The 60,948-nt window shown below is 35.3% G+C and overlaps 2 protein-coding genes and 1 pseudogene across 9 annotated transcripts; 2 read left to right on the top strand and 1 right to left on the bottom strand.

Annotated features, from left to right (window-relative positions):
* The first annotated feature begins 812 nt into the window (after positions 1–812).
* On the top strand, positions 813–3,038 carry LOC101092855 (annotated as a pseudogene).
* Positions 3,039–3,826: 788 nt separating this feature from the next.
* On the bottom strand, positions 3,827–20,738 carry CENPQ (centromere protein Q). Of its 6 annotated transcripts, none has more exons than XM_003986263.5 (10): positions 20,137–20,265; positions 16,394–16,425; positions 15,514–15,647; positions 14,727–14,775; positions 13,549–13,675; positions 12,913–12,981; positions 11,191–11,320; positions 6,205–6,324; positions 5,995–6,069; positions 3,827–4,789 (listed from the first exon to the last, which is right to left on the bottom strand). In XM_003986263.5, the coding sequence occupies exons 3-10, from the start codon at positions 15,613–15,615 to the stop codon at positions 4,658–4,660; spliced, it is 804 nt and encodes a 267-aa protein (XP_003986312.3). In that variant the 5' UTR covers positions 15,616–15,647; positions 16,394–16,425; positions 20,137–20,265; the 3' UTR covers positions 3,827–4,657. The 6 variants fall into 6 exon arrangements, with proteins under 6 accessions (XP_003986312.3, XP_044913568.1, XP_011280666.1 ...); XM_045057633.1 differs by lacking the exon at positions 16,394–16,425 and adding an exon at positions 17,671–17,699 and having other exon boundaries at positions 20,137–20,255; XM_011282364.4 differs by lacking the exons at positions 16,394–16,425; positions 20,137–20,265 and adding an exon at positions 20,604–20,738.
* Positions 20,333–55,777, top strand: MMUT (methylmalonyl-CoA mutase). Of its 3 annotated transcripts, XM_045057631.1 has the most exons (14): positions 20,350–20,479; positions 23,077–23,153; positions 23,965–24,389; positions 25,922–26,289; positions 29,799–29,956; positions 31,935–32,106; positions 33,330–33,578; positions 36,352–36,463; positions 37,521–37,636; positions 41,102–41,217; positions 44,509–44,640; positions 45,815–45,962; positions 49,714–49,881; positions 55,445–55,777. In XM_045057631.1, coding segments are annotated over exons 2-14 (2,295 nt in total). In that variant the 5' UTR covers positions 20,350–20,479; positions 23,077–23,151; the 3' UTR covers positions 55,574–55,777. The 3 variants fall into 3 exon arrangements, with proteins under 3 accessions (XP_006931854.2, XP_044913566.1, XP_044913567.1); XM_006931792.3 differs by lacking the exon at positions 23,077–23,153 and having other exon boundaries at positions 20,333–20,479; XM_045057632.1 differs by lacking the exon at positions 23,077–23,153 and having other exon boundaries at positions 20,352–20,483.
* Positions 55,778–60,948: the final 5,171 nt, after the last annotated feature.

The following is a 60,948-nucleotide window of genomic DNA, read 5'->3' as shown; positions in this document are numbered from 1 at the left end:
GTAAAAATATCCACAGCATATTACCTTTCCAGGAAAACTACATTGGTTGAAGGTAATTAAATTTGAAATGTGTCCATCAAGCTAAAGTGAATTGTTAACCTGAGACTAAAAGGAAAAAGAAGGGAGGAGGAAGCTTGCTTACTAATATAAGATAAATTTAAAGAGATTTTCTTCTGCAAACCCACATTCATACATATTATCATTATAACACATAGTATCATTATACCTAGGAAAATAGAGGGATTTTTACGTTGTTGTAAACAAGATGTGTTCATCAGCCTCAGGAGCCTCTTCTATTTGTAGCTTATCAGAAAATCCCTAAGTCAAAATTACTATTTTTCACTTCTTCTATCACTTACTATTTGAGCAAGAGTATTTGAGGCAGGTATTTAGCCTCCCTGAGCCCCAGATTTTTCATTGCAGGATGGGGTAATAGTTGCCATTATAGGGTTTAATCTCTAGTGTTACTAGGATTAAACATTGGTATAAATGCACGTATACATCCAATTGGTTTAGAAGAGTGCCTGGCACACAGGACACATCAATAAACGCCATTTTTGTCATTGCTATTATCGTTATATAGCCCTGTTTCCCCATTTGAAAAACCTACCTTAATTTTAAGGTCTTTAGGGCTGGAAATGGGATGAAATTGACGAAGGCACATTTACTTCTATTAAAAAATGAAATTGTTGGCCGGGTCGCAGCAGCTCGGGAGGCGGCAGGAGCGACAGTGGCCAGGTAGCCCAGCTCCGCGAAGGCTCTGGGCATGCGGCGGCCCACAGGCACCTGCACGCACGGGCCGCGCCACCAGGATGCCCAGGAGGAAGGTCAATTCCCCCGAGGGGGCGGGGAAGGAGGAGCCCAAGAGGAGGTCGGCACGGTTGTCAGTTGCAAAGGGCTGCAAGAGTCGAAGCCAAAAAAGGCGGCGGGAAAGGATAAATCTTGAGACAAAGAAGTGCAAAGAGGAAAAGGGGAGCAAAGGGAAAACAGGTTAAAGTGGCTCAGCAAGAAACAAAATGACTTACCTGCAGAAAACGGAGAAACTAAAAATGAGAGTCCAGCCTCTGATGAGGGAGGAGAGAAAAAAGCCAAGTCTGATTATCAGATCCCATGTCTTATCAGTGGCCACTGTCTCCCTTCCTGTACAGATCACAGGAATACTTTTATCAACTATTTTGTAAATCCAAGTTTTTTAGTAGCTCTAGAAACATTTTTAAGAAGGAGGGAATCCCAACTTAGCCCATTTTTTAAGTGTAAATGCTTTTTTTTTTTTTTTTTTTTTTTTTTTTTTTTTTTTAGCAGTGAAGTCATTTGCTGGTTGTTTATTTTTTGGTACAACCAGGAAATAGTGGGATATTGAATATGGGAGGCTCTGATTGTCTTGGGTTTCAGCTTAACATTCCATAGATGGGGTAGTTTTTATATACCTTAAAAACAAGCATCCTAAATGGCAATTTGGAGTCAGTCATGCATTTAATAGGTCTTGAACATTTTAAATTATACTTCTATTACCATGATGTTTTTGGTAGAATTGTTTCCTAAAGAAAACCACTCCTTGATCTTGGCTCTCCCTGTCAGAATTTTGTGAATTCTGTAACATTCTTGGTCACGGTAGTCCAGTTTCCTAGTAACTTTGTTAATGTGCTGTGCAAGATTAAAAATTTGAGTATGTAGTACATCAAATTGTGAATTAATGGGACTTAATGTAACAGCATATCAATATTTGAAGATATTGGTACTTGATATACTGTTAAGGAAAGTTTGGCTCCAAATTTTAAGCTGGAGGGTCACTGGCATAACTTAGGAAAGAATCACAAGTACATGATTTTTTAGATTTTCGGTACATACACTGAGAAGTGTATACAAGTTGAATTGTCGGTACTGATCCTCAGAACAACCAATAAAAACTGAATTATGAAAGAAAAAAATGAAATTGTCTGTAGTAGTTTTATTGAATTTTGAAAATGTCATCTCTTCATCTTCCTCTTTGTCCAATTTTAGCAGCTATCAACCCATCTTTGGATATAGTTGCTACACAATTTCATAGCCTGCATAACAGCAGGTCACTTTAATGAGAGCAAATATCTAAGCCAAGATAAAGTGGTTGTATGTTGGTGTACTAGCAACAAAATACATTCAATGGCAGCAACTCTTAGGAAAAGCTGGTTAGAATACAAAAATGGCTCAAGTTACTTTGTACATGATGAAGCCCAAATGGGAAATCTGAACTTTGCTCGTTTTCCTTCTTTCCTCTCCCTTCCTCAAAGTTGAGTATTTCTTGACAATGAGTGAAACATCAGAGGATTTAGAAGACTTTTGTTTGAAAACTAAGCCAACCTGAACGATTCACATACTAATTTTGACAGGTGCACCTGCATTTATCTTTTGGTTGAGAATGCCAGGAAATTCTATCCAACCAAATAAAGTAAATCCTATAATTTTAGGTTCCAGTGCAGGTGAGTCATATTTAAACAAAACTTGTTTGTTAAACATATGCCCAACTGAAAGTTGAGGAAAATAGAAGGGCTCCTATAAGATAGGAATTTTAAATGACAGTGCACTAAGTTCTGCCACATATCTGTATAGGCTACCCATTCACCTTCCAAATCATAGTTTACCTTGCTTCTTTTATGCTATATATGAACACTATCTGCCATTCCAAAATATATATGTTTTAGCCTTGAAAGTTTGTGGCAGGTGGCACTCTCCACTTGTGGAGAGGAAGTGTTCCATAGCTGTCATGGTCTGTGCATATGAAAACTTAGGTGAGTGAGGATACTACATAGGACAGTCATCCGAATTATTGGGACCCCACACAGTTAAATTTTACTTTTATTTGGGTCTGTGATTAACTCTTGAATTCGTCACAAAGGGTATACCAAAATTTAGTCTTCGAAGAAATATTGTGTATGTTTTCGATTGCCTGCCACGTGCCAGAAGATACTGTAGACCTCTCAAAATTAGATCACATACTTTTCAAAGCTGTAAGAGGGGAATATGACCGGTTCATGCATGGTGAAGAACTGGTTACTCAGTAAAAATGGTGAATAAAAATTCCAGCAGACATGCAATAACCTTGAATGGATGCTCTGAGAGAAATAGCAGACATTTAATTAACTCGTCTTTCCCATCAAAAGCTATTATAAACATCATGATTAATGAGAAAGATCTGTACGTTGGGGCTCTGTTTGTCACTCTAAAAACAAAAGTTCCAAGTTTCCAAGTGAGGGGCTTTACAGATTTTGTATTACCTTGTACTTTTCGTTCCTTTGCCTGGCACTTAGCAGGCAGTCCCAAGTATAGCAAAATGTTTTCTTTAAACGCCGCACCGCAGGTTTCCTTTCTTGAAGACTTCCTCTAAGATCTATTAATGTTCTCCTTGACCATTATTTCCTAAAAGGATATTGCTTTTGACTCTTTCATTAAAGCTCCCTAGGGTTCCACATGACACTGTGGTCTCCCTTACTGCAATGAGCTTTAGTTGGAACTTGTTTAACTAAGGTTGTGTTTCTGCCTGGAGGGTATCAACACAATTATGGGACCTTCTACCTTAACTGACAAGATCGTCTAGGCTAGAAAGAAAATTAATGAGAAATTGCAGTTGTTTTTAAAAAAATTTTTACCGTTTATTTATTTTCGACAAAGAGAAAAAAACAGAGCATGAGTGGGAAAGGGTCAGAGAGAGAGGGAGACACAGAATGTGAAGCAGGCTCCAGGCTCTGAACTGAACTGTCAGCACAGAGCCCGATGTGGGGGCTCAAAGTCATGAGCTGTGAGATTAAGACCTGAGCCAAAGTCGGACACTGAAACAACTGAGCCATCCAGGTGCCCCAAGAAATTACATTTATTTGTTATTTTATTTTACAAATAAATAAAAGCAAATCAGACAATATACTGTAGTGTACAGAAAAGACTTTTAATATATTCAAATGATAATTTACTCATATTATATATATATACACACATATACTTATTACTACAATGAGAAAAGGTTTATAGAAAGGGGTTTTTGTTTGATTTTTCTTTTAAGGGATAAATGTGCTTAGGTTTCTTTTAGATAAAGTATGCTTTGATGATAGTGGAAAATATTCAACATCTAGTCAATAACCAACCAAAGAAATATGGTCATGCTACCTCCAAAGGCAAAGACACCTGGCAAATCTTAATTATGCCACAAAAATCCAGGGGGTTATGTAAAAGAATTAAGGCATTTGGGGATTTCTCAAGTTCCAGATAACCACACAGAAAATGCAAGTCATGAGCTAAAGGATAATAATGCTAGCAAACAATTATGTTTCTATGTACCAGCTACTACACACACTTTATATATGACAGTACCACATTTCCACTGCACTAGCCAATAAATGAGTTCAATTCAGTCACTGTAAATCATTAGATTGTGACTGTTCCTTGTTTCATGGCTTCAGGCAAATAACCAGAGATACAGCAACAGAAATGTGAGTTCCCAGTTTTGGCAACTACTCAAAACAGTTTTTAGGACATTAGATGCTAACAGATCTATAAGGCTAATTTTAAGTGTGTATTGGAAATACATCCTGAAGAAGACTCACCCTCTGCAATATCATCACAAGTAACAGTTTTATAAATTCATAGACATTAAATTAATATGGAACAGTCTAAAAAAAAAAAAACCTCATTAAGAGGCACCCAGTCTCTTATAGGCTTCTTCAATGAAAGTTAACATATTCTTCATCTGGGGTGAATTATGGAGAACATCCAAGTCCTTCAGAAGAGCATTATGGTTTGGAATTAACGTCAGAATTTCTTTCTGTGGGTATAACAGAATTAGTTTAAAATTAAAAAAAAAATTGAGATATAATTGACATAGAACATTAATTTCAGGTATACAACACAATGATGTAGTATTTGTATATTCTGCAAAACGATCACCACAATGAGTCTAGTTAACAATTATCACCATACATAGCTACAAATTCTTCCTGTGATGTGAACTTCTAAGATTTACTCTCTTAGGAACTTTCAAATATACAGTACAGTATTATTGACTAGTTACTGTGTTCTACATTATATCCTCACATTGATTTCATAACTGGAAGTTTATACTTTTTGACCATATTCACCCATATAATTAGTTTTTAACCTTTTATTATAAGAAATGTCAAACGTATGTTAGAGAAAATGGTACAAAGCCTCATATATCCATCATCCAAACTTCAGTACTCATCAACTTATTTCTGCTCTTTCAAATTTGTATTATTCTGTTTTCCCTCTGCCCATTTCCTCTCCTTTCACCCTAAATGGATTATACATAAGCCTATTTTAAATTGTTATTTTCTAAAGTTTATTTATTTTGAGAGAGAGAGAGGGAATGAGCATGAGTGGGGAGGGGCAGAGAAAGAGGGAGAGAAAGAGTCCGAAGCAGCCTCCGCACTGACAGGGGGCTTGATCTCACAAATCATGAGATCATGACCCGAGCTGAAATCAAGAATTGGATGCTTAACCGGTGACTGAGTCACCCAGGTGCCCTATTATAAACATTTACACTATAATACCTACTGGGAACCTGTGAAGGCAGATACCAGCGTATAGTCGGCTACAAATAACACAGCACTATTTTATGAAGAGTTATAGGCCATTTTTAGAAGCATAAACTCAACTATTAGAATTTACTTCCAGAAATCTATCCTACACTTATGACCACACAAATATGTAAAGATGTATGTATAAGGGTGTACTGAGCAAATAATTGCAAATAGTCTTCATTTTAGTAATTCACAAATTATGGAATGGTATATTCATATAATGGGATGTTATAAAGCTATTGACAAGAATGAGACAGATCTACAAGATGCTCACAAAGAAATATGTTCAAACCATTTTGTCAAATGAGAAAAATAATGTTTACTAAAAACTTATGTATTTCATTTGTTTTAAAAAAAGAAAAGGATATTATGGTTTTATATATGCAATTCATAACTGGTGATATAGTTGATATGGTAAATTGGCATTTACCTGAAGTGTGGGAGCTTTGAGACTCTTCTGAGAAAGTTCTGGAAGACAGAGTACCCCACTATCTATCTGAAACATCTAAAGTTGAAAAAGAAAGCTACAGATTATTTCAAAAGGCTGATTTCTCTCTTCTTACATTCAAAAGTTGTCTTGGTGGAAAGTAAGCATTAAAACTTTTATCCACACTCTAGCAATACATTATTAAGCAATTACCTGTTTTACTTTCTCTTCCTCTTCTTCCACCTCACTTGTCAGAATTTGAATTTTGTTCTTTAGGCTGTGAATATTCCCAGTCATTGACTCTATGGTCTCTACTATTTTATCTATTTCCTCCTGAGTCCGAAATAAAAAGTTAATATTTTAAACTGAATATATTATTAATTGAAACCCAAATAGGTATTAATATACATATACATATTTTTAAAAAATATCTCATGCGGTGAAACACTTTTGGAAGAAACCGGTATATTTCTTTTTTTTTCTTTCAAAAAGTAGACTTCCTAGAAACTAATTTACCAGTATAATAATGCATTGTAAGGAAACTTAATTTCCCTGGAGCAAGGAGATCTATATACCCCATGTACAAGAGTATTTCCTCAAAAACTAGGCAAAACTGCTACAATCAGAGATCCTGGAAGGTCCGTGCAAATGTGGCAGAGCCCCAGGACTGACGGCCTAAAAATCTGTGCTTTGCCTGTTCATCTCTGTCCCCACCACACAAACCTGGCAATCACTCATCTTTCTATTCTCCAGTTTTCCCACTTCTGGAGCACTGTCATGTTATATAGTTGCAATAATACAGTATGTGTAGCCTTTTCAGTTTGGTTTCCTTTATAATATGCATTTAAGGTTCCTCCATGTCTCATTAGGGCTTAATAGCTCATTTCTTTTTAGTGGTGAATAATATTGTCTGATGTGCCACAGTTTATTTATCCATTTGCCTACTGAAGGACATCTTGGACTTTTCCAACTTTTGGCAATTATGAATAAAAGCTACCACAAACACCCATATGCAATATACCAAGGAGCGTGATTGCTGGATTGTGTGGTAAGAGTATGTTTCATTTTGTTTAAGACGCTGTCAAACCGTATTCCCAAGTGCTGTACCATTTAGCATTCCCACCAGCTAGTTCTGTTGCTCCACATCCTTGTCTGCATTTATTGTTTTCCATGTTCTAGATTCTGGTCATTTTAATAAGTGCATATGAAGTCTCTTTTCATCTCTTGTTTTCCACTCCAATTTTTTTGGTTACTTCCAGTTTACTTGTACTAGAAACTAGAGAGTTTGCTTTCTAGCATTTGCAGGTCAAGTTTCACCTGTTCCTCAGCCCTGAATTTCCTGTGACTTGGCTTTTGGATTTTGAAGAGTGCTGTCCAATACCACTATATGTAAGGTGCATGTATTCCCTTCCTGCCACAACAAACACATTAACACAGAAATTTATTCTCTCACAGTTCTTGAAGGCAGATGTCCAAAGCAAGGTGTTGGCAGGGCAGATTCCAGATCCCTCTGGAATATCTAAGGGAGAATCCTCTCTTGGTTCTTCTGGCTTCTATGGCTACAGCACTCCAATTTCTGCATTTTTTTTTTTTTTTTTCCCCACACAGACTTTTCCTCCACGTCTCCGCATAAGGCCACTTTTGTCTCTTTACTAGACAACTGTCTTTGGATTGAGGGCCCACCCAAGATAAGCCAGGATGATCTTGAGATCCTTAATTATATCTGGGAAGACTCTTTCCAAATAAGGTCACATTCGCAGGTTCCAGGGTTAGGACTTGGGCATCTTATTTTGGGGGCCACCATATGACCCAACCCAGAGGGAATGAATAACAGCACTGAATGCAGAAAACAGTATTAATAGGACTACAAATTTCCATTGTAATTAAAAAATTATTTTGTTGCATCGCTTTGGTTATCTTCTTTGGGTATTCCTACCCTACCTATGCCATATCTTCTTTGCTGAGCTCTTACATTTGTCACTTTTTCTCAATACCTTTAAAAATTTCCATGTTTCTTTTTGATTCTTAAAATTTTCTCTTTATTTTGTTTCTTGTAAGTATTATCTGTTGTGTTTAATTCTCCTTCTAATTTAGTCTGTACACCTGAAAGGTTTCTTTCTTTCACTTTTAATTCTTCCCTGAATTCTGTAGCTGCAGTTTTTGGTATCTCTAATCCTGATTAATGATTTTTTCCATACCCTCTATAGTTTTTCTGAATTTCTTTGTTTGCTTGACAATTAGGTTAGTGTTCATCTGTTTTGTGAACACATGTTTTTGGTATCTGTGGATTATTTTTTGTCCTTATTTGTATATTTTCTTATGTTAACTTTGGTTGTGAAATTCTATGGTTCTGTTCTTATGCAGAGATCCACAGAGATTAAAACACTAAGGCCCAGCAGATCTTTTACCACCTTCTCAGAGTCACTCCAAGACTTTGCTGACTGCCTTTTCCCTAGTATCATCACGGAGTGAGAGAGCTCAATGAACACACTGTTGTTGCATGAATACAACTTGTTACTCATTAGCTGATACAGGTTTTGGAAAGTCACCATCAAGAATAACTCTAGGCTACAGTGGGGCAAAGCAACGGTTCTAAGACACACAGCGGAAAACTGATGGATACAGACAAAACCTACAAACTCCTAGTTCAAAGGCTCTATCATATCAATGAAGAACTCTTATACCCAAAATGCCAACAGTGCTTCCATTGAGTAACTGAATATTAAGCAAGCAAAACCAAGACTGTTGTAATGTTGTGATATAAAAAATACGTATTTGGTCTTCATCCCTGGTTTCTGGCACAGAGCCTCTAAAATCCTTGTAATCTGCTGAGTGATTGGGGTGACAGCAGCATCTTTTCTATTCATAATAACCCCCTTTCAACCTTACCTGAATTTATGCTAATAATGAATGATTTAGAGAGGACAGAGTCTGGTTGCCAGAGCAACCCACCATGTCAGTACAGGGTTGGAACTTTTAGCCCCACTCCTCGATCTCCTGAGAAGGGGAAAGGGGCTGGAGATTCAGTTATGCTCACGTGATGAAGCTTCCATAAAAACTGTAAACAATGGGTTCAGAGAGCTTCTAGGTTAGCGAACACGTTGGGGTGCTGGGAGGGCAACACCCTTCCCCTATATCCTGCCCTATGTATCTCTTCCACTTAGCTGTTCTTGAATGTATCCTTTATAATGAACGGGTAATAGTAAGTGACTTCCTGAATTCTGTAAGCTGTTCTAGCAAATTACTGAAAGTGAGGAGAGGGTCATGGCAATACCTGATTTGTACTTGGTTGGTCAGAAGTACAGGAGTGGATGGCAACTGTCATCTGAAGTGGGGGGCAGTCTTGTGAGACTGAGCCCTTAACCTGTGGGGTCTGTACTAATTTCAGGTAGTGTCAGAATTGAATGAAATTGTAGGACACCTAGTTGGTGTCTGCAGAGAACTGGAAAAGTGCTTCGTGGGAAACCCACACATTTGGTGTCAGGGGTGCTGAGTACAGAGAAAACAGTTTTTTCCATTTAACTCTATTTGCCCTTTTGGCATATGGAGGTCCAGTTTTTGCTGTAAAACAGAAATGCTTCCAAGTATTATAAAAATCACAGTATCATTTATGATGTTTGATCACTTTCAAGTGGTTTATGCAAATATTAAATGTTAAGATAGCATTTGCCATCATTTACTTTAAAATCACCTTAAAAAAAAAAAGTCAAACTCACAAAAAAGAGTAACAAAGTGGTTACCAGGGCCTGGGGGATGGAGGAAATGGGGAGAGGTTAGGAAAGGGTACAAATTTTCAGCTATAAGATGAATGAGGTGTGACGACCTAGTGTGAAACAAGGTGATTATAACTGACAACACTGTACTGTACACTTAAAATTTGCTGAGAGAACTTAAATGTTCTTACCACACACAAAATAAAAAAATCATATGAGGTGATGATGTGTGAATTTACCAGATGAGGGAATGCTTTCACAAAGTGTACATATATCAAGTCACTACAATGTACGCTTCAAATATCTTAAGATTATAGGCCAATAAAGCTGAAATAAAAAAAATAACCTGTATTAATGTCATCCAGGTGCTCATTACATGGTGGAACTATATCAGTAGTTAAAATATACTCTTAAAAAGTAGTAACAGTGGGAAAACTTGGCTATCATCTCACAACACGAAGGAAGTGGAGTTTCTATTTAAAACGTATATAATTCATTAATTTATAATATATGTAAATTATATACATTTCATTAATTTATAATATATGTAAATTTGTTGCTCAGAATCAAATCCATCCAATGTTGATTGTATGGAAAAACCAGAATAAAATGTGAATTCTGAATTATTAGAAATCCTTGGGCATGCACATTCCTTGCATAAACCACCACCCAAACTGTATTTTCTGAATTGTTAACAAAGACCTATGTGCCATTACCCACAAACTGCTCTGAAGTGGCTAAGGGATATAACGTCTAACTATTTAATAAACCCCCTAAGTTTGCTTTTCTTAAATGTTCAAATATCGACTAATTAAAAGTCTGAAGTTAATCATGATACCCAATGTTATCTCCCATTACCTTCTACAAGAAAATGATCAAGAATCAGAATTTGAAGTTGGGCTAAGGTCTACATCATAACTTGAAGCAGTATGTGTAAGTTTTAGCTAAAAGTATTGGATGTCTCTTTTTTCACATTTGTAAAATGAGATCACATGGCATAGACCTCTTTAAGTCATTTTTAGAATTAAGGGATATAACTATAAGTGCCTAGAGTAGTGCCTAGAACATAGAGAGCCCTCATTACATGTTAGCTATAATGATAATAAACAACAATAATAATGATGACCATGCTCTTCTTGTCAATAAGTACCATATACAGAATGGAAAAACTAATATAATGTTTTGAAATTCTATAGCATTTAGTGATGACCTCCTGTAATTTGATAATCCAAAATAGTAGTCCAGTTAAAGTCAGATAAAAAAATAGAATTGCTAATCATTAATATATTAGAAGTACTTTTAACTTTAGAGGCCCAAAGTTTAGGCAAAGTTTTTGCTTTGACTAATAATAATAAAAATAATAATTTAATGAATTACTTGTTCTAATATCAGTATTCATTACTCAGAGAATATCATGATAATTAAAATAATTTCTTGTTTTCTTCCCCTTTCTCCTAATTATGGACTCCCTGTTCAAATATCATACCTGCAATAATGCCAGACCTTCTTCATTAGCTCTGTGCTCTGCCCTTTCCATTTTCAGTAGACTTGACACATTAGTTAAATCTTTCAGCTTTTTGGGAGGGACTTTAAGATTTTCACACAGTTGTAGCAATCTTAGGGATAAAATAAAAACATAATTATATTTGCTTTTTTAGTACCATTATTTTTGTTTTTTGTTCTGTTTGAAGTACTGTTGCCATCTCTTCTCTGACCTCATATTCCCAAGGGCTATAATATTCTTTTATTAACGGTGGCTAACATTAGCAGTGAGTCACCCATAAAAAGCCATGACACATCATCTTTAAACCTTTCAATTTATTAAGATTTATCTCAAATCATAGGGCACTTAAGCTGCTTCATGAAAGGAAAAAATTCTATTTTACATATTTAACAATTAATTGTATTATATACATTTATTTATACAATTTAATTTTTACACAATTTCATTTATACATATTTTAAAGTAAAACTTTCCTTGTATCTTCTGAAAGTGTTTCCTGGACTATTATAGCACATAATTCTATTGGTTATTGTGATTGTTGGATGAAAGATGGAACATTACTCTGTAAGTCATAATTGTGACCCTGGATGCTATATTTCAGTTGTCTCAGACAATGTGACCAATGAAAAAGAACTTCTATATCAGTTACTCTAACAATGGCTTTGAAGATAAGTGAGTGCCATAGAGTTTAAGGCAAATAAAACATGAAGATTAAAGTGTTTTGTTCAGAGGCGCCTGGGTGGTTCAATTGGTTAAGTGTCTGACTTTGGCTCAGGTCATGATCTTGTGTTTCATGAGTTCAAACCCAGTGTTACGCTCTGTGCTGACAGCTCAGAGCCTGGAGCCTGCTCTGGATTCTGTGCCTCCTTCTCTCTGACCCTCTCCCACTCTGTCTCTCTTTCTCTCAAAAATAAATAAACATTCAAAAAATAGAGTGCTTTGTCAAAAGTACTATCATCATAAATACTATTCAATATTAAAGTTAAGAAATCCTTTCTAAATATATAAAGGAAAAAAATTAAAGAACAAATTAAAAACAAAAAGATAAAAAAACAAATTAAAAACAGAAAAAAATTAACAAAACAAGGCTAAGAAAGCCTCCTTCAAACCAGGTTGATTAGATCACCAATAGAAACTAACCTATTACTACCCTCACTTGTAGCAGGGAGCAATACAGCTTTCCTAGATTTGATTCTTGAATTCGAGGAAGAAATCAAGGAGAAAAATCTAAATTTGGTTGCTTTTACCTAGCAGCAGCATTTTGGCATTCTCCAAAACCCTACAACTTAAGATTTGTAGGGTTTTAACAAGAGTGGAAACCAAAACTCATCTTCCAAAAAATACCAGATAAGAACGGTAAACTGTTAACTTCGAATTGCTCAACATGAAGGGAGTTAAAATTGACAAAATATTTTTTCAAATCCCAATACAAAACAATGAACTGTAGAAGTAGGCATTTTGTGATTTTCAGACTCTTTTCTTAATAAATTCTCTTAACTTCAGAATTGCATGCAGCAGCAGTTTAGAATATACATTTCCAAATTGTTCATCTTCTTAAAACAATAGAAGCAACAACAACAACAACGAAAACCCAGTATGAAAGAAAAACTTTATATCCCACAAATGTCTGTTCTGATAACATAGGAACAGATCAGATTTTTACTAATTATGTTCTAACAATTTTCTATTGTATAACTATATTACCTTTTCTTTAGATAGTTAAGATGATACTGAACTTGTTCATGTTCTCTAATGTTGTTACTCAAAATTGTTCTGGAAAAGAAAAAAGATATTGAATAAGTAGTAGTTTGAAATACAACTAATACAATGTTTACTTTTTTCTCTCTGATTTCTTTCATGTGTCTCTTACTAGCCAGGAAGAATCAATCACTTTTTATTTTATGTTAAATACATTTTAAGCAGAGATAGAATCAAAATTCTTTTTATTACATTTTATTATTGTAATTAATTTAGATGAGTTCAGTTTCTTGATGGCAGAATCCATCTTTATATCCCCTTTAGCATGATGGTAGCTTACGTATAGTGCCAATTCAACTCAACTTCTTCCTAAATATCCCTAGTGAGGGAACAACTTTAAAGTTTACAAATAGCAAGTTATGCCACATAGGCTTTGTTTTTCTTTCTTTGATGGAATGATAAGCTTCTGAAATTAATAAAGACTTCTTGCTTAAGGCTAATAGCATCACAAGACATTACGTGTATCTTCTTCTGAAAGAGAAAAATACCCTACCACCATAAAACAAACAATGACAGTTAAAAGGATACCGTTTATAGGAAACATGTGAGTACAAATCAGGAGTGAAAAAATTTCATACTTACATTATTACTGATTCCATCATAGCTTGTAAATGCTCTCTGCTCCTCTTTGAAAGAGGCTGCCAGGTTTTTCTCTTGTTGAATGCTACCTTTACCCGTTTTAGATTAGTATGCTCTGTTTGTCCTGTTACTGGTGAGAGAAGAGACTCTGGTCAATCTCAAAGTTTTATGTTTTTACTTAGGAAGAGTTTCAAGTATAAATTTACTTTAAAAAGCTAATAGAATTACAAGAACCAAAATATTATAAAACTGCAGGAATCGTTTAACTTCTTTTTTATTGCACAGCCATAATATGTCAAGTGTCAAATATGAATATGCTGTCTATTATTATGTTAGCTAAAATATTAGTAGCTGACATTGCAGATACAAACCCAAGACAATTCTAAATGAAGAACCAGGCTACACTTATTAGGATTCAATATAAAAGTCTGGTTCCCAGAAATGATATAAATTAAAGAGCTTCATTGAGAAGACTAGAAAGCTATTTCTACCAAATGTTGAATGGCAACTGGAACAAAATATTCAGGGTCTCCTAGGTTGTTGATGTTGTTCTACTTATAAGGGATAAACAAAGGAGATATGCTACTGGCTCCTCTGAAGATTAGTTCTGGAGAGAAGGGAGATAAAATAATTATAATTAGAAGTATGCAAAGCATTACAAAAGAAAAGGTTCTATGTACTATGTGCACTACAGTAATATAAAACCAGAGGACCTAGCTTGGTCTTGGTGAGAAGACGGAGGGAATTCTTCAAAGAAGTGATGCTTAAGTAAAGATGACTGCTCCAAACTAATTTACTCCAAACAAAATTGGACAGTAGCTCCAAACTAATCTATACAATGGTGGTAGGACAGAAGCATATCTGTTTTAAAGAGAAATCAGTAGAGAAATCATGTGTCTCCATGTCACAAATCAGTAATAATTCAGACTATGGGACACTGGTTTTTTCTAGTTCCTATCAATTTAGAATCCTACACAATATTTTGCTAGAGGTGGTAGGTAAAATTTCAGTTGAAGAAAATAACTGACTAACAAGTACTACTTATTCCTGCAAAAATGAGAATGCAGCTGTTTATCACTATCTTTTCCAGAACTCATAAACAAGATGCTGAGAATTTTTTCATGAATACAGATAGTATTGAGACCGACAGACAAGTTAAATAAGCTAGAGAAAATAAATACCTTCAGAAGGCAGATGCTTTGGATTTTTATTTTTTGCTGTGTTTCTAACCTAAAGGAAAAAACACATGCACACATAATTAAGCATCAGGTAAAAAGATAGCGTTTTTAATACATATTTGTCATGTACGTCGAAGAGTATCCATATATCTTCCGACAAGATGGAAAAAAGTAGATTGCCACTTCTGCAGAACAAGAGTGTGTATTTATCACAGGCAGCAGATATACTAAAGCAATTCCTGGACAATGGTGATAATGTACAGCAGAATTCCATACAATGTCAAAGAATGTTTTAAAGAAATTGTTAGTCATTTTGCCTGTGAAATAGTGTTATATACTTCACCTACAAAAAAACATAGGGAAAAACACATTTTTAAAATTATTTTATAATAAAAATTTTGGAAGAGAGGGGCACAATGATGGTAGACAGAAGCTCATTTCTCCCAAAGTAATTTTTCTCTATGATAATAAATATATCTTCTCCTAACTCACAGATTTTCCTTTTAACATAGAATCTCTATACACTTTATTCCTAGTCTTCACATTTAAACCTTAGCAATGCCCCATTACCCCTTCCTGAAAATAATTCTCTGATCAATATCTTTGGAAATTGAAATACATAATTTTCATCTGAGAACTTTTACAAATCATATTGCAACAGCTCCCACATAATATGAATTACTACAATTTGTAGTAAAACTGCCCTTTAGTCTTCACATATTCCTTCACATAGAACAGATGATATTTTCAATCACAAAGTTCTAAATGATAAACTCAGTATTTTCATTACCTTTCTCTCTGGTAACTCCACTTCTTCATCATCAGTTTTTCGTTTTGGGTTTTTTTTTAACTGTTGAGGTCTTTTCTTGGAAGCCCCTGCTTTGTTAGACATCTTGATTAAACAGAACAATCATAACAAAAAGTCTGGAAAGATAAAAGGACACAGAAAAGCTTAAGCCTGCATAACAAATTTTGTTAAAAAGAGCTACCTATACATGTTCCAAATTTGCTTTAAAAAATCGTAATGAAAGTTTTGGGACAGTATTGTTTTTAGAACATTTAAACATATTTCAAAACAAACATCAGTTATTATTACAGTAAGTGTGTCTAATTCAACTTCATTCTTAAAAATATCTTCCATTTTTATGGCTTTACAAAATTATGTGAAAATGCTTTTGCATTTCTTACTTTATACTTCCTCAATACAGTAACATTATCTCCATGTTTAGATCCAAGAAAATGGAAATATAAGGTATTAAATTGTCTTACTCTAGTCACAGATATTCTCCATTCTCCTTATGAAAGGAGATAATCTTTAGGATCATATTATGAATCTATGTTGTGGAAATTCAGGTGGAAAATTCACTCATAAGGATTTAAGCTCTAACTCTGCCTGGGCTATTTGCATTTTAAAAAAGCACAGAAGTATACTGATTACCCTGTCCTCCCACAAATTACAAACAGGCACAGAAGTGGATGAAGATGTCAATGACAACATTTAGAATGACTCCTTTTCCCTATCTACTAACTAGTAAGTCACCAAACTTTTCACTGTTAAAAGGAACAGAGGAATAGGATGTTTATTCTTGTATTAGACCATAAGGAGTAGGTAACTTAGAAGTTAGGTACAGTATACATGGAGGGGTGTGTGAATGTGTTTGCAGACACACCTGGGAGATATTGCAGGTTCTGTTCTAGACCACTGCAATAAAATGAATATTGTAATAAAGTGAGTCAAATGAAATTTTTGGTTTCATTTGCATGTAAACGTTATGTTTACATTATACTGTAGTCTAGTAAGTGTGCAATAACATTATGTCTAAAAAAACAACCAATGTACATGCCTTAATTAAAACATACTTTATGGATGAAAAATGCTAACCATCATCTGAACATTCAGCAAGTCAATCACTGATCACCATAACAAATATCATAATAGTGGAAAAGTTTGAAATATTCCAAGAATTCCCAAAATGTAACAGAGACAGGAAGTGAGCAAATGTTGTTGGAAAAATGGAGTTAAAAGACTTGCTGATGCAGGATTGCCACAAACCTTCAATCTGTAAAGAACACAGTATCTGTGAAGTATGATAAAATGAGGTATACATATGTGTGGGTATACATTACATACATATGTTTTCTAGGCATATACAGTTAGATATGTATCAGTCACCATTTAAAATTTTAGAGTTTAAATATATACGGAGACTGAGAGATAATAAAGGAGGTACTTCGGATAAATCTATTTCTTCAAATTTTAAAAGGTGAAGTTTCAAGATTTTTTCAGTAAGATTAACACAAAGAGTGAGACATAATTAATTGAGCAATCACCAACTACACTTAAGGACTACTTGTAAGATCATTGACAAAAAGCCGTGGAAGTTAAAATACACTTTACCCTTTACCCTGCTCTTGAACCTAGTCTCTCGTGTTATATTCCTGAGATGCCCGATTTTCTCAACTTGTCATCCATGCCCTTATACTTCCCCTACTTAAAAAAGCCAAACCACATGAGAGTTTCACTTGTGGACCTCTCCTGGAAGGCTGCCATATATACAGCAGTACACGTTGTTCACTGAAGAGTATCTGGGCGAGGGAGCAAGAGAGGGCTGAAATTTAGTACTCACTTCATCCGATAGGTTAAAAATGGTGCAAATTCCTTCTCACTCCAATTATCGAGAGATGGAGTCTATGTTCCCTTATCTTAAATCCTGGCATTCTACTGTTTGAACAGTAGCATACGGTGGAAATGATTCTGTACCAGTTTCCTGGCCTAAACACGGAAAGAATCGCAGCTTCAACTTCGTCATGTTTAGGATATTTGGTCTAGGAACCCAGCTACCATGCTATAAGGAAGGCTAACGTGGAGAGGAACTGAAGCCCAGGCAAAATCCCCAGCTGAACTCCCAACAAGCAGCCAGCACCAACTTGCCAGCCTGGCATGTACCTGAGCCAATCAATATGCCGCAGCTGATCCTGTATGGAAAAGATATGAGTCAGTCCTACCAAGTTGTTTCTGATCCCAAATTCTGGAACAAAATAAATTATTTTCTCAAGTTAAAAAAAAAAAAAAAAATCCTTCCCCAATACCTAGCATACAACACCCAAACTCTTTACCATGCCATTTACAGTCCTGAACAATCTAGCCTTGCCTAGCTCCATATTTTTCTCCCACTACTCCTTGTAAGACTCTTTCTCTCTAGTACATTTGAGGATTTCCTGAACACACTTTGAGTATGCATGCACTATGCCCTCTACCTGAGCTGCTCACTTGCCTCCGTCCACCCTCCCAGAGCATGAACCACCTGTTCTCCATGCCTCCTAACCACACCACTCCACTCTAAAAGTCTGTGGGCTCTTATGGTCTCTAACTTTCAGCTCGCACTTATGTATAGTTTGGTTCTGTTTATCGATTTTTCTTGATATTCTTTATTCAAGAACATATAATTTACTGCTACTCCAAATTTAACTCACAAACTGTGACAGTCCTTTTAAATATAGAAACTGACAGTATCCCTTTAGAAACTTTTATTGCAATTTGGCAACAATTTTATGTATACTGAACTTGATTATAAAATAATTGGCTGTTTTTTCTTTTTAAATGTCATTTTCCCAGTAATTTATTAAAAACAAACAAACAAACACCACTTTCTTTTTTAGAGACGTTTTAGGTTCACAGCAAAATTAAGCAGCAAGTATGTAGAGTACCCATATACCCTCTGTAACCACTCACTACCCCCAGCCTCTTCCACTACCAACATCCCACACCCGAGTGGTACATTTGCTACAATTCATGAACTTCCACTGATATATCAGATCACCCAAAGTTTACGCTAGCGTTCATTCTTGGTGTTATATACTCTATGGGTTTGGCTAGTAATTAATTTTGGGTTGCACTGTACAAAAGAATCAGTTGTGACAGATTAAAAGTAAATAAATAAATAAATAAAAGTTGGTCTTTGACTACTGGCAAGAGGAGATGCACCATTTTCACCGATACCTATTTGAGGCACTAAACCATAGCGCAAAAAGTTTCTCAACCTCCGCACTATCAACATTTTGGATGGGGTAACTCTTTGTTGTGGGGGATGCACTGTAAGATGTTTAGCAGCAGTTATGGTCTCTAGCTGCAAACACCCTCTCTTTGCAGCCCGTCAAGTTGTGACAACTAAAACTGTCCCCTGGTGGGAATGGACATCAGATTGAGAACCACTGCCAAGAGCAAGTCAGGGATAAGGATAAATGGCCTAGTTCCCAATCTTGCCTCTGCCATTTAACTAGCTGTACAATTTTAGGCAAGTAAAGTTGTTCAATTTCCCCACTGGTAAAATGGGTTAAGGTTAAAAAGCACCAACATTAAAGGTTTTTGTGAAGCCAAAATTTTGTGCAGAATACGTAAAATGCGTAGAATATAGTAAGAATTCAATAAAGAACTGTCATAATTTTCTATCACTTTTGGGCTAATTGTAAAGGAACTAGAATAGAAATTTTAATATAAATGTAAAAGGAATAGAAATTTTGCCGTTTTAGATCCACAGGAAACCACAGCCTAGCGGTAGTGGGTAGAGACAGATATGAAAACAATTGCTATATAAAATTACATACCATGTGAAAAAGCTAGAAAAGACAAATAAGTGAATGACTCGAATTGATGTGTGTGGGGGTGGGGGAAGAATGCTACATGCTATGCAGAAAAAAAAAAAAGCAACATGTGAATTACATTTTGAAATATTTAGCCAGAAGGACCAAGAATGAAGTATTTGAGAGAAAACAGCAAAAGCCTGATGGCAGAACAGTTTAAAAGAAACTGGTCTGTTCAGGGACAGGGGAAATTTAGCGATATTTTAATGTGTATGGGAGTAATGGACAGAAATAAGACTGAGTAATGGGACAGAAATAAGACTGGAACGGTGGTTTGCGGCCAGGGAGGCCTCCTACGCTGTCCTGTTTTCCTTATCGGTTTGCTGAAATTCGTGGAAACCAACTCTCTCAGCCTAGGGCTCTATATAGGCACACAGGGCGAGCGACAAGTCTGGCAAAACACAAAAATACTGTTTATCTCCTGACAAATGCCTCGGGATAGCAACGCTGCCGACCGAAGTTACCTTAGTACCCAAAGATGCTAATCTCTAGAGCTGCACTTCGCCCCAAGATGGGCCGCAGGATATTATGGAAAACGAACGAGGAGGAGGAATTATTGGGGAAAGGAGGAACTGAGGAGCCAGGCGTGGCTTCACTCCGGCCTCGCAAGTCAAACAGTTCAATCCTTGGCCCCAAAAGTGATTTCCCTCTCACTGGAAAATCATCTCACGCTCTCGAAATAGAAGCCGCGGAGACTGCCATAATCGCACTGGCCACAAAACTCATTCCGCAAGCTGGACGCACCCGCCGATAAAAAGCGTTCATTACTCACCAAAGGTGCCTATTGAATGCTCCAGGAGGCCAAACTCTGAGCAATTGGCGCCAAACCGTTGAAAGTCAACAAGGCCCGGAAGTGGGCGGCTAGAAACCGGAAACCCGGGAGTAGAGAGGCGAGCATTCTAGCCCCCCACTAACGTCATCAGAGGCGCGCCCACGGGAGCGCGACGAGATTGGCTGCAGGGAGGGCGGTGTCCGCCTACACCCCCTGACTCCTCCAGCTGACTTTTGCGCAAGCTCCGTGAGGGGCTCAGCTGTGTGGATCTCTGACTTCTAGGGCTGGGTCTTCCGAAGCCCAGCCGCCGTCTCTCACAGCCGAGGTCTGAGACAGGCAGGCCGTGAGTAAGACTGTGTATTTAGGGATGTCACCTTTCACTGCCCTCCATTCTTCTGACTCCTCTCTCCCCATTTATCCTTGTCCTCTGAGCCTGTTCTTTTTCTCCTCCCGACTTCCTTATTTACCTTCCCACTGTGACGGCATCCCGCTGTCCCCTATCTTCTTGGGTTTAAAGTCTCGACCGACTTCTCTTCAGCGTGATCAGTGGGAATTCGGAGGTACTTCTGGAAAGAAGGTGTTAGTTCGCCTCGGGGGCCATGTCGCCATCTTCCTCCGGGTACCCCAAAACCCCGAGATGCCGCTCGGCAGAGGGCGCTTGCAAGATTGCAGAGGGGTGCGCGGGCGCCACAGCTGTCTCTCTTCTAGGCTGCAGCTCTTGTTACTGTGAGGTTGTTTGTAAAAAGTGGAGGACTGAAAATGACTTTGTCTATATTTGTGGAGTGAAGGGTAAGAGGAGAAATAGGAAAGAGAGGTCTAAATTAACATAAAATTATAATTTACTAACTTGTTCTGTTTTATCTTGAAAGAGCAATCTTTGAGACGCTGGAAACCTTGGATAGTGTGTGTATGTGTGTAGTTTTAAATCACTTGATGATTTTTCTCCCATCATTTTCTAATATTTAATGATACACTTATGCTAATATTAAATACAATTTGCATGCTGTGTCTTGTCATCTCCAACCCAAATTGTTTGAACATTGATTGAAGGTGGTTAGCCATTCCTAAAGTATTAATGTGGAACCACATGTTAACAGAACTTGAGAGTTATTTGATTCAGAACGGTCGGTATTTTACCCATATTTTGGGAGGGTCTGTAGGGATGGGCTTCATTATTACTCTTTAACATATTGTAATCATCAGTAACTTATATTTGTTTTACATGTTTTTTCTTTGGATCCTTGAAGCCTCTTTATGGCGAGAAAAGGTCAGAAGTCCTGTTGCCATCAGTAGTAGTTGTGATGGCTGTTTCCAGCCTTTGATTTTCTGGAATTTGCCATGTGATTTTCTGGAAGTCACTAAATAGAGGGCTCTTTCCTATCATTTGTCCAGGTTTGGGGAACCAGTATTTTATGCAAATGAGTGTGATATATTCTGTCTACAATCTCATATCAGGCAGTTTTCAAATTACCTTTTATGTCATTGCTGTAATGTTTCAGTTATAAATTATTTCTCTCACCTATTTTTAAGCTAGTACATGTAGTTTATGCTTGCATTATGCTTGCAAGAAGATGGATGACAAGGACCCCATGGATATAATAGAGTAAAAATCATAGTAGCTTTAAAAGAATAAAGGGAATTGTTTTGTTGTATTTCTTTTTACATTTTGTTCTGTGTACTTTCCTGATTCTTTCACTTAATACTTTTTTTTAAAGATTTTTTTTGACATTTATTTATTTTTGAGAGACAGAATGTGAGTGGGGGAGGAGCAGAGAGAGAGGGAGACACAGAATCCAAAGCAGGCTCCATCCAGACTCTGAGCTGTCAGCACAGAACCCCATGCAGGGCTCGAACTCATGAACTGTGAGATCATGACCTGAGCCAAGTCAGACGCTTAACCAACTGAGCCACCCAGGCACCCCTCACTTAATACTTTTTGAGCCTGTCTCCTTTTTAAAGAAACTGCATAACATATTTTAAATTTGACTTATGTATAATAGTATATTACGTATATATAAGTGCATATAATTGTACAATTTGATGAATTTCCACAAATCGAATACATCCATATAATCAGCATTCAGATCAAGACCATCGCCCCAAAGCACCTCTTTTGTTCGCTTTCTGTACTAGCTGCCATAAGTAACCACTCTTCTGACTTCTGACATTAAAAATTGGTTTTGTCCATTTTCTAAATTTATTTTAATAGCTATGTAAAATTCTATCACTTGTATATACTATTATTCACTTATTCGTACATTGTTAGACATTGAAGATGTTTCTAAATTTTCTTTATTACAAATAAAACTATAGGAAACATGCATTTTTATATGGTAACTTTCCTAGGAGTGTTGTTCCTCAGTTGAATGGCATAATCAGTCCTGACACTTTTTGTGCATATTGCCAATTTGCTTTCCAAAGTAATTAAAGCAGTTTATATTCCCACCAGTGGTTTCTCTTTTGTTTCACAACCTTCTAACAAATGTTGAGTATTCTTATTTTTCTTTAAGTTTCATTAAATTGATAGGTAAGAGATGGTATAGAAAATAGAGTTTTAAGTTCACTTTACTTGTTGCTTTATACATTATAGAGCATGATGAATATATTAATAAAATTTGCATCCCCAAACCTTTTAAAATACTAGGCTCTATATGTTGAAGCTGTATGACTCTAGCAAGTATTTACGTAATTCAGATGAACAGTGGAATTTTGATCCAATTTCTTTACTCATTTATTTCTCTGGATCTTAATTTCTATGTGTAAAATGGTGAAATCAGACTTAGTCACTTAGTGTAAGACTGTGCTAGTTATTAGGAATATACAGCTCTGATGTTGGGTCAGTTAATAAATTAGCAGAGAAATATGTCTATATGTGTATAATTTTATACACCTTAATATATTTTATATAAAAGTTAAAAACAGTATTTTAATATGTTGTAGTGTGGGAGATGACAGATGTCTAAAGAGAGAAACAGTGCTGTGGTATGGAATACTGAAGAGGTCATTTAGCCCAGCATGTGAGTTCAGGGAAAACCTTTGAATATATTATTTAAATGCTAGGACTTTGAAACCTAGTGCTGCCTAGGTTTAAATGCTGGCTCTTCTGTGTCTCAGTTTTCTCATCTGTAAAATGGGAATAACATTAGTACCTATCTTGGTGGTGTTGTGAGGATGAAAATTGCTACTCTGTGTAAAGCCCTTGTAGCAGTGCTTGGCATGTAGAAAGCCCTGCGTATTGGAGATGATGCCTTAGCCAGATTAGCCAGAGAAGAACATTCTAGGTAGATGGAAGAGCAAGAGCAAATCATGGAACTTTGATACATGCAGGGAGCTATAGGTTATCCAGTATTTCTGGAACAGTGATGAGTTTGAGAAGTAAGCAGTGATCAGGTCATAGAGACCTTGAATGCCTATTTCTCTTGTTCTCCATTATTATCTCCAGCACCCAACACAATGAGTGTCATAAAGTAGATGTGAAAAATGTTTTCAATGAAGAAATCAAGAGGCTGTATGTTATCCTCTAAATAATGCAGAACCTTTGAAAAATCCTAAGTGAAGTGTGACATGACCATATTTGCATTGGTGTCAGTGTGTAGAATGGAGTAGAGACCCTAAGACTGGCCAGTAAAACCAGCTAACAAAGTATTGAGTTAGAAGACTAGAACAATGATAGTAATTGTGGAGAAGAAGATCCAACGTTACGAATTATCAGGTATAGGAAGCAGGAAAGAAGAGATGAAATCATACTAAAATGCCTTTTTTTCCCTTCTCACCAATAGTTCCCATTTGGCTTTTGTAAACACATATATACTGTACTTCTTTTTCTAGGCCAGTTCGTGTTCCTTTTAGGTGTTTTCCATGCTCCATCATGTTGAGGGCTAAGACTTGGCTTCTTTTGCTTTCACCTCATCACCTGAAGCAGCTCAAAGAGTCATCAGGATCCAGGCTTATATGGCGGAGACTTCTGCACCAGCAACAACCCCTTCATCCAGAATGGGCTGCCCTGGCCAAAAAGCAGTTGAAAGGCAAAAACCCGGAAGACCTGATATGGCATACTCCAGAAGGGATCTCCATAAAACCCTTATATTCTAGCAGGGATACCAATGACTTACCTGAAGAACTTCCAGGAGTGAAGCCATTCACACGTGGACCATATCCCACCATGTACACCTTTAGGCCCTGGACCATCCGCCAGTATGCTGGTTTTAGTACTGTGGAAGAAAGCAATAAGTTCTATAAAGACAATATTAAGGGTGAGATTTTTATGCAAAACATTATATTTATGATCAACCATACATTTCCTGTTCCTGGCTTCTTTTGAAGGGAGACTGGTTGATCTCTGTAAAAATGATAGTCACTTTATAATTTTGTAGTTAAGACTATACTCTGAGAAATATGAATGTTTTTCAACTTCTGTGGTCAAAAAAATGAGTGATCCAGAATAGGGTGCTAAATTCTTGAATGCCAATAACAGTTACATACATGTTACATAAAAAGGAATTAGTTAAACTCATATGACATGAGAGACATTGGCTTTTTCTTTGAGAAGCTTTTTTAAAATTAAAGTTTATTTCTTTTTATTTTAAATTTATTTTTATTTTTTTTAGAAATAGAGAATGTGTGTGAGCAAGGGAGGGCAGAGAAAGGGGAAGAGAGAATCCCAAGCAGGCTTCACGCTCACTGCTAGTGCAGAGCCCAATGCGGGGCTTGAACTCACAAACCATGAGAATGTGACCTGAGCCCAAATCAACAGTCAAATGCCCAATGAACTGAACCACCCAGGCATCCCTCTTTGAGTTTTTACTTAACGTTGTTAGGATAGGAATTAAAGAGGAAATGGTTTAAATGGTTTAATGGTTTAAATGGTTTAAACAAATGGTAATGTACAAATATATTTAGTGCAGTCTGGCACTTAGGTCTCTAAAAATCATATTAACTACTATTTCTTTCTGATCTATATTAAAATTATATTGTTTGCTAAATTTGAGGATCTGTACATTTATATTGCAGATGGAGGATCTCATATTTAGTGTAAACTATTTTTATTTTTTTGCATGGTGTTCATAATTCTGTTTTCCAGAATATTTGAATAGCCAAGACATCTTGTTATGACCATATTAAACACAAGAATAAAAATAAGTGAGCGTACAAATACCAAGTTATGTTAACTATTTGTGAACAGCCAGATCTTTTCATGAATCTTAAAAAGTATTTTTACTGGGGGGCGCCTGGGTGACTCAGTTGGTTAAGCATCCAACTCTGATTTCAGCTCACGTCATGATCTCAGATTGTTGAGGTTGAGCCCTGAATCTGGCTCTGTGGTCACAGCTCAGAGTCTGTTTGGGATTCTCTCTCTCTCTGCCCTTACCCTGCTCATGTGCACATGTGCTCTCTCTCTAAAAACAAATAAACTTAAAAAAAATATTCTTTTACCTAAAATTGTTAAGATAAGGGCAAAATAGATAAAGGGGATTAAGACATACAAAGTTGAAGTTATTAAAAAAAACAAGGTTAAAAAAATCCTCAAATAGACATAAGATAGTGAGATGTTTTGTTCTTTTTGTTCTGGAACCCAGTTTGTACATTTTGCCATATGGGAAAACAGTTTAGGAGATGAAGTGTCTTTATTTAAATTTGTTTTGACATGTATAAGCATAAAAATAATGTTTGTTATAAAAGTATCCTATGATGAGCTGAATCGACACCATTAGGAGTGTTAACATAAATCAGTTTACTTTGATGCCAGACTCTTTAATTCTACATTGTTTTTCCTTTGTGTGTTTAGCTGGTCAGCAGGGATTATCAGTTGCCTTTGATCTGGCGACACATCGTGGATATGATTCAGATAATCCTCGAGTTCGTGGTGATGTTGGAATGGCTGGTGTTGCTATTGACACTGTGGAAGATACCAAAATTCTTTTTGATGGAATTCCTTTAGAAAAAATGTCAGTTTCCATGACCATGAATGGAGCAGTTATTCCAGTTCTTGCGACTTTTATAGTAACTGGAGAAGAACAAGGTGTACCTAAAGAGAAACTCACTGGTACAATCCAAAATGATATACTAAAGGAGTTTATGGTCAGAAATACTTATATTTTTCCTCCAGAACCATCCATGAAAATTATTGCTGACATCTTCCAATATACAGCAAAGGTATTTTCCGCTTCTTGTGGGTTTTTCTTTCCTTCTTTAGATGCAGGAATTTTTATAAAATATCATAACCTAATTTGAATTTGATAAGTGAGTCTGAATAATAGTATAAAGTCAGAGTGTGGGTTTTATGTTTACGTGTGTTGCTAGTTTGTATTTTTTTGCTTTCAATGTACTCATAGTGTGTTGTTACCTGTAGGAATCTTGGCATTAGACATTTACTGTATTCTACTTATTTTTAAATTTGTATCCTCTGATAATTGTTAGAATCAGGGAGGGCTCATAATTTATACTTTGTTTCTTGCCAGAGTTCAGATTCAGTTTTGAAGTGCACACTTGTGTCTGACAGTTGGAGATCAAAATATCAGCTGTATTTCTATTAGAAACTAGATTAGAAGATGTCATTTATATCTGCATCCACAATGTGGTCCCGATATTTCACTCCTGTATTAGGTTTATCTTCCCCAATGAGAGTGGTGGAAAAGGAAGGTTCTTACAGTGTTCCTATCTTAGCAACAATCCCTCCACTGGGAAACATAAAACTTCATTTTCCTCCGAGTAACTAATATGTATTTTCCCTCATCATTTACACTCTGCTTCTTGCTGACAGTGCTCTCCGTTTCTTAAAGTTAGACTGTATTATTTCATGGCAAAAGGCCAGTCTCTCCTCTACCATGAAACCTTTTTTTTAAAAATCTCTTTTATTTCTTGTAATTGCTGTTACCTCAGAACTCTTACAAGCATTGCCTACTCTTCTCATTTGATATTCAGCTTTTACACTTTGCAATTTTATGTCTTTTCATAGATCTCATTTGTCCCTGTGAACTATATTGTATAGAATTGTATATTTTTATCGCCCTTTTCAATTTCAAGACCATATGTGCAGGATTACATTTATTTTTTATTTTTATTTTTTCAGTTTTCCCAAAACTTCTTATTTTGAATACTTTAAACCTTACAGAAAAGTTAGAAGAATGGTTTTGTGTGTGTGTGTTTTATGTATTTATTATTTATTTAATATAATTTATTGTCAAGTTAGCTAACAAACAGTGTATACAGTGTGCTCTTGGTTTCGGGGGTAGATTCCCATGATTCATCGCTTACATATAACACCCAGTGCTCATCCCAACAAATGGCATCCTCAGTGTCCATCACATTTGCCCCTCCCCTCCTCCCCCCATCAACCCTCAGTTTGTTCTCTGTATTTAAGAGTCTCTTATGGGTTCACCTCCCTCTCTATTTGAAACTATCGTTTCCCTTTCCCTTCCTCTATGGTCTGTTGTTTCTCAAGTTCTACATATGAGTGAAAACATATGATATCTGTCTTTCTCTGACTGACTTTTATGACAAACACATGTACAAAGATAGCAGTAGCTTTAACTAAACAGGAGTCGATTCTCTTTCATATGAAAGAAGTTGGAAAGTAGGTTATCAAGAGCTTGGTTGTAGGGTTGCTCCACAGTCATTAGGGCTCCTTTTACCTTGTGCTACCTTACGGTTGAGGAAGTAGGTGGGCTGGATGTGTTTGGCATGGGGAGGGGGGCAGCTCCTCTGATTTAAGGTGAATTTCCAGAAGGAACAAATGAAAGTTCCACTATCTCAGTGGACACACACAGTAGTGAGAGGAGATTGGAAGTACAGTTCTTGCACATGGGCACTCTGCATTTACGGTTCAGGTATTACGGGAAGAGAGGGGAGAATTGAATAGTTGGTAGCAGGTTGCTTAGTTTGTGCTATTATGTACTTGGGCATTTCCCCTTTTGGAAGGTCCTAATGTCATCTGCAAGTTCAAAATTGCTTTATATAATCCTTCACGTAAGTGTAAAAGTTCTGGTTTCACATACTGGTCAAATAATGTTACATTGAAGTACTTTGTAAACTGTAAACTTTTCTATTTTTAAAAAATTTTAATTGTAGAAAAATATACAATGTAAAATTTACCATCTTCACTCTTTTGAAGTGTACAGTTCAGTGGCATTAAGTATATTCACACTGTTGTGCAACCATCACCACCATCCATTTCCAAAACTCTTTTCGTCTCGCAAACCTGAAACTCTGTGCCTGTTAAATAATAACTCCCTATCCTCCTCTCCCTCCAGCTCCTGGAAACTGTCGTTCCACTTCCTATCTCTGTGAATTTGACTACTCTAGGTACCTCATATAAGTGGAATGATAAAGTATTTGTCTTTTTGTGACTGGCTTAGTTCACTTAGCATAATGTCTTCAAGACTCATCCATGTTGTACCATGTATCAGAATTAACCTCCTTTTTAAGGCTGAATAATATTCCAATATTTCTATTATTTTTAAAGAAATTCTGCTACTAAAATCCTCTTTGTAGAGAGGCACCTGCTTCTTTCGTTGTTTCTTATTTATAAGCAATAAATGCACTCAAATTGTCTCTCAATTCCATATAATTCAGTCCCCTTACTGTTTTTGCGATGGAACATTTTTCAAGACCTTTTGGTTAATTATAAGTATTAAAAAATGTAAATTACAGATAGTCCATAGCATACATTAGCAACAGCAAGTAACATTTTTTGAATGCTTCCTGCGTACTGGAATAATACTAAGTGGTTTAGGTGAGTCATTTCATTTAATCCTACAGCAACTCCATGAGGAAGTACCTCTATTTTATATTTTAAGAAACCAGGGAATAACTAGGTTGAGAAACTTGCCTGTAGCCTTATGACTAGTTAACTGACACTAGCCATCAACTAGACTTTGAGTACTTTGACTCTAGAGCCCATGTTCTTAACTACTGTACTCAGTTTCTGTGATTTAGCTTTTATTATTTTATTTGGCCAATTCTTGGGAAGGAGGATAATTTTGGGGCTTGGCAGTATATTTGTGCTATGTACCCTCTCTAATAAATTTTAGGGGAATGGTAGAAATGCCATCTTTTTAGTGATTTGGCAAGAAAGAACCTGTCTGGGATATGCTTAGCATTAAATATCACAGTAAATCCAATTGAAGTCTTTGATTTCTAATCCATGTATCTTAATCCTGTTTTATTTCAGTATGTAGTCATTTTTGGTGACTTCAAAAAGAACTTCAAACAAGAAAATTGATAACTAGTAAAACTTAAATGTATTTATCCTTAGAAGATTAGCCCAAAGTTATGAGATCTTAGGATCTCTTAAGAGGTCACAGTCCTTGGTTTGGAATTAAAGATGTTTATTCAGTTTTCGGACTAAAGGTTCATTCCTACTTTTAGCTAATTAATTTCAGAGTTTAAACTTTGACTCTAAAGAATGGTTAGTGCAAATTCTTTTTCACCAGAAAAATAAAACAGGTGCAAATTTTACAGTGGTTCATTGAATCACGACTTAAATTGAGGAGCGAGTTAAATATAACAAAGTAAGCATTAAATATTTTCAGTTAATGTTAAAGACTACTTAGTGTATCTGAGTTGAACATCATTTAGAAAATAATAGTCTTTTAGAAAATGAGTTTAATAGAGAACCTTTAAAATTTTTTATTCACTGTTATATTTTTTATTATTTTATGTAGCACATGCCAAAATTTAATTCAATTTCAATTAGTGGATACCATATGCAGGAAGCAGGGGCTGATGCCATTCTGGAACTGGCCTATACTATAGCAGATGGGTTGGAATACTGTAGAACTGGACTCCAAGCTGGTCTGACAATTGATGAATTTGCACCAAGGTGAGTAAATTGACCTCAGAGATTGTTTCAGTGTTAGGAAAATTTTTAGGACCAATTTATGAGTATATAGTAAATATATTGATAAAATGAATTTGTGTATATAAATGTCATACTAGATTCTCTTATGTTTTATTGGAGTAATAATAGAATAAGCCAATACTGTTTACAATTAAAAATTAGAATTAAATTTTACTTCTTGGTAAATGAGAGGAATCTTGTTTTTCAGTTGCTCACAGAACACAATTAACTGGCGTATTTTGACAATTAAACTGTAAACATATAAATGATATTGACTTTTATTCTTTATTTTTCCATTTTATTAAAAAAAATTTTTTTTTTCGTTTATTTATTTTTGGGACAGAGAGAGACAGAGCACGAACGGGGGAGGGGCAGAGAGAGAGGGAGACACAGAATCAGAAACAGGCTCCAGGCTCTAAGCCATCAGCCCAGAGCCCGACGCGGGGCTTGAACTCACGGACTGCAAGATCGTGACCTGGCTGAAGTTGGACGCTTAACCGACTGCGCCACCCAGGCGCCCCTATTTTTCCATTTTAAAAAGAAGTCATCTATTACATTTTTTTCTGTTGCACCTGTAATTTAAGTGTTTTGGAATTCACAGTGCTATTAAACATTTCTGTTTTAAAACAGCTTATTAATAAATTTATATAAAAAATATACTTGATTGAAGTTTAAGAATTGTTTAAATTTGGTGATTAAAAATTGGACATGTGAGTAACTGCTAAGTTTTCCTCTGGGCCAAGCACAAACTTACGTGCTGGGAATAAAATTTGTAAAAACATGCCTTTTGCCCTCAGCGAGTTCATAGACTCTATATCAGAGGTTGTTGCATACATATTATGACAGCAGTTCTCAAAGTGTGGTCTAAGGACCCCTCAGGGTAACTAACCCTTCCTGGGATCTTTCAGGTCAGATTGTTTTCATGATTGTATTAAATCTTTATGTGCCTTTACCACTTTCATTATTTCAAGAGTGTGCATTGTTTTCCAGAAGCTACATGATATGTGATGTTGCAATAGATTGAATGTAGAAGCAGATACTTATTCCAACTGTCTTCCCTTAAGCCACACATTAGATTTGCAAAAATGTAAAATAGTGACTTTTTTATTACAATTTTTTATTTTAGCAAGGTAATTGCTTTTCATAAAAATGTTACTTTTGTTAACATGTATGTTTACTGTTTCTAAATGAATTAATATATACAATATTGATAGATATTATCCAAATAAAAATTCTTTGGGATCTTTAGTATTTTTAAGAGTGAAAAAGTATCCTGAGACAAATATTTGAGGACTGCAATGTTAACAATTTCTTCCAAGGGCATATCAAAAAATTTTACTAGTTTTTAGCTTAATTAAGGCTCACCTTGTTTTATTTGAAGAAACACAGCCTTTCTGCCTTTAGGCATGGGCAAGTAAACTAAATGTGTAAATCAGTGACAGAATATAAAATAAAAAGGAGTAGTGGGTTTGGGGGCAATTGGAGAAATACATTCCTAGACCAAATATACTATAATTCTTTCAAAACAAAACAAAACAAAACAACAGGAAAACTTTCTTGCTATCCAAAACCACAAGTTTGTGGTTTTATTCCCTTCATGGGTTACCCCTGACTTACATATTGGGTATTCTTGAAGTATTTATTTTTGGATAGTGATTCATTCTATATTTAAAGACACAAGAGGAACTTCTTTTCTATAGAAGACCAACTGTGAAGTGAATAATTTCTACCTGAAGCAGATAACCACAGCTATTTCTTCTGTGTGCCTAAAACTGTACTTTTATCTGTTAGGTTTAAAGTTACTTATGTATATATGCTTATGCTTTGATTTTAATTCAGATTAAGTTGTTTGAAATTAAAATGTGGATGCTGTTTTGTTTAGTGTGTGGTACAATTATTTTATTTTCCATTTTAGATTGTTAAGTATAATCAAATAATGGACTTAACATTACTATTTTAGGTTGTCTTTCTTCTGGGGAATTGGGATGAACTTTTATATGGAAATAGCAAAAATGAGAGCTGGGAGAAGACTCTGGGCTCACTTAATAGAGAAAATGTTTCAGCCTAAAAACTCTAAATCTCTTCTTCTAAGGGCGCATTGTCAGACATCAGGATGGTCACTTACTGAGCAGGTATGTGTGTAATTTAAAGTGTAGAATTTTAGTAAAGTCATATATTGTCTTACAAGCAAGATAGCATAGTCAGGAAGTAGGTTTAAGAAGCTATCTGTTAATATTTGAAAATTATAATTATTCTAAAGCATAATGCACATTGATGGTTTTTACGCATGTATTATAATAAATGAAGTTGGCTCCCTCTAGTGGTTAATAATATAAAATCATTTAAACGTTAGCTTGTATGCAGTGCTGTTTTACCTTTTTAAAAGTAAAGAAAAAATATGATGAGGAAGAAGTAAAAAACACAACTTAATATCACCTTAAATAATTTTAAGAGTTTAAATTATTTTTTAAATATTTATTCATTCAGAAAGAGAGAAAGAGAGCATGCAAACGAGGAAGGGTCAGACAGAGAGGGAGAGATAGCATCCCAAGCAGGCTCCCCACTGACAGCACAGAACCCAATGTGGGGCTTAATCTCACAAACCGTGAAATCATTGCCTGAGCCGAAATCAAGACTTGGATGTTCAACCGACTGAGCCATCCAGGCACCCCAAGAGTTAAAATTCTTAACATAAAATCACCTAATTAAAAATTTGCGCATCTATATTATTTATTTTAGTTATATTTATTTTAGTTTAAATAAATATGCATGCAAACATACCATTTAAATGCTATTTTCATTTGCATAATTTAATTTCATTCTATTAAAAAACTGATCTTTTTTCATGCATTTTCTTTACATATAAAATTATTTTGATATATTAAAAATAATTCATAACTTTAAAGCTACATTTCTTTTATACACCTAAAAGTAAATAAAAACTAATATATCTATTAAATATTGCTTCGGGTCCTTATAAATGGAGAAGTAGAGATTTCAGGATTGGAAGGAACTTTAATAATCATTTTTGTCTTAACCTTCTCATTTTTACAGCTAAGGCAGCTAAAGTTCAGAAAGGTCCAATGCCTTGCCCCAGTCATAATCAGGAACAGAATGAATCCAGATTTCTTATCTAGGTTCATTGTTCATCTGTTTATTAATCACTTATTAATAAATCATTTATTGAGTGCCTATTAAGTCTGGCTTGTTTACTAATTCATCTTAATTTGTTGGATATTCTGAAGCCTAATGTAGGCATTGGCAAAGTAAGTACACAGTAGCCACTGCTTAATCATAGCATCCTTTATCAGGTGTCCCCTTGTTTTGACTTTTTGCTTTTCTCTGAATGTTTTAGGACCCTTATAATAACATCATTCGTACTACAGTAGAAGCAATGGCGGCAGTGTTTGGAGGGACTCAGTCTTTGCACACAAATTCTTTTGACGAAGCCTTGGGTTTGCCAACTGTGAAAAGTGCCCGAATTGCCAGGAATACACAAATCATTATTCAAGAAGAATCTGGGATTCCCAAAGTGGCTGATCCTTGGGGAGGTTCCTATATGATGGAATCTCTCACGAATGATGTTTATGACGCTGCCTTGAAGGTCAGTTTCTCCTCTTTGAAATTTTGGTTTTAAGATTTACAGATTTATAAAGGTTATTAGGTATTTTGATATGTAAATCAAATCATAGATTTATATCAAGATTTATAAAATGTTCGAGAGAAAAAGAGAATTTTAGGTTTGACCTTCTAGTATACAAAACTGAAACATAATTTAAAAATATAATTGTGTTTGTATTAAAGTATTTTATTCAAAGAGTTAAAAAGAGTATTAGTATTAAAAGTCTGTAACATAAAAAAGCAGTCCTTTGTCTTCTACTTGCTTTTTTTCCTGCTTCTTTGAATCAAATACATCTTTTTTGTTTGTTTTTATCTCCATATTTAAAAATTATACATATACACTAGTTCTAATTCCATCAATTTTAGTTATTACCTATTGCTTTGTAGTATGGTAGTTTAGTATTTTGGCTGATTCTTACCTCTTCTTTCTTTTGTCTCATAATACTACCAATATAATTACATCTCAATAGTATACATCCTTCTGAAGTCCTCCAGTGCTGTCATTTGATTTAGACTAGTTTCTCTCTAGACCTGCTGACCATTGCAGTCCTTTGACTAACCTTTGTCATTATCCTGGGAATTTTTTTCACCTCTGCTATGTTGAATCTGTATCCTGAATGCTGTGTCTATCTCTGTTGATTTATCCCTTGTTATTTTGAACGATACCTCATAGGAACCTCTCAGAAGTTGTACATAGGGGATGAATTATATGAAACTTTGGATGTTTGAAAATGTCTTTATTCTACTCTGGTATTTGGTTGATAGTCTGTGTTTGAAATTATTTTCATTTGAGAGTTTGTAAACATTGATCTGCTTTTTATTCTAGCTTCTAATATTTCTGTTTAGAAATCTGATGCTATTTCTACTCTCAGGACCTTTCTTTCTAACAGTTTTAGGATCTCTGTTTTTGAGTTGGGAGACATTGATGTGTATATTTTTCCTATATTGGACTAGACCTTTGGTGGGCATTTTTTATCTGGCCTATTTTTCATGTTCTCATAACTCTGGAAAATTGTCTTGTGTTGTTTTTTTGATAGTTTCGTCCCTGCCATTTTTTCTGTCATTCTCTTTCTAGAACTCTTAATTATTGGGTAAGGACCTCCTGGAATGATACTCTGATGTTCTTATCTGTTCTATAACTCATCTTTGAGATTCTGTTTTGTTTTCTTAGGGAGTCGTCAACTTTAAATTTCTACTCACTTTAAAATTCATATATCATATTTTTAATTTCCAAAAGCTCATTTTGTTCTGTGTTTTGTATGTTATGTTACTTGTTTCATTAATACAGAATATAATCTTTTTTTCTGAGGATATTATATTTTTTGAAGTTTTCTTCTCTATCCTGTATTGTCTCTTTTCTCTGTGTGCCTTTTGTCTTTAATCTTATTATTCAGAATACAGGTTTTTATATCAATATCTTACCCTTGCCTCTCTATGTACTTGGTGTTTGGTAGCCCATTGCTTTTCTACAGAGATAAACTTTGGTCTGTTTTTTGCAGATGTAAGCTTTGGTTGTCCTGACAGAATGGGAGAGGGATAGTTCTAAATTCTCAAGTAGTCTTCCTCTTTTTAGCTTCCTGTCTTAGCTTTGGTTCAACACAAATTCTAATTTCTTGAATTCTTCTGGAAAAAAAACAAGTTTTACTTTGTTCCTTTCTGCTGTGTCATATACCATTCCTCCATTCATTTTCCCACCACCTCATGTATAAATAAGGCTGTGATTGAAGGTTTAGATGTATGCTGGTGTCAATAGCAGTAGAGTTATGTTATTATTGTGCTGATCAAATAAAAAATGAAGTTGCATTTTGAAATACTTTCCTTAAAGAGTATTTATTTATGTATCCATGAAAACTTATGTAACTAAAAATAAAGACTATTGATGTTATCTTTAGTTTTCTCCTAAGACTTGAGTGACAGGTTTTGTGCTTCCAGAATATACATCTTAGTTTTTCTGTTGTCTTTTGAAGTAACTTTAAATATATAATTTCTATCTTTTTTGAGATATAACGGACATAAAACATTGTATTAATTTAAGATATAAAACATGATGATTTGATATATGCATGAATTGTAAAGTGATTACCAGAGTAAGTTTAGTCACTTTCCATACCACACAGTTATACAATTGCTTTTTTCGTGTGATAAGAACTTTTAACATCTACTGTCTTAGCAACTTTCAAATATACAGTACAATATTGTTAACTCTATGGAACTTTTTTCCTCTTTAAAAAAAAAATTAATGTTTATTTTATTTTTGAGAGAGAGAGAAATAGAGACAGCACAAGCAGAGGAGAGGCAGAGAAAGAGGGAGACACAGAAGTGAAAGCAGGCTCCAGACTATGAGCTGTCAGCCCAGAGCCCGAGGTGGGGCTCAAACTCATGATTTGCGAGATCATGACCTGAGCCGAGGTCAGACACTTAACCAACTGAGCTACTCAGGCACCCCATTTTTCCTTTTTTTTTAAAAAAAAAATTTATTTTATTCATTTAAGTTATGTCTACACCCAACGTGGAGCTCAAACTCACCCCAAGATCAAGAGTTGCATGCTCCCCCTGACTGAGCCAGCCAGGCACTCCTAACTATAGAAAAGCTCTTGATGTTAACTTAATTCTTTTCTTATGAAACATTAAACTTACCACTAGAATAGTTTAGGATTTTAGTAATATTGGTAATTATGTAACGTAACAAATTTGTATAGTTTATAAAAATATCATTATATTCTTTTCCAGTTTTATTAATCTATTTTTCTTAATAGCTTATTCATGAAATTGAAGAGATGGGTGGAATGGCCAAAGCTGTAGCAGAAGGAATACCTAAACTTCGAATTGAAGAATGTGCTGCCCGAAGGCAAGCAAGAATAGATTCTGGTAAGATAAAATGAAAATGTTTATATGTGAAATCCAGTACTGTATTTAAAAAGAAATATTAATTTCTGTTTAAAGATAACATACATAGTTAATAAAACAAAAATAATAGAAAAATGAAACTTAGATGTTTCTTTATCTATCTATCTATCTATCTATCATCTATCTGTCTTCCTGTTTGTATTTTTGCATGCATGTATGCATATGGGCAAGCATATGTACAGAGTATGTGTTGAGGTATGCCCGTGTGTGTGTGTGTGTGTATGTATGTGTGTAAGTGGGTATCTCCAGCGTTTTGAAGATGGTATTATTAGTCATTGTGCTTTGCATTGGAGTATTTATTCATTCAGTCAGTGAACACTTTTTTTTTTAGTATTTACCATTTGGGGCACTGTATTATGTCTGGGATACAACTGTGAACAGGAAAGACATGATCTCTTCACCCTTAGAGTTTACATTTTAGTAACAAAGAGACAGAAAATGGGCAAGTGAACACATAAAAAATAATTATAGATTGTGATGAGTTCTGAAAAGGAAATAAGGAGAAGAGTTGGGTGGCAGGATGTCTTTAAATGGTAATAATCTGGTAGTTTGAGGCAAAATATATTCTCATTATGTTAAGGAAATATCTTTATAATTCTGGTTTATTACTTACAGATTTTAAAAGTACTTTTTGTTAAAAGCTATTGGCTGTAAGAGAATACAAGAATATATTGAAAACATTATTGGATGTTAATTCTCTCCCTTATAAGTCTTTATTTGCTGCTATTATTTTAATTTTGTAGTTGTAGAAGAGGATTGTCAGAAACTCTGAGAAAGTATATAGTTTGAGAGAATAATAAAAATCCTCCCTTAAAGAGATCTGATATATACCAGTTCTTTCCCCTCTCACCCCCATTTTGTTGTGATTTGCTGATCTATATTGAAGTTTCATTAAGATTTAAGAATACTATTTAAAAATATTAAGCTTATAAGCAAAGTATGTGATGATCAGAGCATTACTATTAGGGAAGTATTTATGAATAGAATCTACATATTATTTTCCTCTGGAAATTGATAGGTTCTGAAGTGATTGTTGGAGTAAATAAGTACCAATTGGAAAAAGAAGAATCTGTGGATGTTCTGGCGATTGATAATACATCAGTGCGTAACAAGCAGATTGAAAAGCTCAAGAAGGTAATGATAGCTATCATATTTTGAGTGCTTTCTGGGCATTGTGTAAACCCTTACATTGTCTTGTTTAATCCTTACAACAACCACATGAGGTGGGTATTATTTCCCAACATTTTAAAGTTAAGGAAACTAAAGATAAGGGAGATTGAGAAACTTGCCCAGAATAAATAATTGAACAGCTAAGACTCAAATTCATTTTAAACCAAGACAGCTGCCTCTGTGAAACTTATATGTTATTATCAAAAATCTCACTGTAATAACACCTCACATAAATTACAGATTAAAACAAAGGCTTAAATGATTATATAACTCACTCAAAACTAAAAATTAAGTTCAGAGTATATGAACCCAGGGCTTCTCACTGATTTGTTTCCATTAGCCCATGGTTCCTGATACCACTATGAAAGAATCATTTGCTTTCTGTTTTTTTCTTTTTTTAAATTCAAATATATTTTAATAGCACTTTAGTAAGGTACCATTTGTAAATGAGATATATTTATTTTAATTGAAACTAGATTATTATCTTAGCTTTATTGCCAATTTCTCACTGAGCTGAATCAAAATATATGAAATACTAAAATAGATAAAACATTCTTATAGTTATAATATATATTTATTTTGTATGAAGCTACTGTGGTCTTTTAATCTCTGGCTTTTATAATTACTGTTATTTCCAAAGCAAGAAATTGAATTTTTTTTCTTAGATTTTATTTAAATTCAAGTTAGTTAACATATAGTGTAGTATTCATTTCAGGAGTAGAATTTAGTGATTCATCATTTACATACAACACCCAGTGCTCATCCTAACAAGTGCCCTCCTTAATGCCCATCACCCATTTAGCCCATCCCCCACCCACCTCCCCTCCAGCAACCCTCAGTTTGTTCTCTATAGTTAAGAATCTCTTCTGCTGTGCCTCCCCCTCTGTTTTTTATCTTACTTTATTTTTCCTTCCCTTCCTCTGTGTTCATCTGTTTTATTTCTTAAATTCCACATATGAGTAAAGTCATGTGGTATCTTTCTCTAATTTATTTTGCTTAGCATCATATACTCTAGTTCCATCCATGTTGTCGCAAATGGCAAGATTTCATTCTGTTTGATGGCTGAATAATATTCCATTGTGTGTGTGTGTGTGTGTGTGTGTGTGTGTGTGTGTGTGTGTGTAAATATGTACATCTTCTTTATCCATTCATCAGTCGATGGACATTTGAGCTCTTTCCATAATTTGGCTATTACTGATAGTGCTGCTATAAACATTGGAGTGCATGTGTCCCTTTGAATCAGCATTTTTGTATCCTTTGGATAAATACCTAGTAGTGCAATTGCTGGGTCATAGGGTAGTTCTATTTTTAACTTTTTGAGGAACTTCCATACTGTTTTCCAGAGTGGCTGCACCGGTTTGCATTCCTACCAATAGCATAAGAGGGTTCCCTTTTCTTGGCATCCTCGCCATCATCTGCTGTTCCACAAGTTGTTAATTTTAGTTATTCTGACAGGTGTGATGTGGTATCTCATTGTGGTTTTTGATTTGTATTTCCCTGATGTTCAGTGATACTGAGCATGTTTTCATGTGTCTGTTAGCCATTTGTATGTCTTCTTTGGAGAAATGTCTGTTCATGTCTTCTCATTTCCTAACTCAATTACTTATTTTTTGGGTATTGAGTTTAATAAGTTCTTTATAGATTTTGGATACTAGCCCTTTATCCAATATGTCATTTGCAAATATCTTCTCCCATTCCGTAGGTTGCCTTTTAGTTTTGTTGATTGTTTCCTTCACTGTGCAGAAAGTTTTTTATCTTGATGAGGTCCCAATAGTTCATTTTTGCTTTTGTTTCCCTTGCCTCCGGAGACATGTCTTATAAAAGTTGCTGTGGCCATGATAAAGGTTGCTGCCTGTGTCCCTCTAGGATTTTGATGGCTTCCTGTCTCACATTTAAGTCTTTTATCCATTTTGAATTTATTTTTGTGTATGGTACAAGAAAGGGGTCCACAAGAAACTTGAAATTCTTTAGTTATCATTAATGCTTTTTCTGTGTTTACTTTCTCTGTGATAGTTTAAGATACGACTTTTTTCTCTCTTCTGTTTAGATGTTCTTCAAGAATCATGGGCACATTGGTGATTCAGTTGGTTGAGCATCTGACTCTTGATTTCAGCTCAGGTCATGATCCTAGGATTGTGGGATTGAACCCTGCATCGGGCTCCACACTGAGCGTGGAACTTCTTAAGATTGAAAATCTCTCTCTCTCTCTCTCTCTCTCTTTCTCTCTTTCTTTCTCTCCCTCTCTCTCTCCCTCTGCCTTTCTCCCCCACTCCAGTGTGCTCTCTCTCTAAAAAAAAAAAAAAAGAAAAGAATATAAGAGTTTGTTCAGTTAGACTGCATGCACCACTATCATTTTCCATTTTTCTATTACAGTTAATGGCATTATTTCCATTTTCACCCTCCAGCAGAAGATAACTCCTCTCTCACACTTTTATCACTTTTTTAAAAGGTCCTCCTTAGGATATATCATTTTATTTTGAGTCATCACAAAAGTCTCAACATATATTATATTTGGAAAAGCCCTTTTCTCCCCTCTTATACTTTACACTTTTATTAACTCTGCACTCTTACAGCTTGAGGCGTTCCATTTACCACAAATGGTGTTAAACTTTATTTCAGGCAAGAGAGAAATTCGGTAATGTTAATGGAGTTGGGTTTTTCCTTGCCTTTAGTGTAAGATTTTTGATCCATTTCTGCTTATAGATATTATATGATTTTAGTAGCGTCTTGAGTAGTATCCTATTTAGACTCTTTTATAGGTGGTGCAAACTTGTAAAAAATTGGATTTTAGGTAACTTTGTTTAGGCAGATTGTTGGCGGAGCAGAGTAGAGCTAGGATCTGAGGGGAAAGGTTTTGACTGTGCTTTTCATAGTCTTTCTGTCTCCGCTGCAGTATTTCTCATCATCTCTGTCTCTTTCTTTCTCTTTGAGAAGAAGAAAAGCAATATACATATATATTATTACCAATATATTGTTAGTTAGCTAGGGAAAACAATGTATAACAAATATTCTCTATGTTGTAATCTGTTATTATTTTTTCTTCCTTGTCACTATTATTCTTTAGTGTGCCTTCCATATAAAAGACCTACTTGTTTTTGATGTCTTGTTACATTAGTAAAGCCTAAGTAGCATGTACTGACGACTTTGGAGAGGCTTCAGTGTTATTTATCATTGCCTTGTGTATTTCTGATTTATCAGGGCTATGCAGAATTCAGTATTGTTTTAAATGTTTATTGAATGAGTAAGTGAACAAATTGAATGAATATCAGACCTAGGATACATATTATTCTCTCCTTTTTTTTTCTTTTGTTTTTGTGGTTAAGATTATGGAACAATTTCCATATGACATATATCAGTGTCTAATCTCCTGATCTCTGTTTTGTTCTTTTTTTCATGTAAATTGACCCTTTTCTTGACCTTTTCCATAAGGTCAAATCCAGCAGGGATGAAACCTTGGCTGAACGATGTCTTGTTGCATTGACTGCATGTGCTGCCAGTGGAGACGGGAATATTTTGGCTCTTGCAGTGGATGCAGCTCGTGCAAGGTGATGATATTTAAGTTCGGAGATTTCCAAATACCAGAAGTTGACCAGTTTAGGGGTGCCAGGGTGGATCACTTGGTTGAGCATCTGACTCTTGATTTAAGCTCAGGTCATGATCTCAGGGTGGTGGGATTGAGCCCCTCGTGTGTGGAGCCTGTTTAAGATTCTCTCTCTCTCTCTCTCTCTCTGTCTCTCTCTCTCTCTGTCTCTCTCTCTCTGTCTTTGCCTCTGCCCCCCTCTCAGTCTCTCTCTCTTTCTCTGTCTGTTTTTCTGAAATTAAAAACAATTTTTAAAAGTTTACCAGCTGAGATTTTCAAAGTGTACTTAAATAAAAGGTTGCTTCTATAAACCTTGTGAGCCTAAAAGAAAATATTGGAAGTGCAAGTGAAGTTAATTTTTGTTTTTCTTAAATATCTGTGCACTTGCGACATTCATATGTTTTTTTAAACATGTAAACATTACGAGGCTTTAATCCTTCTAAATAAAATTTAAAAAATGAAACATTAATACTTAAAAAATACCAAGCACACATTTGTCAGATTTTGAGAAAGTCCATCTTACTAGTAACTAGCTAAATAGATCTAGACATTTCTACAGATAGATGAACAAAACAGAGCAGAAGTGATCGATTTTTGCCAAATTCAGTTACTGGCAAAGTAAGATAGTGAGAACTGTTCAGGTGTGTGTGCTCATTTCTCATCTCCAGAGTAAAACTGAGGTCAGTCATCTCAGCAGTTAGATGGTAACGAATTATAAGTGAACTCACATATGTTCTTCACCAAGGGCATCATGAAACTTCTCTGAGCAGGAGACATGGGTAAGCCCTCTCCTTTCCTTCATGGGATGAAAGGTAGTGGGCTCACCACCCCCAGGAACTCGCGTGCCACAATGTGGTGCAGGATGCAGTGCAGCTGGTAGGCCAGCTAGCCCAACAGCGGGGCCACCGAAGACATTTTATTCATTTACAATACTTGGATGGCACCAGGGTTTGAGCAGATAGAGCATTCATTATTCATGATACTCCAGGGTCCAGTTGTGTCCCGCCGGCCTATTCTGGAAGCATGTGGAGCTATTAAAGGTGTATTAAAAATCAAACAGACTTTGATTTAGAGTTCATTAATGCATAAGTACTTAATTTTCTGTTTAGTGACCAGTTACTGAAGCTTTCTAACAAAGTTTGGGAAAGGGTTAAAAGTATTCCTAGATGAGAAAGGATGAACCAGCCTTTCAAGAATTTCAGCAAGTGATAACAGAAAAACCCACTGAAGCCCTTCAGAGGCAGCTAAGCCTCCTTCACCACCTCCTGCAGGATGGGTAGAGTGTATTAATCCTGTGTATTTCCCCTGGCTCAGGACATTTCAAGCTGTTGTAGTGAATCCATGTCACTCATTTGCAGGTTGAGAAGTTTGATGCATTTTCGAGCATAGACATTTTTATTTTTGACAGTACACAAAACTACTCTTTGTCCAGAGGTAGGCAAGGCTTCCAAAGCTATTCAGATACCTTTGAATGGATACCCCAAAATAAAGGTCAGTCAGTACTTTGCCTCATAGGACATGCAGAAACGCAAGTGAACCACAAAAAATTTTCTCTCCATACATGATGTCATTGGTGAATTATTTTTGCTTTTGTTATTTATGAACTTTTTTTTTTAACATGTTGTTTTAAGTACTTAAGAGGTAGGATAACTAGTATGTGGGTTGGGTTTTTGTTTTTATTTTTGTTTTTCAGTTTTAACTTCTTAAATAAGGTGATTTCTGTGCTTAAAATCCTCCAGAGGTTTCTCACGCTTTTAAATTAAAACTTAATCTTACAATGGCCTGCAGGATTGTGTGAGATGTGACTCTGGCCTCTCTCTCTGACCCAACCTTATTCTGCTTCCTTCATTATGCTGTGTCCCCAGTGTCCTTCTTTCTATTTTTAAAACATAGAACATGTTTTGGTTTTTTGTTTTGTTTTCTTTTTTTTACCTCTGAGAACCTTTGCACTTAGTATTTTCTTTTTCAAACACTTTTCCATTCTCCTTTATATTCCCTTCAGTTTCTCCTTTTCATTATTTAGATCTTAGTTCAAAAGCTTTATCTTCATTATCTTCAGAATAGCTTTTCCAGACACCAGATTTCACCTTTTTAGTGTGTTCATAGTACTTATTATCATATGAAATCCATATTAATTGATTTGAGTTCATATGTATTGTCTGTATCCTCTGACTAGATGGTAAGCTCTGTGAGAGCAGGTTTCTTTTCCCCCTCCCCCAGTCTTGTTTGTCACCATATGTCTGGCACTTACCATGCTTGCTCTATATTAGACACTCAGTAAATGTTGAATGAATTAATAAACAAATGAATGGAATATGCTAAAAGACTTTTTATCAAAAAGTATCAATGGGAATCTTTCTCTTTGCCCTGTAGTATTTAAAAAAAATTTTTTTTAATGTTTATTTTTGAGAGAGAGAGAGAGAGAGAGAGAGAGAGAGAGAGAGAAAGAGAAAGAGTGGGGGAAGGGCAGAGAGAGAGGGAGACACAAAATCCGTAGCAGCTCCAGGCTCTGAGCTGTCAGCACAGATCCTGATGCAGGGCTCAAACCCACAAACTGTGGGATCATGACCTGAGCCAAAGTTGGATGCTTAACCAGCTGAGCCACCCAGCCCTCCCCAAGCCCCCCACCCCCTGCCCTAGTTGTATTGTTAATTGGTGAATTATTCAGTAATCTTTACATGCTTGTCTATTTATAGTTTTTAAGTCAGCCATTTTTTGTTTCAAAAATGTTAAATTCCCTACTGTCCTAATGTTAATGCTTTGCTAGAGGGAAAAACAACCTTAGGTTGACAATGGCTAGGCCCCCTGTGATTCTTCTTTAGCATATGAAAATCCCTTTGGAAACTTCCCCCTTGACTTTACCTCCCCAACTCCCAAGTATATAATCAGTCTCTCCTTACTATCCCAGGACAGCTCTTCCTGCCCATGGGTCCTGTCCCCATGCTTTAATACAATCACCTTTTTGTACCAAAAAAAAAAAAAAAAGAGAGAGAGAGGGAGAAAGATTACTATGTATAGAGGCATCCAGAATCATTTTTCATAAGTAATCTGAGGAAAGAATCTTTCATCAGTGCAGTAGAAAACATTTTTATTTAAGTAAAATAAATCCGTGAGAGAAAGACATATACCATAGTTTTTGATAGCCTACTTTTTAGGTAATAAATTGTGTCCTATTATATTGAATATTAAAGTAAATATTTTTTATCTCAAATAATGATGTTAACAGAACCTCTATTTTATTATTTTAATATTTTAGATGTACAGTTGGAGAAATCACAGATGCTATGAAAAAGGTATTTGGTGAACATAAAGCTAATGATCGTATGGTCAGTGGAGCCTATCGGCAGGAATTTGGAGAAAGTAAAGAGATATCATTTGCTATCCAGAGGTAATAAATGAGATTTCTTAAACCAGAATGCCATCTTTTCTGTGAACATAATCCCAATGAATCAGTTGCGGGCTTAATTTTCTCACATACCATTTGGAAAACATTTGAATGGACTTTCCCGTTAGTCTGTAGGTTTACTAAAATAATATTTTCAATTTTCACTATAGTTCCCTTTAAGAGTTTCTAATTAAAACAAATGTTTGTTCAACTAGCGTTGATACTGCTTCATATCCCCCAGATACTTAAATTTCAGCCTCCTTATTATAGTATACTTACATTCTTAAGTTTATTCAAATTGTTTAATTTTCAAATAGTTATAAAATAATTTTCATGTTTGAAAATAAATAATTTGGTTACCATCTATGCGTAAATTAAAATCAGTCTCACTGAATGGACAACAAATAGTATTGTCAAGCATGATTAGGAACTATAAATTAATACAAATTGATCATGCTTTCCATGTGTAAATGTAGCTTCCTGATTATTGTTTTTCTCAACTTTTATAACAAATTTTCCACTTTTTATGTCACTACTTATAGATGAGATAAATACCAAAACATCCAAGGTGAAAGTCATCAAAATGGATTTTTTTTTCTTTTTACAAAAGCAAATGTATTTTTTCATCTGGGCTGTAAATTTATTGGTTTAAGTTAGAAGGTATTTTGATTATATGTCATTAGGAATCACCACATTGCAGTCAGCTTGAAGAGGTTCACGCTTGTGATGGGTAGGTGAAATATGGACAGCTCAAAGCAGCCAGTGAGTTACATTTGTATGAATGACTCTGAAAGGCACTTTTAAGCTTCTTTTTAAATATTTATGCATATTATACGCTGGAGACTGGTTTAAGAAGGAAAAAATTGTCATTTTCTCGTCTTCACTGTGATGTTCTCAAGTATTATGGGCTTACAGGCTGGGCCATCTTTCAGACTTTCCTCTGTGAGGGAAGGTGGTAAGCATATCCAGGCTTTAATGGAATTCTCAATGTAAAATAGAGATATTCATAAAATGTGAGTAATGGATGTAAAAAGGTATTTTTACATAAACTTGAAAGATTTACTGTGAATACATTATAGATTTTATATCTTACTTTTGGACAATTAACATATAACTGTTGTATTTTATTTTATTTTATTATTTTTTTAATAACTGTTATATTTTAAAATTTTCTTAGGGTTCATAAATTCATGGAACGTGAAGGTCGCAGACCTCGTCTTCTTGTGGCAAAAATGGGACAAGATGGACATGACAGAGGAGCAAAAGTTATTGCTACAGGATTTGCCGATCTTGGTTTTGATGTGGACATAGGTCCTCTTTTTCAGGTACTGAAAATGTTGGGATAACTTCAAAAAGAATGTAGTAAATCACTTATATTTAGAAAAAATAGTAAAAAAGACGATAAACCATGATGATGTTTTTCAAGGTGTAAAAGAATAAAATGAATTCCACAAATTCTTTAATTTATTTTTGAATGCATATAATCCAGTTAATTATGACAGAAATAAGAAAGAAATAGAATTTGTGTTAATGTACTTGTTTCTCACACTTTGTAAAAATCAGTGTCAGTAACTAAACTGTTATTAGGTTTCTAAAACTGAAGATTACTTTCAAAGATCTTATTGTACTATTTATTGAGATTTGTCTGATAATTTGTGGAAAAGGTAGCCCACATCAGATTGATGAAAAATGTTTTGAAAGGGAAATCAACCATCAGAGTGAGAGCTTGATTCATAGGTAGGTTTTCTTTTTAGTTACTCTCTAGTAGTATTTTATTTAGTCACAGAATCTTTGACCCAACAGGATAATAATTTGTTAGAAGTAAATGAAGCTGAAATTCTCTATAGAATGATACAACTTTAATCTTCTCTACAAAATATCTTTGGTTGAGTACATTGTAATAACTTCCATAGTAAAAGTTTTATCCACTACATACTTATTGATCATCTACCAGATGCTAGGTTCTGAGTTGAATAAGATACGACGATTTTTGTCTTCAGGGAGGTTACAGGCTCCTAACAGAGAAAGATTTACTTATCAGTAAACACAGCAGAGTAATAATTACTGTAATTAACATTTGGACAAGGAACTTACCCAAGTATCCTAGGAACTTATGTTTGAGCTGTGCCTTTGGAAGCATAGAGAGCAAGGCAGGGAAAGGCATGCTAGGAAAAGCGTTGGCTTGAGCAGAGGTGCAGAGGTACAGAGCCGTGAGAAAGCATGATGCCTTCAGGTAACTGTAGGACGTTCAGTAACATTAGAATACAGTGCTTGGGGTGGTGTGTAGATTACAATTGTATGCCATTCTACGGAGTTTGAACATTATCCCAAAGGTGTCTAGGTAGAGTGACAATCAGATTTATACTTTAGAAAGCTCACTTTCCAGGAAAATCACTTTCTTAAGCAGATTGAGAGGAGCTTCCTAGATGCAAGGAGTCCAGTTAAGATGTTCAGTAATGAGTGAGAAGCAATGTAGACCTTACCCACAGGCAGTGTCAGGGTCTTAGCAGAAGTTGGCCAGGATCGTGAAGAAAATTTAATAAAGGTGTTATTTATGGGGAATGGAGGTAGGCTTAAGAGAATCAGCTTATGGAACATTCAGATGAAGACAGCCATGTAAATTGGATATACATGTCTGGAGCATAGAAGAGAGGCCTCTATTATAAATAAGATTTTGAGACTTCTCAGTATGTAAATAGTACTTGAAACCATGAGAACTCATTTAACTTCTCATGAAGAGTGTGGGTAGCAATATGAAAACTTGAACAAATAAAAGGAAAAAGAGAAGGAGGCAGCAAAGGAGGAAAAGGAAATGGAGTGAGTAGTGGGATGAACACTAAGGAGGAAGGAGAATTTCAAGGAAAAGGAGGTACTATTATTCCATGCTGTGGATGAGTCAGCTAAGATGAAGACTAAAAAATTGATTACATTTTTACAAGTAAAGAAATAACCTTCCTGAAGAGGCACGCCCTTTGTAGAATCTCCCATAAGAGTTTTCCCTTTTGAATTTTTAAATAATACTCTAGAGTGTCTAGAAGAAATTCAGTTAGCCTGAACTTATGGAGATATGTCCTTGAACTGTGTTCGTAGGTAAGTTTATAAATACATTTAAGGTAGGTTTTGTTAAGCATCTCAAATATATTTTAAATTAAGTAAATACATATATTGAGATTGCTTTCATTCTTCCTTTAAGTTGACTACTTTCTCATTCTAGTTTTTTATCTATATGCTACTTCCCTTTTACTTCAGCTTTTTGTTTGTTTTAAATATTGACCAAATATAATACATTTCCAATATTTAAAAATCAGCTTTTGGGAAAAATATATATATATATTTATAAAATGAAAGTAATTAAAAACTATGGTCATTAATTGGCACTTAAAAGAACTTTTCAAAGAGCTAAAATTTTATTTCCCTATTGCATGCCATTTATAAAAATATAATTTGCCTTTTAGTACCACAAATTTGTTAATATAATACTATATCATTTAAAAAAAAGAAAAACGTATCTGTAGATGAAGGTAGAATCCTGTAGTTCTGTGTCTGATTTCATTAAAATTAGATTTAAAGTTGGGGCGCCTGGGTGGCTCAGTCGGTTAAGCGTCTGACTTTGGCTCAGGTCGTGATCTCCCGGTCCGTGAGTTCGAGCCCCGCGTCGGGCTCTGTGCTGACCGCTCAGAGCCTGGAGCCTGTTTCAGATTTTGTGTCTCCCTCTCTCTGACCCTCCCCCGTTCATGCTCTGTCTCTCTCTGTCTCAAAAATAAATAAACGTTAAAAAAAAAAATTAGATTTAAAGTTTTAAAATGTTCACTATTTATTGACATAAAATACAGTTTAGTGTATCTAAGCATAAAGCATGGAACTGAATTAAGTGGAATTTTAATCTAATACGTTTTGGTAACATGGATGATATGAATGATCAATCATGTGTAAGTCAATTAGGTTTCTTACTTTTAACAACTCAATATCAACAATATGCACATTTTCTTAATGGTTTTAATTTCATAGGCTATATTTCTCACAGACTAGGTTTTACCAATCTGCTGTGTGATTTTCTTAGAGATACTCTTGAATATGGCTTCATTACCAAGAGTGTAGAATCTTTTGTTTTCACACTGAAATTATGAGGCTTAAAATATTGCCAAACTAAGAAAATTCTCAGATTTTGGTAATTTTTTTGAGCTTATTGTGCAAGTGGTTTCTGAGATAGCCTTCTCCTTCCCCAATTTCTCAGTTTACAGTGTATTTACAATGAGAAACTTGTATGTGTCTTTTATATGAAGTAATTTAAATGCATGTAAATTATCAAGAGCAAATGTTACAGACTCATTGCAGGGAATGAATATGGTTCTGGGTAACTCAATTCATAATTGAATACATGAAAATATCCTTTATGACTGTATATGCCACACTGGTTAAATCCAGTTAATGCGTGAAAAGCAGCCTTCTTGACACCATCTCTTTTCTTGCTTATGCATTTGCCTGGGTATTATAGCTCCTTAACTAGTTTCTAGCGTTCTTAGGTTATTTCGATTCATATGTTGCTGTCAGTTCAGTGTCTCCATGGGAGACGGAGGTCCTGGAGCTTCCTAGTGTGCCATCTTGCTAACATACCTCTTTCCCATTCTACTTTAAAACCTGAGATTCACTTTTCACATTGAATCGTATGTTTGGTCTTTTACCTCTTCATAGATACTATAACATGTTGTCTTGTAACTGCATCACCACTCAATAAATGTTGATAATGAAGACAACAGATGTATTTTTCAAAGATTGTAATGAATAGATAATGTATTTCGCCTATATTCTTTGTCTTAAAAGTTTTGGGGGGAACTATATTTTGATGTAACAAATCTAATTGATAAATTCTAGGGCTAGAAGCGATACAGCCCTGCTGTTTATTGCATCAATTGGATGAGTTGGTATTTATGATTTGAGAATGGTGAAATATGAGGTTATAGTCACTTCAAGACTTTTAATGAGGAAAACCTTGGAATGCTAATTTACTAGGTAACAGTTTTAAAATACTTTTTGGAATAACTTGATGATTTGTCTCTTTACTTTCTAATTGTTTAGACTCCCCGAGAAGTGGCCCAACAGGCTGTGGATGCAGATGTGCATGCCGTGGGTGTGAGCACGCTCGCTGCTGGTCATAAAACCCTAGTTCCTGAGCTCATCAGAGAACTTAACTCCCTTGGACGGCCAGATATTCTTGTCATGTGTGGAGGGGTGATACCACCACAGGTATTTTTCATTGCCTGCATTTTTCTAGTGCTATGATGGGAATCCTGAGTAATATTAGTTTATATGTAGTTCCAATTTACTGTATACTTTTGCTAAAGATAAAATTGTTGTAGATTTTGATCTAAATTATTTCCTGGTGATTTTACTAAGTAAATTGTAGTAAGAGTCCAAAAGTGGGCAATGTATTTTCTGTTCAAACTATCTTGTAATTCATTATGTATAATTTAACTTAACAGTATGCAAAGCTTCTCTTTATGAGAGAATTACCTCTTTGCAAACTAGTAACCTAGATAGAGATGCACTTCCTTCATATTTGGTATAGAATGATGGAAAAGAAATAGGATAAAAGTAATAAAATTTCACAGCTAGAATAGAGAAGAATGGTAAACACATATATTAACCCCTAGCCACAGATAGAGTGAGCACTCTATGTCCTGGTAATGAAGTGAGTCCTTTAGTTAACCAGTCAGCAGCACTTGCTTCTGTTGTCTTAGAGTAGCTACCTTGTTCATTTTTTTCATGTTTCCATCCATACATACTGCCTTAACTCAGAGCTGTATCATTTACATGGTCTTATAAAACCTCTTTTTCACTAAAGCTAATTTGATTGGGGTATAGTTTTCTTAGAGCCAAAAATATCCTAATTCAGAAATAAATAGAATCAACCTGTTCTGAAAATTATTGGCTGACTGGGGAAGAGGTGGATTCTTGAACAAAAATGTGGATCCTATTAGAAAAGGAGAAATGAATGCTAGGTAACAATCAATGATGTCAATTAATTTATTAATGGGGTAGGGGGATACTTTCCACATATTACCTTATCTATCAGTTAAAATAATTAGTTAAGATCTAAATTTGGTCTGTTTCCAATCCAGTTTTTCATTATGTCAAGTTTTCTTTTTTTACTGAGAACAGAAAACATACAGAGGTAGAAGATATATGTGATTGCTCTAAGTAAATAATTGATAGATGCTACAAAGACAGTAGCAGAAATTCTTGGTGAAATATGATCTTATGTCGAGGTCTACTATTTTTTTTCCTCCATACCACTCAGAATATACAATAGTTACTTATATACTACTTATGAAATCAGAAAATATATGTATGAAGTTGTGACACTGATAATAACATAGGACTAGCAAGCAAGCTATGTTATTTATTTTTCTAACAACACTATACTAAAGTGATATAGTCAACACAAAACTTTGTTAATTGCCTATTATTTTCACAAATATAGTTGACTATTTGGGAATATAAAGGACTTTTATTCTTTATTGTCTGTGTATGGAAACTTATATCTGTATTGCAGTTTTAGAGTCTATAATATCTAAGCTCTTAGACATGATATTAAAACTTAAGAACCAAAATAGTTCAGCTGCACAAAATATTGAAATTGAAATATGAGTTGAGAAAAAACAGAAACCTGTTATCTAAGTGAGCTGACATTTTCAAGAAATATATTTCACACAAGTTGTGTTAACCCTCTGGATATTTGAATTACTCAGAACATTTGTAGGTATTTTACACACTTTTTTTCCCCTATGAGTTTAAAGACTAAAGATTATTTTCTGTAATGACATACTTGTGTGTTAATATGAGTATCCTTTATAATATAATTGTAGCAATCAACATTTACACATTTTTTTCACTATTTTCAGTAAATATGTAAAATAATGTACTTACTCAGTTGAAAGTCATTTAGATTTTAAATTAGGAAGCACTAATATATAGTAGTTAATCAAGCCGACTTAGCCACTGCCACTGTGAAGCTCACCATTTCTGCAGCCTGATCAAATAAATATGGTCTGTCCTCACCAGTATGTGTTACTATAGTCTGGATTTTCTAACCTTCTTAAAAGCAGTGGCTTCCAAGTATTTTCAGCAAGGTTAGCAGCCTCGTGATGCCTACTTCTTTCATGAAGGAGGCAATACGATACTCCCGGCCAGTTCAGTGGAGGATGTTTTAAAATACCAACTTTTTTTTTTTTTTAATGTTTATTCATTTTTGAGAGAGAGACAGAGACAGAGACAGAGCGTGAGCAGGGGAGGGACAGAGAGAGAGGGAGATAGAATCCAAAGCGGGCTTGAGGCTCTGAGATGTTAGCACAGGGCCCAACACGGTGTTCAAACCCACAAACCATAAGATCATGACCTGAGCCGAAGTCCAACACTTAACTGACTGAACTACCCAGATGCCCCTAAAATAACAACTTTTTATTTGAAAATAATTCCAAACTAATAGATAATAAAAATAGTACAAAGGACACCTGTATACCCTTTACTCAGATCTACTTGTTTCTCACATTTTATCCCCTCACTAAAGTATATTTTATAAGGCTGTGTTAAGGCTTAGGTAAGAAGCCTTTCTCCATTTGCAATATTTCACGGTCCTCTTCCAGGTGAGCTCACCTTCCAAATCCACAAGTCAGGTGAGAGAATAAATGGTTCATAGCATTATTAGGAAAGATAGAATGAAATAACTTATCCATTTGGCCATCCCCAATTTGGAGATCATTGTTATTGTTTCGTCAAGTTTTTTTATGAAATCTTAAATCTATAGCACCTGCCCAAGAATAATGATGTGTTTGAGGTATCTTTAATGTGTCAAATGTTGAGGTTATAAAAATGATTAGAAATGTTCTCTGCCCTTAGAAGTTCAGACTTAGAAGAAGAAAAGTTAAATAAGATGTGTTAAGTACCATTGAAGAATTAAAATATTGTAAGAGTATTACAAGGAGATAAAAGAAACAGCAAAAAAGTCATCGGGGATAATTAGCATGACCATTTAATTTGTCATCTAAATGTGACCACTTTTGAGAACAAATATGGGTGCTATTAAAAAGGGTGCTGTAAAAACAGTCTAATTAAAAAATGAGCAGAGGATCTGAATAGACATTTTCCAAAGAAGACATACAGGTAGCCAGCCAGGTACATGAAAAGATGCCTCAGGGAAATGCAAATCAAAACTACAATGAGTTATCACCTTACACCTGTTAGAATGGCTATTCTTCTTTCTAGAAGGAAAGAAATAACAAATGTTGGTAAGATGTGGGAAAAGGATACCTTTGTGAGTTGTTGGTGTGGATCAAAACTGATGCAGCCATTGTGGAAAACAGTACAGAGATTCTTTAAATTAAAAATAGAACTGCCATGGGATCCACCAATTCTACTTCTGGGTATTTATCCAAAGAATATGAAAATACTAACTCGGGGCACCTGGGTGGCTCAGTCGGATAAGCATCAGACTTCAGCTCAGGTCATGATCTCTCAGTTTGTGAGTTCCAGCCCCGCGTCAGGCTCTGTGCTGACAGCTCAGAGCCTGGAGTCTGCTTCGGATTCTGTGTCTCCCTCTCTCTCTGCCCCTCCCCCCCCTCAAAAATAAATAAACATTAAAAAAAATTTAAAAAAAAGAAAGAAAACACCCAAAGAGATATATGTACCCTCTGTTTTTCCTGCATTATTTACAATAGCCAAGATATGGAAACAACTTAAGTGTCCATCCACAGATGAATGGATAAAGAAGTGGTATATATATATACCATGGAATATCATTTGGCCATAGAAAAGAATGAGATCTTGTCACTTGTGAAAACATGGGTGGAACTAGAGGGCATTATGCTAAGTGAGATAAGTTAGACAAAGATAAATACCATATGATCTCATTTATATGCAAATCTTTAAGAAATGCAAAAACCGAAGCTCTTACATACAAAGAACAGATTGGTGGTTACCAGAGGCAAGGGGAAAGGGGATGGGCAAAGTGAGTGGAGGTAGTCAACAGCTGCAAATTTCTAGTTATGAAAATAAATAAGTGATAGGGATGTAACATACACCGTGATGACTATAGTTAATTATGCTGTAGGGCATGTTTGAAACTTACTAACAGTAAATCTTAAAAGTTCTCAACACACATACACATGCACAGTTTTGTAGCTATGTGTGGTGATGGTTGTTAACTGGACTTACTGTGCTGATCGTTTTTCAGTATATACACAAATACTGAATCATTATGTGGTACACCTAGAGCTAATACATTAAATGTCAATTACACCTCAATAGAAAAAGGACTCCTAAAAACAAAGAGGGTACTGCAACAATAAGCACAAACCAGAATGTCCTAGGATATGTGATCACCCTTGTGGATAAGGATCAGGGATTTAGAGGATATCCTAAAACTCAATGTTATAGCTACAGATACTCCAACTTTTAAACAGACTACAGCCTGGAGCAGTATTTGTGTCCTGGGAATCTTTTCACTCAGACTGTTTAAAATAAAGTAACAAATAGCAACAGCAACATGGGAGAATTTGTTTTTAAATGAGCTAATCTTTGTTTACAGAAAATCTGATTTCTTCACAAAGCCAAATTCAAAGCAGCATCATTCACCCAAAGAAAACAAAAACACTAATAAGAAAAGATATATGTGCACTGCTATGTTTATTGAAGTATTATTTGCAGTAGCTAAGATATGGAAGCAGTGGGGTGTGAAGGGTTTCATTTTCAAAAGAAATCATTATGACACCTAAATATTTTTATATACAAATATATGGCTGTAGTCTCACTGAAAAAGATTCAAATTGTATTGAATATGTGTGCGTGTATGTATGTGTATATTAAAAACATGGAATATTACACAGCCATAAAAAGGATGAGATTGTGCCATTTATGACAACATAGATGAACTTAGAGGGTGTTACGCTAAGTGGAATAAGTCAGACTGAGAAGGGCAAATACCATATGATTTCACTTATATATGAAATCTAAAAAAATATGTGAGTGAATAAAAAGCAGAATGAGACCTATAAATACAGAGAACAAACTGGTGGTTGCCAGAGGGGAGGGAGTAGGGGTTGGGTTAAATGGGTGAAAAGGAATGGGAAATGCAGGTTTCCAGTTATGGAATGAATAAGTCAAGGTAATGAAAGACACAGACAGCATAAGGAATATAGTCAATAATATGATAATAGTGATATAACAGGACAGATGATAGCTACATTTGTGGTGAGCATAGCATAGTGTATAAACTTGAATCACTACTTTTTTACACCTGAAACTAATATAACATTGTGTGTCAACTATACTCAAAAAAAAAAAAAAATTAACAAAATAAAACACTCCCCAAAAGAAGAGTATCACCATTCACGAGTTGCAGACAAAATACCTTAGAGGAAATAAATAGCCTTATAAGCTCAAACCTATAATGTGATACTGAATTGAACACAAATAATGACAAGTAGTAAAAATTTAGGTGAGAGAAATTATACGGCTTAGGGCTCAGAAGTTCTCATACAACTTCCTACCACATACCACACACTGGGGTATTTGGAAAAGGGGCAGAGTATGCTTTGCTCTTTTAATGACTTCGAGTACAAGGGGTGCTGGCAGCTATTATTAGCAATCCCAGTGAAGGAAGAATTTTTCAACCCCAGATGCCATTAGTGTACCAGTTGAGACAGTTGGGGGCATCAGGGACAAAGAAAGGGCAGCATTTATTGCCCTTTAGTTTCATTTCCTTGAAATTAAATATTGTCTCTTTTATTAATTAAACAAATTCTTTCAACAGGATTATGAATTTCTGTTTGAAGTCGGAGTTTCCAGTGTATTTGGTCCTGGGACTCGAATTCCAAAGGCTGCCGTTCAAGTGCTTGGTGATATTGAGAAGTGTTTGGAAAAGAAGCAGAAATCTGTGTAACATCCTCTTTTTGAGTTAGCTTTTTTTCTAGAATAGTGTTTCAATGATGGTCAAAGAGTAAAACTGTGTCTTCAATTTAATTCAACCCCTGATACGTACTTTCTTAAAACTACATTAAAATACCTGACTTAAGAATTTTGTGATGTTATAAGTGTGTATGTACAGTTTCACTTTAAAAATTAAATATACTTAAAAACTCTATAATACATGCTCAGTACTTCATCAGAAACTCTAGACAGTGGTATTATTTCAGAAAATCATGATATTTATTTGAAGTATTTCTTACAGAACTATTTTTCTATTTAAAAAAAATTAAACTTTACCCTCCCCCAAGTTTCTGATTAGTCTCATTCTTCAGTTTAGCATTATATTGACTTGAGCATGATAAAATAAAATTGATATATGAATAAAATAATTACACCTATCTTGGAAAAAATAAGGAAGCATATTTATGTAGAGAAACATATTGTGGTTGTGTCCTCAACCAAACTCTACCAGAATTATTTCAATAAGAATATTAAGTTAGACCCAAAAGTTGGAACAGGGGAGAAATGGCAGAATATTGCTTCAAATGTGACTTTACTTTCTTCTTGGGCATGAACATGTGACTTTGTTATTGCTGGGCTTGGCTCAAGACCAGGAGAGTGGATACTTATAAATATTTCCTAAGATGAATGTGCTTAGGTTGTTAATATATGACTTTCTCCAGAATGATGTTGTAAGCTGGGAGTATAGAAGCTAATGGTACAGTCCAAGGCTTAAGACTTGATAACCAAGGGAGTGCATGGTGTAAATCACAGCCTAAGGGCAAGCGAAGCTGATATGAAGTGTCCCAAATCAGTTAGTGAGGCAGGAAATAAAAGGGGTGAATTCCTCCCTCCTCTGCCTTTTACCTGTTTTCTTTTTCTTTCTTTCTTTCTTTCTTTTTTTTTTTTTTTTGAGAGAAAGAGAGAGGGAGAGAGAGAGACAGAGAGAGAGAGAGAGAGAGAGAGAGAGAGAGAGAGAGAGAGAAGTGGCACTCACCCAAAGCAGGGTGTTTTACCTGAAGCAGAGCTCTTGCTTTACCTGATGTAGGATTTGAACTCCCAAGTTCAAGTGTCCCAAGTTCAAGACACCCAAGTCTTGTGTTTTACCTGAAGCAGAGCTCTTGCTCACCTGATGTAGGACTTGAACTCCCAAATCACAAGATCTTGACCTGAGCTACCCAGGTGCTCCTTTTGTTCTGTTCGGGTCCGCAACAGATTGGAAGATGTTCGCACATGTTAGGGAGGGCAACCTACTTTATTAAATCCGCTGATTGAAATGCTAGTCTCATCCAGAACCACCCTAACAGACACTCCCAGAAATAATATGTAATCAGGGCACCCCATGGCCAGTCAAATTGATTACCTGTTGTAAGTACCTATTACCTAAAATTATCACGGAGCCCTTGTACGTTGCTGGTGGGAGTGTACAATGTTGTCACTACTGGAGAAAATGATACAATTCTTCAAAAACACTGAACAGTTACCAAACAGTCCAGCAATTCCACTGCTAGGTATATATGCAAAAGAACTGAAAGTGAGGTCTTGAATAGATACTTGTGTACCCATGTTCATAGCAGCTTTATTCACAATAGCCCAGAGGTGGAAGCAACCCAAGTGTCCTTGAGAGAGAAGTGGATAACAAAATGTAGTGTATACTTAGAATACTAGTCAGCCTTAAGAAAGAAGGAAATCCTGACACATGCCACAACATAGAAAAAGCTTGAAGACATTATGCTAAATGAAATCAGCCAGTCACAAAAGACAAATGATTTTGTTTATATGAGATTTCTAGAATAGTCAAACTCACACAGGCAGAAAGTAGAATGGTGGTTTCTAGGGTCTGGGGAGAGGGAATGGGGCGTTAGGGAATTGAAAGGTTATAGAGTTTTAGTTGGGGAAGATGAAAAGTTCTAGAGATGGATGGTGGCGGTGGTTGTACAGCAATGTGAGTGAACTTAAAGCCACAGTACATTTAAAAATGGTGAAGAAGGTAAATTTTATGTATATTCTACCACAATAAAAGTATTTAGGACAGTCTTTCCATATGGTACATATTTTATAAATGGTATTAATATTGTTATTGTAGTATTACTATTGTTAAAGAGAATGGTAAGGCATGAAGCTGGGAAGGCAGGCAGAAGCCAGATTGTGTACAGAGGCAAGTTAAGGGATTTGAACTTTATCTTGAAGACACAGAATCCTATAAGGGTTTTTACTAAGGAACTAATCTGACGAGGTTTGTGTTTAGCACAACAGCTGTGTGGAAGATGCCTTTTAATGGGGACAAGACTGGAGTTGAGAGAAGACTGTTAGAATAATGTAATAGAGATATTCTTGGTATCTAAACTTATCTGCTCAGGTGCTGCTCGGAGACGACAAACATGGAGAGGATAAGATCTTATTTTGGAAGACTGAATTGACAGAATCTGTCTTCTATCTTAAGAAAAAAAGGTTCTTGGTCTTTGGGTATTTACTGTGTGGAATCTGCTGTATCCCCTCACCTATTATGGTGGTTCTTTTGTGGACCATTTTTGATGTGCAGTGATTTCGAGACTGGATTTACTGACATAACGTCAAAATCAGGAAAAGGTAAAATGATGGGATTTGTTTTCCAGTGATCTTTTTGTCAATACTAGAGTTTTTCTGGCTTTGGAAGCAAGATAGAATGATGTCTTTAGGGTACATCAAAATCCTTTCCCTGCTAGTTACTGGAAATGTCATTGTTATGTAAATATTCTCAAATATAGGAAGTGGAGGAGATGTTTGAAGAGGCATCCCTTCTGAAGAAAACCTGCCTGGAGGTAGAAGAGTTAAAGTAACAAAACCAAAGAAAACAGGATGAATTCTTCCTCTGATTTCCATTTCAGGGAACAGGGACTCATATAACAGAGAGGAGAGGTGAGGGGGCTGTTAAACAGCTCTATCTACCCACAGACAAGATTATGCCATGTGTCACCGCCACCCCTCACTGGCATCTTCAAATTCCCACCTGCTTCATACTACTCGAAAACTTTTTCTTAACACAAAAGGGATCTAATAAAACTATTTATGTTAAGACATAAATGTCTGCTACTGTAGAATATGTTTATTTTACCCGGTATATTTTTAATTTAAATTGGAAAAAACTTATCAAAGTGATGACTGAAAACACTTGTGACTATCTAGTAGACACTCAGTAAAAATGATGATGGAAACAACTAACATTATTTCCACCAATAGACAAGTCCTGACTCCTTTCCAAAGAATTATGAACCATCCATTAGACAAATATTTGTGCCTAACTGTGAAAAATTCAGTAATCAAAAGTCTTTTCAAAGAAAAATCGTTTTGGTTTTCCTCAATAAACATAATGCTATTGTTTTCTGTTTCTTAGATCCTCTTTTTATTTTTTTCTCCTGTACCTGTAGGTGTCTCCCTAAGTTCAGGATTATTCTGTTTCCCTGAAAAAAACATTCTTGAACTAATGCCCCATCCTAGAGACCCATAGGCTCTGCGAACACTGTCAGGAAAAGCACATCTCTTTAATAATCTGCTTAGATGCACCTAATGTCATCCTTTTTGATTGTGGTTTGTGGTCAGTACAACTACGTGTTGATAATTGTTCATGAACTGTGCTGCGTTTGTGCTAAAATGATGAGTTCATTAGCAGTGAAGCTAGAATGTGACCTTGGATATGAGATTATTACTGAATTCTATTTAGTAAATCCGTCTCTAATTCACATTAACTCATTTTAAGTCTCTAATTATTCATGGCCTATTTCCTCCCTCTGCATTCAAACCCCTTGTTACACTGACCTCCTTTACCACTTAACATGAGATCAGGGCATGATATTAAGAGTATTTACACACAACACAAAACACAAATTACCCTGAAGCCCTTAAAAAAGAGCAATGCAGAATTTAGTAACTTCTTTCAGGGTTATCTGAAATAACAATACCCTCTAATAATACCCTTTTGGTTCTGAGATCACTGGCAAAATATAATTAAGGTAAATGTCATGAGTTTATGTAATATACACTTTTATTGTTTGACTACCATTTGTTAAATTCTAATATGCTATTACTTTTGGAAAATAAAAACATAGATTTCATTGTGTTTTAGCTAAGCTGCACATAGCCAGTAAGCATTATATATGTGTATAACAAAAAGACATCTTTGTTGTTATTTCCTTCTGTGAACAAAAAGCTTAGCCTAGAGCTTGCTTAGGAGGGTGTAAGAGAAGAGTAACAGTAATGACATTCTTAGGCTTTCTGGATTGTCTTTACTTGACTTTAAATAGTCTGTCCTGTTGCCTATTTAGTTTTGTCATTTTATTAGACCATATGGTCATCAGAGCAATTTAGTGACAATTTTCTGTCAGAATAAATGGTTATCTAGACTATAAGTTTAAAAGGACACTAGGCAGATGACTCTCTTTGCCTCTAAAGTGTTCTTTGGTTTAAGGCATCAGAGACCTCTAAAAATATGTTTTTAAATTGTAAATACATCTGCTAAAAGCCTAATATTAAATTAAACATTTACACTCAATTCTAAAAGACTTAAGAGGCCATTGCTAATCGTGCACAGGTTGCACACTGTCAAACTCCAGGGGGAGCCATTTACTTTGCAGTCTTGCACTGTCCTAGTCCTGCATGTATTCTGCTGCAATTTTCTGTCTTAAAAGAGGGATGATGAGAGAGCCCATGTCAAATGTTTGTTTTAAAGATTAAATGAGATAATGCACGAAACCTGCTTTGAACTGGGCGGCACACAGTAAAAGACTAATAAATGTTTTCCATAGTAATTATTATTGTTATACTTTATGCTAGCCTCACTTCTAGCCCTTGGAAATAAACATAATATATGCATTTGACATGATTCTTATTCTCAGGGAGCTAGTAGCCAATTTGCAGCAGATGAGCTCATGAGGAGACTATGACTACAGTGTTGTAAAGGAGGTATCCATGTAGTGCCATGAGAACACAAAAGGAGTTGCTAATTTTCTCCTGTGGGGGAAATGAAAGCTTCCAAGAGGAGACAACATCTGGACCCTAAAACAATGAGAGAGATTAAGTGGCCAGAAGTGTGAGTACGTAAAGCAGGTATGTGGAAACAGCTTATTCAGGGAAATGGGGGCAGTGAATGTAGTCGAAGCATGCAATTCATGATAAGGTTGAAATACAGGGTATGGATTTTATCATTTATTAACATCTTACTGCGAGATTTTTTTAAAAATTGTAGTTTTAAAAACTATAAGAATTTTTCCTCTCACATCCTTTTTATAACTAAGGGCTTTGTGATAGATAATAGCTTTTTTAAAATGACAGTGAGATAGGAAGCAAAGGAGATATTTTGCATTTCCCTTTTTG

The sequence above is a fragment of the Felis catus genome, chromosome B2, assembly GCF_018350175.1.
Source record: "Felis catus isolate Fca126 chromosome B2, F.catus_Fca126_mat1.0, whole genome shotgun sequence".
Lineage (NCBI taxonomy): Eukaryota > Metazoa > Chordata > Mammalia > Carnivora > Felidae > Felis > Felis catus.
The sequence above is the reverse complement of the archived record's forward strand: the minus strand, read 5'-3'. Positions and strand labels throughout refer to the sequence as shown.

Excerpts from the sequence above, each read along its gene's own strand:
- CENPQ (XM_011282364.4), bottom strand. The coding sequence starts at position 15,615 with ATGTCTAACAAAGCAGGGGCTTCCAAGAAAAGACCTCAACAGTTAAAA. Across the intron at positions 14,776-15,513 it reads TGGAGTTACCAGAGAGAAAG|GTTAGAAACACAGCAAAAAA; the intron begins GTAATGAAAATA and ends TTTTTCCTTTAG. Across the intron at positions 13,676-14,726 it reads AAAGCATCTGCCTTCTGAAG|TAACAGGACAAACAGAGCAT; the intron begins GTATTTATTTTC and ends TTCTCTCACCAG.
- MMUT (XM_045057631.1), top strand. Across the intron at positions 37,637-41,101 it reads AGATTGAAAAGCTCAAGAAG|GTCAAATCCAGCAGGGATGA; the intron begins GTAATGATAGCT and ends CTTTTCCATAAG. Across the intron at positions 41,218-44,508 it reads GTGGATGCAGCTCGTGCAAG|ATGTACAGTTGGAGAAATCA; the intron begins GTGATGATATTT and ends TTAATATTTTAG.